Source organism: Lactuca saligna, chromosome 2, assembly GCF_052625555.1.
Source record: "Lactuca saligna cultivar CGN05327 chromosome 2, ASM5262555v1, whole genome shotgun sequence".
NCBI lineage: Eukaryota > Viridiplantae > Streptophyta > Magnoliopsida > Asterales > Asteraceae > Lactuca > Lactuca saligna.
In genome coordinates this window covers 180,950,306-181,022,394 of record NC_136418.1, presented here as the reverse complement: position 1 = coordinate 181,022,394, position 72,089 = coordinate 180,950,306, and the positions used below count along the sequence as shown (strand labels likewise).

The 72,089-nt window shown below is 40.0% G+C and overlaps 1 protein-coding gene and 1 long non-coding RNA gene across 2 annotated transcripts; both read left to right on the top strand.

Moving 5' to 3' along the window:
* The first annotated feature begins 47,613 nt into the window (after positions 1 to 47,613).
* Positions 47,614 to 48,213, top strand: LOC145030459 (uncharacterized). Its single transcript, XM_078978824.1, has one exon. It carries the CDS (start codon positions 47,614 to 47,616, stop codon positions 48,211 to 48,213), a length of 600 nt encoding a protein of 199 aa, XP_078834950.1.
* A 2,668-nt stretch (positions 48,214 to 50,881) lies between these two features.
* LOC145029400 (uncharacterized) lies at positions 50,882 to 51,813 on the top strand. The gene is made up of 3 exons (XR_013676514.1): positions 50,882 to 51,019; positions 51,096 to 51,328; positions 51,406 to 51,813. It is a non-coding gene; the product is annotated as an uncharacterized LOC145029400 (long non-coding RNA).
* Positions 51,814 to 72,089: the final 20,276 nt, after the last annotated feature.

The following is a 72,089-nucleotide window of genomic DNA, read 5'->3' as shown; positions in this document are numbered from 1 at the left end:
TTATATTATTCATCAATATCATTTTCGATGTGATACATCTTTGAACCCCATCGAAAGCGATAAGTTTCCAAACATCAACAATCTCCAACTTAAAAACTAATCAACAAATAAATTACCTTCCAAGGCATGTACCTTGATTAAACCCAAAACTATGAAATGTCTTCTCATTAGTCCGATGCCTTCTTAACAATTATCTAGAAAACAGTTGAAGCAGAGTACACCTTCAACTTCTCATCCTCCATAGCTTTCTTCCACTTTATAGAATCCTCCTTCCTTCTCAACGTCTCTAGATAAGACTTTAGCTCACCGTTCTCAATCAATAGCAAATAGTTTGTTGATGGATACTATACATCTAGTTGGAGGTCTTTTCTCTTTAGTGAATCTCTAGACAGTTTGGGATTCAAAATCTATTTTATCTCAAGCCTTGAACGTCTCTAAACTCCTTCTATCCTTTGTACTCACATAGTCTCGCTTCAAACACCCCCCACTCTCCTCGAAGCTATCAATGCTTGTTGCTCTCTCTCCTATCTATGAAATACTAATACGATGTGTAATGTCTTTTTTGTAACTTCTTCAAAAACAACTTGTTCTTTCTTATGTTTCTTATCATTTTTTAATGTAAACATGTGTAACAGTGTTATGGAGCACATAAAGGTAATTTTGGTGTGTCATTTGTGTTAACATGTATAGTTCGAGCTCAAAATTGTTCCAAGGGCTTTGTAACAGTTTGAAGTAATTTGTACAATCTAACAATCATTCTTGTGAAGAATTTTATGGACCAATTAAAGAACCAACGGAATCAAATATGCCACGAGTACTGTTTACAAGCACATGGTGGAGATGTGCTTTGCTTAATTTGTCCTCTTGCATATAACATACCCACGGCTCATTCTACTTAATATTCATGAAGTAACATCGTAAATAGTACGGATGCATGTTTAGGGGTCTACCTTTCCTTTTGCATTCAATTCATTGAGGTTATAGGTCCCCTAATTATTCCTTGTAAGCACATTGTACAACTAATAATTCAGATATTTGTGTACTCTCCGTGTAAGGTCATGATAAGAATGATACGGACAATGAATACGAAATTATGAAACAAATTTGGGGTTTTAATTTACAAGACCTGGAAAAAACCTATTTTAAATGCTTCCCAAATACTTCATATTTCCATGACACATGATGCAGTTGATCAATATGAAGAGATCATATTTCTACGTACAGAAAGACTCAAACTTGAATCATTTATGAAATCTTGTACTATCTTGTCCACCGATTTAAGAGTTAGAGACACAACAACCCACGACTGGAATATTAATTACCAACGAAAATTTGACATGAAGTTGATGAATATGTAGTTTTTTGTTATGTCTTGTGCAGTCTATATTAATGTACTTTGTTTCAAAACAGTATATGACGAGTGGCGACAAAGTCAACAAGATATATATAAGAAATTTTCAGTAGATAAATTCAAAAATATATAATAGGATATTTTTTTTGAAGAAGCTCTTGAAATATTAAGATTAGATGGTATTTGCATAATTCATGCCTCAATATTTTCTAAAAGGTTTGATATTTCTTTATTTTGGTATATTGATCGACAAGAAACTACAAAAAATTACAACTGCTACATGATTGAAGACTTGAAGTATATGGATGTACATGTCATATTTATGATCTCATTAAATGCAATTTCTCATCTATATTTATTATACGAATATAATTCATAAATACGAGTATCTATAATCATGCTAGGCAGGCAATGGACCCAAAAACACATTAATGACAATTCAGCCTCATATTTTTATATTTCTTTTGTTTCCATTGGTATATCTTTCCCTTTGTAATGTATGTACTATGAAATTTTATCTAGCATCTCATTAGTCTTCTTTCAATGCATCCACTGCGTGTTCAAAATTAAAATCATTAAATATATTATTAGAATAATCTTAAGATAAATTAAAGTATTTTCTATATTACGGTATACGGTATCCTAGTTAAAACGCATCAAACAAAAGTAAACGGATTGGAGTCTCATAAGAAGCACTACAGTTTACAATTATCACTTCATAGTCTGTTGAACCATCATAAGAGATAATTTGTGGAACATCAATTGTTATAAAAACTATATCAATGTTATAAGGGTTGTATATTTATAATTTATATTTAGAATATATAAGCGGTAAATGATTCATGTTAACCATAAATTTGAATTTGTTTTTCTACTCTTATACTAGATGTGACATGTATACAAAACGGTTGACAAGTAGGCCACGTCCTTATAATATCGTATGTATTCAATTGTAATTAATGACCCATAACAAAAACGTGTACGTCTTTTATAAATTTTCATGGCGGATTAGAAACTCAAGAGTATATTAAACTGGTCCCTGAACTTGTAAAGAATTGTAGTTGTATACTTATTTTTTCTTTTATGTATTTACGGTCACTACAAGAACTAATGGCAATAGCGACGACGCCATTAGCGGCGACACACACTATTAGCGGCGACACGTAATTTGCGGCTTACGCATTGCCACTAATAGTGTGCGTCGCTGTTATTGGTGGAAAACCACGATCCGCATCAAATGAAAAGAGTAAACACTATCTGTTGATTTGGACCTAATCCAACAGCCATAAAGGAAGATCGCGTAGCGTTTTTAGCGGCGGCGTCAATTGCAGTGACATCGTCGTCACTAATGCAAAAAAAGGCGGTGTTTATACCAGCCCAAAAATCAGATACAAAATTTTCATTTTTTGAAAATAGAAATACAATCATAATTTGTTCCTAAAGTTCTGTTACGTCATATCGTATCAAATATCAGAGTATCAAAATAAATAAATAAATAAATGCAAAAAGTGTTGGAGGGTGAATACTGCGTCATCAAGTCGGTGCCTTCCCCTTGGTACTGGAAGTATCTAAAAACACCCAAATAAACTGTAAGCAAGAGCTTAGCAAGTTTCCAAAATATCACATAACATACAACCATAGAATACCATACAACACACATAAAGTTGCCATGGGCTACCCCAATGGTCTTTACCTGGAATGTCATGGGATACATCTAGGGTCTCATATCCAACTGTCATAGGCTACCCCCATGGTGTTTACCTGGAATACCATAGGCTTCCCCATGGTCTGATATCCAAGTGTCATGGGCTACCCCCATGGTCTTCACACAAGTGCCACGGGTTACCCCCAGGGTCTTCATATAGTCAATGCATATCAACTAACAATCCACATGTCAGATAATCGGCTGACATTGGTGCCTTCGACCTATTAATATAGTGATGAGACTCACCTCAGTCTGTTGATAAAAAATACTGCTCGTTTACCGGTCCGGAAATCTCACACTAAATATACACAAATTAACCTAATTAGAATTAAGTCACAACTCAAGGCATAGGCCAAATCCCTAAGTCCAAACTCCTCCAATAAGGCCTAAAAGTCTTTCTTCATTAATGGGCCTAACATCTAAGGTCCAAGAACAATAATGGAACACAGGCCTGATAGGCCCAACCATGCTACCTATAGACTAATAACAAGTTCAAGGGCCCAAATACTCTAATGGATCTAGGCCCAAGGTTAAGTAGGGACCAAATGGCTCAAAAGCCCAATGAAATTCCAAAATTCACTGGAAGCATATGCCCAACGTATAACCTCAGTACGCTAAGCGTACTAGGTTCTTTGGTGGTACGTGCAACGTACAAGATAGTACACCCAACATACAAGTAGTTTTTGCACATAAAGTTATTAAGTGCTTAATTCATGAAGCCACTTCGTCCAATTCCAGATCTTGGTTATTTTAAAGGTCCTAAGGCATAAAGTTGGCAACTTTATGCCTTTGCATGCCATATGGAAACCCAACACCTTATTTTATCAATTAAGACTCCCTTTAAGATCATAAACTTATGCATGGTGCCATAAACAACCATCAAGTTAGCCTTTTATGCTTTTAACATGCCAAGGGATCTTAGATCTAACATTTCTAGCCTCTGGAGTTGCTCAAACTCATAAAAGAGGAGCCATGAACCAAAAAGGACATTTTACCAAACTCTAACTCAAATTAATATAAGGATAAGCAAGGTCTGGACTTTTTACCTCTAAAAGTTCCCTAAGATGAATTAGATGCAGGATCTAGAAGCTCATCCACGTCCAAGACTTGATCACCACCTTCTCCTTCTTGCAAACCCACTAAAATGGACACCAAATCACTTTTATGCTCAAGAATCACACTCTCTTGCAAACTAGGGTTTAAGGACGATAAGAGGCAATGAAGGTTGTTTAGAGTTAGGTCCAAATGACATAAGAATGTTTAAATAGGGTTCATGGACCAAAAATTTGTTGGGTTTTGAGCACTATAACACTCCTATGGTGCACACGTAACCCTAAATGCTTTGGATCTATGTTTTCTCTAATTATACATGAATATTTTCATTTTTCCAAAGCATTGTCCTAACTGGAATATAATTGAAGCTATATAATATAAACTTAGTTTGGATGCTTACCTCTTGAATAGGGTAGAGTTCTTGACATTTGAAAGCTTGAGCACCCCAAGTGTGATGCCTCTAATGGTTCACAAACACCAAATGCTAGAGGAGGCCTTAGAGAAAAGGTTATTTAGCATAAAATCAACTTCACTCTCTTAGAATGTATGTGGTGGCCAATTTTAGCTCTAGGGGTGATTATTTATAATGTGGCAAATGCTAGGGTTACACTTTGTACACCCTAATGACCTTTCATATACTTAGGCTCCATGGGTTAATCTCCATGGATTTTCTCAATGGTTTAGCCCATCCTAAATAACTATGGATCATTAGCTCACATTATAAGAATGATTGATTTACACAATCAACCCCCACATATTTAATTAGTCTCTTTTGATCACAAAATTAATTCCAAACTAATTCTTAACCAATACTAATTAAATAATATGATTTCTAATATATTATACTTATAATATATTAATAAATCACAAATAACCTTATTCTCAAAAGTCCATCCTATCAAATTGTACTGATGAAGGCAATACAAAAGGACCATGCTACAATCAGGTCAGGTACATACCAGTTATAGTCAAGGTTGTAAAAAACTCTCGACGTTACCTAGTCGGTGGACTGGGTTCAAGGGACTAATCGGCTAGGCGAAGATTTATCGGGGACCATTAATTGTTAATTTGTTGAATTTTAAAAAATTAAATATGACTAATATCATATCAAAGTTCGTAAATATCACTGATATGATAACAAAATAAGTTAATATGATTAATACAACAATAATCATGCCTCAAATAGTGTCCATTGAAATAAAACTTTTTCAAAATGTTCAAATTTCATCGTTTATAATGTTTCACTCATTATGTATGCAGGGATCAATCGCTAGGTGCCCTCTAATCGGTCGAGTAGCGCCTAGGGATTAATCGGAGATTAATTGGAACCTAGTCGGGATTTTTACAACAGTGGTTATAGTTATAGGCTTAGACACCAAATTAAACAAGATTAGGGTTTTGTCTTAAGCCACGTATGCCCCGTGTAAGCCTTAGTATGCCCCACGTACGTGGTGCATGTTCGCGTCCAAACCACCCTAGTACGCTAAGTGTATATATATGTACACCCATCATACATAGGGATCTCCTTTGAAAAAATAATTTCATTACAAGAGTTAAAGGATAAATACATGCATTCCAAATGTTACAAATATCCCCCACTTGAATTAGACTTCATCCCCGAAGTTTGCTGCCTCAAATAATTCTGGATAGTGCTCTCGCATTTCTTCCTCCGGCTCCCAGGTCCACTCGGAGTCCCTCCGGTGCTGCCATTGCAACTTCACTAGCTTCACTACTTTGTTACAAAGAGCTTTACTTTTCTTGTCGAGAACTACAATGGGCTTCTCACTATAGTTCAAGCTATCGTCCACCTGAATGCAATCTAACGACATAACTGCAGCCACATCAGTTACACACTTCGAGAACTGAGACACATGGAAGGTGTTATGGATCTGATTGAGCTCATCAGGGAGATCCAACCGATATGGAACCTTGCCGATCCGGGTAGATATCCTAAATGGACCAATTAATCATGGTCTCAACTTGCCCTTCTTCCGAAATCGGATGACACCTTTCCAAGGTTACACATTTAGCAAAACAAAATCCTCCACCTGAAACTCGAGATCCAAACGGTTTCGGTCAGTATAACTCTTCTGACGACTCTGTGTGACCCGTAACCTATCGCGTACATGCTGAACTAACTCGGTATTCTTAAGCACTACCTAGGTGCTTCCCATGACACAGTGACCAACTTCCCCCCAAGAAATCGGAGTCCTACACCCCCTTCCATACAATATCTCTAATGAGGGTCGGTCGATACTTGCATGATAACTACTGTTGTAGGAGAGGTCTACTAGTGGAAGGTAATGTGACATCCCCAATTTCACGGCCAGAAAAGACCGATTTTGTTTATGCTTTATGAAAATCAGAGTACCTCTTTAATAAAAAATGTTATCCCAGAAAAACACAATAAATATGTTATCAAAGCATTTCCGAAGAAACGTATTTTATTCGTTTTAAAACATTTGGGATGTCATCGTCAATACAAAAACATAAGCATAAACAGAACTTACATTCATTTCACTAGTGATCTATATCTCCTTAATCTCTCAGTGTAAAGCAACTTCGTATTGATAGCTGTGATACAATTAAATTGAGTGGGTCAGGCTTAGGAGCCTGGTGAGCATATAGGGTTTTTACCCCACGAAAAATAAATTTATTATGCTTAAACATCAAACAATCAACCCAATTACCCAATCCCCATTATCTTATTCATTTCTTAAGGATTTACCCTAAGAATCAACTATCACTCATTACTAAGGATTCATCCTAAGGAATAGGCACGAAGTCCATCGCTGCCCAAGGTTTATATTACAAGCACTAACAACGTCGATCCCCACATACTGATCCTATACAGTGATCTTACTAGATCTAGCCTAAAGGATCGATATGAACAACTAACTAACGAAACTGCTTCGGAAATTCCCTAGCAGCAAACGAGGATTGAAGAAGACATCAAATGAACGGAATAAGTTTAACCACAAACCTTTGTTCGTAAAAGAAAGAACCACCAGACAATTAAGTCAGGGGTAATTATTAATGCCTAGGTTGTGGTCTGAATATCATGAGGTATATAACCCCCAGACACACCCTATCCAACAATGGAAACGCTGACTAATGCCTAGGTTGTGGTCTTAATATCGTGATGTATATAACCCCCAGACTCACTCTTATCCAACATCGAGAATGGAAACACTAACTAATGAAGCTCGACCGATCACTTCATATGAGAAACAAAGACTCCAAATCTCCTCAAAATAAAGGTATAGGTAAAATACTAATAAAGTGCTCCGTACCCCGACAACTTAATAGTGTCAAAAAGAAGAACTAATGGATGAACACATAGTTCAAAAACACCTAATGAACATATAGTTCAAGAACACCTTATGAACATATAGGTCAAACATACCTACCGATTACAAGTCTGCTAACGTTCCACTAGACTATCTAAAATAGTCTGTGGCCGTTGTCTATACTCTGCTAGATGACTAGATCATCTTAAACATCAATACCTCTCATCAATTTTTATTTCATCACACACCATCTAATTCATCTACCCATCTTTAGATAATGTTGTAGTAGTTGAAACAAGGTTTCCGAAGATATAAAGAATGCCGAAATCCGAGTTATAATGAAGAAGTTATGACCTGTCGAAGTTTCGCGACAGAACCGGCAACGTTGAATCACGTAAAAAGTGAAATTTACGTTAGAGCGATATTTAGCCTTAGTGATCTAAACGAGAATCGAAGATCTCGTTGTTAGTATCGAAGCGATAAAAAGTTAGGCGAGAACAGACGTCAAACGAAGAAGTTATGAATTTATAACGAAATTTTCTGTCCTGGCCTATTAAAAATAAATAATAAAAATAAATTCAAAATTAGCCGACGGAGTCTAAACAAAAGTTGTAGAGAGTAGTCTCACCTTCGCGTGGATATAAAGAATGTCGAAAACAGAGTTCGTATGAATAAGATATGAATTTTCGAATTTTATTAAATAATTAATAATTAAATTTAATTATTAAATCTGGCATTATCCGAAGAGGAGTCACCGGACTCATCCGAAATACTGCCCGCATACTCGTGTACGCCCCGCGTACCCAAGGTATGTTGACACTCGCACGCGAGTTCGTCGGATGACGCATGCGCTTACGAACCGAGGCAGTACGCCACGCGTACTCCGAGGCTCCAGCTTCCTATAAATAGGATGCGAGGGCAGACGGCTCCTTTGCTATTTTTCTCCCTTCTCTTTCCCGTTTTGCATCGATTTGCATGCCAGAAGTACCCCGAAGCCCCGGTAATATTCCCGAGTCCCAAAGCAAGTCCCGAGATCCCGAAGATCCCGAGAAGTGCGGTTCCCAAGCTGAAGCTCTGCCCGCGAGAAGTTCGATTTTTGAAGAGATCTTCCAGATCTGCTGAGGATTACTACTTCTACGAGCTGTCTGATCATCTTCTGATCAAGTGAGTGTGTGGTTACTTTCTTCTAACGCATAATTATGAAGTATTTTATACGAAATACGTGTTATGTGTATATTTTGTTGTTATGTGTGTGAATGTATATTCACTTTCTTCTATCTTATAGATCTGATTACTTCTCTATGAAATACGTGTTATGTGGGTGTGCCTCATCTGTTATGTGGAAAATGTATTGATTGAGCATGCTATACAGGTTTTGAAACTATGTATAAACATGTATGTTTTATCTACTAATATGTTGGGTAGAACATGGGTAGATAGTTGGTATGTAATAAACAGATGAGAGGCCTCGATGTTGTTTTGATCCAGTCATCTAGCAGAATTTAGATGATGACCACAAACTTTTCTAGACAGTCCTGTGGAACGCTAGCAGGCTCATAACCTGTAGGTGTTAATGAACTTGGGTGTTCATTCGATGTATTCCATCCCCCTCATGGTTGCCTTATTTGACTTATATTGCTGAGGAACCCCCGAAGCATATGTTGTCACCCCGATGAAATATTCTTAGACTAGGTCCCTTGTGTTAGTTGTTTTAGGGACGTAAAGTGAGAATAACGGGAATGGGTAATTGGGTTATTGTTGATTGGTGGAATTAAATATAATTATTTATTGTGGGTTGAAAACCCTATGTGCTCACCAGGCTCCCAAGCCTGACCCACTCAGTTTTATTTGTATTACAGGAAGTGGCGCGAGGGCGTAAGATGGATGAACCATCAAGTTGTTTTGTTTACAAGTCTGTATGTGTATATATTTGTTGAATGACTTGTAATGTTACCGTTTATGCTTATTGGTCTGTATCGGAACATGACACCCCGAGTTTTGATTATATAATGAAAATACATTTCTTTTATGAAATGCTTTGGTAAACATTGTTTTATCATGCTTTGTTTTTGGGAACAAATTCCCCAACTCTTTCAAATCAAAAGGATTTACTCTGAAATTATTTTAAAAGCATAAATGAAATCGGTCTTTTCTGGCCGAGATTTTGGGGATGTCACAAAAACGGCATTCGGAAACGAGAGAGAATGAAAGAAATGGTGTCCTAAGCCTTGGGGTCAAAATGGCTATTTATAGTAAGATTATATGACACTCAATTCGTGAGTGTCATAAGGCTCACGTCGTGAATCTCATGATTCACTCCGTAGACTTTCCATTTGCGTCCCTAGCTTGGGATGGTGGCCATGACACCTCACGTCGTGAGTGTCATAAAGCTCACGTCGTGAATTGGATCTTATCCTCTCGCAGCTTCTAGATTCCAGTTTATGACATAATATCGTGAGCGTCATAAAACTCACGTCGTGAATTGGATCTTATCTTCTCGCAGCTTCTAGTTTCCAAATTATGACATAATTTTGTAAGTGTCATAAAACTCATGTCGTGAATTAGCTAGTTTCGGTTTTTTAAAAGCTAAATCTTTGGAATGCCATTACTTTTGCATACGTACTCCGTTTTTGACGTTCTTTATATCCACACGTAGGTGGAGACGTACTCTACAACTTTTTATTAGACTCTTAAGGATAAAAAGTAGTTTATCATAAACTAAATTTTACGTTTCCCCGTGTCGTGTCGGTTTTTGACGAAAAACTTCGACGGGACATAACTTCTTCGTTATAACTCGGATTTCAGCGTTCTTTATATGTACGGAACCCTTGATACATATTCTAAAACTTTCTTAAGATTATGTATTAAAAATAATATTTTATCGAAAAGTCATTTTCGACCCCTATTATCTCTAAATTGACTAGCCCGGATCTACGAGCGTTACAGGTAAGTATCCTAATACCCTCCAAAATCCAACACACAAGCTCTAAACATATCCTCGAGTGTCTAGATTGTCTGATCAATTTAACCATCGGTTTGGGGGTGGTGCGTTGTACTGAAGTGCAGAAGAGTGCCCAATTCCTCATGGAAGTTCCTCCAAAATCTAGAAGTGAAACGAACATCACAGTTCGAGACCACATATACCATCACTCCATGCCTAACTACTACCTCTTGAACATAGATATCTGCTAACTTTTTACGGATATGCTCTTGATGATCGGAATAAAATGCACACACTTAGTCAGTCTATCCATAATAACCCATATAGAATCAACACCCCGCACTATCGTGGGTAACTTGGTGATAAAATCCATAGTAATCTCCTTCCATTTCCACATCGGGATGGGTAACGGCTGCGCCTTTCCATGAGGTCTTTGATGTATGGCTTTGACCTTTCAACAAATCAAACACCGCTCAACAAACCACGCAACCTCCCTCTTCATATAGGGCCACAAATAGCTCAACCTCAAGTCTTGGTACATCTTCGTGGCCCCGAATGAATAGAAAACTTGGACTTATATGCCTCCTCCAAAATCTTCTTCCTCACTCCACCAATGCATAAGGACAACTCCTAGACCAGAAATATAAGCATCACAATAAATCACAAAATCATCCAATCCCACGGGTAATGTAAGAACTGGGGCCTCACATAATTTCCACCTCAAGGTCTCGAATACCAACTGCTGATCTGAACCCCACTGAAAGGTCACATTCTTCTTCATCTGGAAGGTTAAAAGTACTACAATCTTGGAGAAGTCCTGAATGAACCTACGATTATACTCCGTAAGACCCAAGAAACTCCGAATCTCGGATGCGTTCCTCGGAACCTCCCAATGCATCACAACCTCGATCTTAGTTAGGTCTACCAATATACCATCTTGATTGATTATGTTCCCTAAAAGCTACACCTCATGCAACCAAAACTTGCATTTGGAGAATTTAGCATAAAGCCTTTCCTCCTCAAAGTCTCTAACACCTCTCACAAATGTTGCTCATGCTACTCCTTGGTCTTAGAGTAGACCATAATATCATCAATGAAAACAATCACAAATCGATCCATCATCAGCCTACAAACCCAGTTCTTGAGATCCATGAACGCTACTGGTGCATTGGTGAGCCCGAAAGGCATCACCACAAACTCGTAATGACCATAACAAGTTCTGAAGGCCGTCTTCTGAACATCCTCATCCCTGATTCTCATATGGTGGTACCCTGACCGGAGATCAATCTTGAAGAACAAAGATGCACCCTGAAGCAGATCTAATAACTCGTCAATCCTCGAAAGTGGGTAATGGTTTTTCACTATCACCTTGTTTAATTCCCAATAATCGGTACACATCCTTTGTAACACATCCTTCTTTTTCACGAATATGATTAGTTCTCCCCCATAGGGAACTGCTCCAAAGAATAAAACCCTTGTTTCGCAGCTCGTCCAGCTGCGTTGACAACTCCTGCATCTCAGGCGGAGCCAGACGATACGACGCCTTGGTGATAGGAGCCGAACCCGGAATCAAATCAATCTGGAACTCAACCTGCCTCTCAGGAGGCACTCCCAACAACTCCTTTGGAAAGACATCGAAAAATATTGTATAATGGGTATCTTGTTCAACTTTGTCATGGTCTCAACCCGTGAATTTGAAGCGTAAGCCAAAAACCCAGAACAACCCTACTGGAGAAGCCTCCTAGCCCTTGTAGTTGAAGAGAGAGTTGGCCATGAGAGGCTCTCTCACCATGAATGACCAATTCTCCCCTACTTGGGGTTCGAACCCTCACCAACTACCGCTCACAATCAATCACGACTCCATTTGGTCCCAACCAATCCATCCTGATGATTACTTTCAATCCCCTCAAAGGAATCGGTACCAAGTCGATCGGAAACCTCTCGCTAAAAATGTTCAGAACATATATTCGGAACACCCTCGCACCACTCACAGTACAGTCATCCACAATCTCCATCTCAATAGGGGAATCCAAAGTCCCCTGAGCATCTAGAAACTTCTCGTTGAGCGCAAGAGATACAAAGGATCGGGTAGCCCCTAAATAAAAAAGAACATGAGCCGACAATCCATTAACCAAAAGGTCCCTATACAAAATCATCAAAACATAAGCATAACTAGAAAGAAATAAAAGATAAAGATAAGTCACATATCAGTAACAACATCCGGTGTTGCACAAGCCTCATCAGTGGCAACTGGAACACTCTACTCTTCACCGCTGGAGCCTCCGTCTTGCCCTAGCGGCCATCATTAATCCTCAAAGTGGCTGGTGTAGGTGCCATCACTTCCCCACCATATAATCTCGGACAATCAACCTTTTTATGGATGGCTTGATTGTAGTGGAAACAAATCAAACCCTTCTTGGGGCACTCTCTGCTCATGTGGCTCGATTGGCCACAACCATAAGATACTGAGCCTGCTACCCGACATGCTCCACTGTGCGGCTTGTCGCACTTGGCATAACAACTCTGACTCTATTGGCCTCTATTGGGAGGATCAGAGGACTTAGGATTTTTAGCCTGACCCACTGCAATATGAACCTGTTCCATTTTTCGCTTTGTTTTGATCTCAAACTTGATTTCCCACTCATGGGCCTTCTCAATTATGTCATTCAGGGTCTTGCACCTTGAGAATCTCATCAACTCTCGGATATCATCCCTCATCATAACATGATATATCATCTTCCTCATCTCCTCATTCACAACGTACAATAAGACTAATAGTGCTCTCTCTCTCTGAACTTGGCAGTAATCTCCGCCACAGACTCTGTAGTCTGGTGAAGGTCCTGGAACTCCCTCACCAGCTTTTGCACCTCAATAGCCAGTGCAAACTCCTGATTAAACCCCCGCACAAAATCCTCACATGACATCACTTTCACACTCGCCTTCCCAACCTCACGGGTAACTTCCTCCCACCACTCTCACGCCCGATCCATCAGCATACATCTGACATCCCCATTTTCACGGCCAGAAAAGACTAATTTTGTTTATGATTTGCTTAAAAATCAGAGTAACATTTTAAAGAAAATTTTTGCGGAATGTGTTCCTAAAATAAAATATGATAAAGATTTATGAAAGCATTTCCAAAGAAATGTGTTTCATTAAAAACCTCGGGATGTCATGTTCGATACAGATCAAAAGCATAAACAGTACATTATAAGCCTTACTACATTATTTCATATTTACAGGCCTATAATCCGTAATCCCTCATCCCAACATCATATCTATGCTTGTGTGCCACTAACTATAATACAAGAAACTGTGTGGGTCAGGCTTGGGAGCATGGTGAGCACATAGGGTTTTCAACCCACAATACATAAGTTTATTAACTTTATCAACCAACAATAACCCGATTACCCGTTCCCGTTATCCTCACATTACGTCCCTAAAACACCTATCATAAGGGACCTAGACTAAGTATCAACATCAGGATGGACACTAATGCTAAGGGGATTCCTCAGCAATAAATGTCCTTAAGGCAACCATGAGGGGGATGGAGTACACCGGTGAACACATCGTTCACAAACACCTACAGGTTGCAAGCCTGCTAGCATTCCACTGGACTGTCAAGAAGAGTCTATGGTCGTCATCCATACTCCGCTAGATGACAGAATCAACAACAACAACATCGAGGCCTCTCATCATTTTATCAAACATCGTCTATTACATCTACCCATGTTTTGCCCCAACATTTTTGTAGATATAAAATACATATATAGTTTAAATCATTTAAAACATGTATAAAAATCTTTCATCAGCATAGGCAGCAAGTATTCAGACAATATGCACACATAGCACGTAATTTATATTAAATACTTCATATCTATGTGTAAGATGAAAGTAACTATGCACTCACCTGATAAGGTGGTGACACGGCACTTGGACAGCACTTCGTTACTCTTAAAACAATTTTCCCTTGACAAAACCTAGTATCATTACCACTAGAGTTTAGTCTAAGGTTCGAAGAGACTAATTAATAGTCTAGCTATTATTACTATTATATAAGCGTTAAAACAATACTCTTCACCCACTATGTACAGACAGGGGCCAGACATGGACCACCGGAGGGCAGGATTATTTTGGCATAAAACACTTCTGAAATCTAGCAACCCAAGTGGCCCTCCAAACCAGATTCCTCGTACCATGAGTGGTTAAAAAGATATTATAACAACACTTATATAACTCATAATAATAGCCCAAATATTTATTATAAGTTCCTAATAACATTACTATATTTAAATAAAAACTATATTTAAAATAGCGTAGGCGTATCTTACCTATAAGGGGGTTTAGCTAGAAGCCGGGCTCTGTAGGGACATAAATTCTGAGCTGAAAGCTCTTCTTCTCGGATCCGTCGAGCGCTTTGGGGCTTTCTTTTAGTGCTAGGGGAGTTTTGGGCGGTTTAGAGAGAGTGTATAGAGAAGAAAGAATGGGAAAGTTGTGAAGAAAATGAGGGTGGGAGAGGTTCTATTTATAAGGTGAAATATGGCTGAACTTGGTGCCACATGTCACCATCTGGTGGCAAGACTTGGGGAGAAAGCAATGGCCAGGATTGTGCCACGTCACCCATTTTCGCACAACACACTTCCGACTTCTAAAATATGTTACTTTCACATACGAGCTCCGTTTTTGACGTTCTTTATATCCACACGTAGGTAAAAATAAGATCTACAACTTTCCTTTTGACTCTGTCGGCTAATTCTTGATTGGTCTTAAATTTAACTGTAGGAGGTGAATACAATGTTAGATGTCCATGTAAAATTCATAACTTTTACATACGGACTCCATTTTCGTCTGTCTTCTTGTTGTTGAGTTCCTATTAATGAGATCTTCAAATCTCATTTAGGTCGCATTGGCCAAAAATTGCTCGATCTAAAATTTGAGTCCCGGGTCGTGCACTGCTATTCCAAATCTTAGAAAAATCTTCCTCATACGAAGTCATTTTTATGATCCCCAGTGTCGTGTCGGTTTTGCCGTAAAACTTCAGCAGGTCATAACTTCTTCGTTATAACTTGGATTTCGGCGTTCTTTATATGTCCATAATCATTGTTTCGACCACTACAACTTTATGTATTGATATCGGGTTTATCTCACACTTTAATTTTGATGCTTATTTTTATCCTTTATTTATTATACTTTTATAATTAAGTATAAAGCACATATTTACATAATTCACATAATAATCAAATAATTCATCTTTATTATTTCAAAATGAGTTACATTGATTGACCTAGACTATTACATCATCTAATAATGCTTAGCCCATAAACACGGACGTTAGAATACCGGACGCGAATCCCGCCTTTTCTGCCTCGGAGCAAAGGCTAATGCGCTGAGCATTCTCCATGTTAGCAATCCAACGACGACTAGTGATGGGGTCCTTAAACCCAAAGAGCTCATGAGCTCTGTAAGCCTTGAACTCCTGGAATGAGGGATTTCGAGTCCCAATCTGTCCAGTAGCGATCTCAGCTCAAAAATACCTGAGCCGCTCCTCCATAATCTCCATGATCCCCTGCTTTATGGTACCGAAAATCACCAGGGTAGCATCAAGGATGCCATGATTAACCTTAGTTGTGATAAGCTAGCACAACCTCTCATCAATCGCCTCTGCACTAGAGCCTGAACCTGATCCTGAACCTTATCCCGAACCTGAACCTCCTCGTGTAGCCATCACCATACTCAACTAAAAATACAACATAGAAAACAATTGATAAGGAAGTTTGAAGGGATTCCTCCCCACCAGACTCCTTAGAGCTTCCAAGTATGTCCTTGTCTCGGGTAGATGTCCTGTGCTTTCAATAGTATGGGCCCAATACTACCTTCCACACTTACATGCAACTTTATCAAGGCCATACCTGATACCAAAAATTCACCCAACCATAGATAAAACATGACCTATAAAACACACCACATACGCATATCCTAGACTCTTCTAGGATTTCTCAATCCTCACAAAACCAGAAACCCCAATCAACACTGCAGGTTTCCATATACATGCAAGTTATACATAAATAAGATCACATAGATTGTCAAATAAAGCTTCTACCCTAAGACTACAACCAGAGAAGGAACAAGAAACGAGGCAGAATCTATCATTTTAGGGCTATGCAAAGCTAAACATATATAAATTTGAAAGCATACACTTAACAAAACATAGAGTCAACATCGATTCTATGAGATATAATCATAGCATGGTTAAATGTTGGGAAGCACTTACTTGAGCTCGGCCAATTTCGCACATTGCACTCTCCCTTCCTTTGAACACGAACTACCTGAAACCATAGTATGATGCATTGTGATCGAGTCGGATCCTTTCCTTTGAACACGAACTACCTGAAACCAAAACTGAAAACCGTAAGCACGAAGCTTAGTGAGTTCCCCCATCATACCACATACCATACACACTGTCGGGCAATTCTGGGGTGCATGACCTACCCATGTCAAGCCATTTGGGGTGCTGACTACCCATGTCAAGCCATTTCAGGGTGCTGACTACCCGTGTCAGGCCATTCTGGGGTGCCTGCCTACCCTCCGGTCTATCTCACCTGGTCGCATGGACTATTTCACCCCCTACTACTATCACATAATAACATATCATAAACATGTTGTCAGACGTATCTGGGGTGTCCGACCTACCCTTCGGTCCTAACAACTGATCGGGGGACTATTCCGCTCCTACTAACGCTATCACATAAAACATAACATACTGGCACATAGAACACATCAAGTAATAGCAAACCAGACAATTATCACAAAGACAATCATCTCAACTATAATCAACTACTAGTGGTTGGCCTTGGTGCCTTAGGCCCACTTCTACTGTAAGGTAACTCACCTCACACTGTTGAAGTCCCGCAGACCCAACCCCAGTTGCTGGATGATAGGTTCCCGAACTGTCAGCATCAAAACAACACCCAATTAATAATTGGGTTCCAATACATAACCATAAGTCCATGCTTGGGGTAAAAGACTGATTTACCCTAAATCTTAGCTTGATCCAAGCCTAAGGCCCAATTCAAAGGCCCAAAAGTCAACTATGGGTTAAAGTCCAACACATGGCCTAATTTTGCTAATTGCGCCCAAACCTTTATAAGGTCTCCCCATAAGCCCCAACCATTTAGTCCAGTCCAACATTCAACATTCTAATGGTCCAATATCACATAATTATAAAGGCCCAAACTATGGCCCATCTATGGCCCAATTTTCCAAATTGGGCCCAACTCCTCATATGGGCCTTACCTCAAATCCCATTAATAATTCTAGTCCATTTGCTTGATCTTGGATGGCCCATTAATAACCCAATTATCAAGGCCCAATAGAAAGGCCCAACAATAAACCCTAGTGAACTTAGGGTTTCACATGAAATGACAATTAGGGTTAAGTGTTTCTCACTTAACTCATTAAGGACTTAATCCATTAAGTCCATCACTCTTCTAAATAAATCATATGGCGTGATTAGGATTAATACACAATTCCATTCTAATGGACCAAATGTGATAAGTCCAAGCCCATAAATCCAATATTAGGGTTTTATAAACCCTAATTAGGGTTTCCAACCCCATCCTAGCCCAATAGGCCCAATAGCTAGGTCTTTTGATCAATTAAGGTTCATTAGGCCCATTAGGGTTTTAGTCCCTTTTCCAAACATTCCAAACGAGTCACAAACCAAACAAGGCACACCGCCACCCGACCCGGCGACCAGTGGCGGTAGCCACCACCCTACGGTGGTGGTTTTGAGTTTTCATTTCATTATTCTAGCGAGTATTACAATTTTACAATGCTTAGCTCAAAAAACATAAAAAGAAAATAAAATGCACGAACAACTACCTTGTGGTTGCCGGCGATGGCGAATGACAGTAGCCACCACCTCACAGTGGTGGTAGTGGCGGTTTTCGGTCTTCCAACTACACCAAACACACATTCACACACTTCATGTTGCACTAAACACTTCAGCCACCCACATGGCGGCTCATGGAGGTGACATTAGCGATTTTATGATGGTAGCCACCACCTCACGGTAGTAGCGGTGGTATATTTTGTCTCCCAGTCAAGCCGCAACTATAACAAACACGAGCATTCAATCCACGACCTAAAACGATTCATCTTCAATGGAAACAACAGCAGTAGAAAGCATCGGGCGACAACAACGATGTTAGCATCCACAGGGGCGGCACTAATGACCGGGAAAGAGCGCCAGCCATCACAGAATAATGTCCGACGATGAGATGGCCTCCAACGAGAATGGCAGCGGCGCGAAGTTGGAAAGTGGTAAAATGTCGTGGTATCTCGATGGCGAAGGAAAGGCGGCAACGGGCTCTAACGGTCGGTGAGGGCGACTGCAACCTGCTTCCCTTCGTTACCTACTAAACAGCAACATCACACGATGGTTCCCATATTCAGCAGTGACGGAAAGACACAATGGAGGCTCGGTGGTCAGAGGAACATGAAAGGATAGGGTGGTGGCTGGCGGTGGGAGACATAAGGGGGGAGGGGGAAGAAGTGACAACTGATGAATATGATAGAGTGTTAGGGTTAGGGCAACCGGGGATGCGGATTCATATATCCCGTCCCTATCAAACTTGCATCCATATTAACAATATCAGTCCCTCATTTCCCCATTCCTTTCAAAATAGATCCTTAATTTACCATTTAACCCTTCCTTTTGAGAATCTTTACAAGATAACTCTGAGTTTTACTAAACAACCCCATATTCTAAAATCTTTACAAGACTAATCCAAAATTTACCTTTTTAACCCAGTCTCCTAAAATCCTTTACAATTTAAGTCTAATACTTACCAAATATCCCCTGTCTTCCAAAATCTTTACAAAATAAATCTCGAATTTATACTTTGACCCCCGAATGATCCAACTTATGACATTTGGCTTCCCAATACCAACACCTTGCCATTTAATCATTGATTTTAGGGCTACTATACCTTCATTAATTTATTTATTTATCTGTACAATAAGTGGGGTGTTACAACTCTCCCCCACTTAAATTAGATTTCGTCCTTGAAATCATTCCTTACCATTTCTTACACGGCCAACACTCTAGTAACAAAGTCATCATCATGGGCATGCCCTAGCCCCCCCAGGGTGGTCGTGACCTTCTTTGCAAAGCCCTAAAATCCGCAGGTGAACTAATTCCTCACAACCAGAGTACATCTACTCCGTCCGAAATCTGCTATCTCGAGATGGTCTGAATCCTTGACAGACCACTCATACTGAATCATTATCGTTGGACACAGTCCAATTATCCCTTAATGGACCACTCAACTTGTAATAAATAGAGGTTCCCACTATAAAATAGGATCACAGACCCAATTATCCATGCATATGGCTTATACTTGTCCAAGGCTCAACTAATCCCGCTGTGAGTGACTTGTCACTTCCTAATCATCCAACTATTATGTCCGTACCTGCAACCTAAAACACAAATACTAACACTGCCCAAAAGCTGAAACTGTCGGAACACTAAATTGCCTGAAGCAATATGTTGCCACATGGATACTTTCCAAAATCTACCAAGACCTCCCTGGTCTCAATTCATTTGTCAGTCATCTAAAACACCCTGTTCCAACCCGATTATGGAGCCAAAAGACTCATACGCAGTCGCTCTATGTGATTTCCGAACGAAATCCTTGTATGTTAATAGTTGCCACCAGTTGTCATGTCACTGTGGCTCTAACAACCTTTTAATCTAAATGTTTGGGTCCATGTGTCAAATTCTAATGTCACCAAATCCAAGGCTTACAGTGATTGCTACATGACCAACATTAGAATTATATCATAACCATCCTTAAGCAATCCCTTGCTTCCTTGATCTCATAACTGTGGTGGCGTTCCCACAGTCTTATCACTGGCTCAATCAGATCTAATTTGTTTGGGTAACTCCGAAATCTAATCCGTGGATTTCCATATCCTCACTGCTACACCCGAACTGGTGGGTACTACTGTTCCTTCCGCGTCCTAACAACGCACTCACACAATCTACCAACCTAGTGAATGCTACGACTACACTCGCAGACTTACAACACTCTATCACTATCTGATTGCTAGTGAATGCTACAGCTACATCTGCAGAATTACAACAATCTAATACTATCTTACTGCTAGTGCATGCTACAACCACAGACTTACAACACTCTAACACTATCTGGCTGCTAGTGAATGCTACTGCTACACCCACAGCCTTAGAACACTCTAACACTATCTGGATGCTAGTGAATGCTACGGCTACACCCACAAACTTACAACACTCTAACACTATCCGGATATTAGTGAATGCTACGGCTACACCCGCAAACTTACAACACTTCCCATACAGGGTTGAACATGCACTCGACCTAACACACAACTTAACTTGATTCCTAACTAGAACTCTAACATGGTTCCCGAAACCTGCTATCGCGTGACCCCACTGTATTAGTACCGCACCCATTCCCGTGATCGAAGCGTCACAGTAAACAACGAAATCATCTACACCCTATGGCAAGGTGAGAATCGGTGCCTCACACAAACTTTATCTGAGAGTCTCGAAGGCTGCCTGGTGCTCAGGACCCCAGCGAAAGGCCACCGATTTCTTGGTCAGCCGGGTCAAAGGAACCGCAATCTCGGAGAAGTCCTGTATAAATCTTTGGTAAAGACTTGCTAGAACCAGGAAACTCCGAATCTCAGTTGGAGAACTCGGAATCTCCCACTGGCCGGATCGACTAGAATACTCTTTTGGTTGACAAGGTGCCCAAGTTATTGCACCTTGCGCAACCAGAACTCACATTGGAGAACTTTATAAAAAGTCTTTCCCCCACTTAGATTCGACTAAGTCTTCACAGCTCACGAAAATTGAAGGATTCCCAATCCTTCTCGCTTTATATTATCCCACAGATGACAATATGTTCTTACCAATGCTATCGATTAATCACCGGTTAAACCTTAAGATTGCCCATACTCGGAAACCTTGAAGGGTACTCTTGAAACCGGGTTAAGTATGACACCTCAGTCCACCTCTTATGCTGACCATTGGAGGCTTTAATTCTCACATTGGCTAACGAATCCTCGTTCTCACTTCCAATCTTGTAGCACCACTAAACTCTAACTGAACACAGCCCATACAAGAAATGCAATTCTCTTGAACATCCAAGGACCAAATACTTATGCATCTAACACCTGCAACTGACATCACCATCTTCGTGCTACTAATCCAATCTTGGAAATAGTAGTGGCTTGAACTCCAAAATTCATCCGTAGACAATTGTCGACGACACCTTAACCATGATAGAACCCCTAAACACTGACTTCATTGAAGAACTATCACTTTAACCCTGACCGAGTATCCTCTGGATAATACACCTGCACAAATATCGACAAAGATCCGGAATGATAACGGTCCTCGCGGAACCCACTCCATAAGATGCGTTCCTCTGTGGATTCATCAAGGACTTTTCGGCATGCAGGATGGCATATATGATCCTTGATAACCCAAACACTAGCAGAAAACCGACTCGAGATCTAACTTATCCAAACTCACTCACAATTCCAAAGGGATGCATATTCCCAACATCCACCTAATAATATTAGAATATGACATACCTGCAACGTCTGGAGGAATACTAACCACCTTCTCCAGAGATACTTAGACCATCCTGAGAACACGGTACAAAAATCTCTGCAAACCCGATGATAGGAACTAAAAATAGGTTCCTCCTTCCCGAAGGATTCTAAGAATCCACAGACCTTGGGTTTTAAATGAACCCCTAACTGTCCCACAATGAATCTGGCCTGAAAGGCCCCGAGGCGACGGTCAAAAGCTCCCAAGTCCCTTCCTTCGCTGAACAAAATACCACCAAGGTCTATTCCCAAACTCCACAAGTAATCTCCACGGAGTTGTACTTCCACGATCATGCATCGATTGGTTCAGCCTCTGCTCCTGAGCCGGAACCAGAATCTGAGTTTCATTCTTGGGTGCTTAACAACATACCAAGCTGACATTCCAAAGATTCGAATATACCCAAGAATCATTATCACCTTTTGCTGACATGACCAACCCTGCTACCCTGTAGCAGCCTAAACCCTTGGAGGGACAAACTCCCTTGTGCATTTTCCCATACATGTTATACTGACTCCAGATATTAGAAGTCTTGGGTCACTTCCCGGGACCCTCTACTATACCCACCTGGCACGACCCTCTCTTCCTAGGGTGCTCCAACTAATCTCGCATCTACAACTCCTGGCTGTCATATCCTTCAGGGTCTGACACCCTGTCACACTCACTAGCTCACTTGCCCATGGCTAAGCTGCAACAACTGGAACCTCCTCTATCCCCAAACAGGGTCACAAACTCCTCCCTGAAGCTTCTCAGATTCTCCAAGATTCTCACCAATTTGAGTATGGATCCTGTGCTTTCAGTAGTACTGGCCCAATACTACTTTCCACACCTAACCATACTTTTCTTAGCAATCCTCTTAAATCCTCCAAGTCACTTCCTCAAACTGGTACACCCAAGTTTCACTAAGCTTCACTACTAACCCACTGAAACATATCCTAGGATTTCCTAGGTTCTCGTACTCACCCAATCCTTAGCTACTGAAAGATTCCTCGTAATGTCAACTAGCTACCTCATGAATATAGCTAACTCACATTACTAGGATTCCCATAAAGCACAAAGCAAGATACATTCAGATAATGGAAAATCTAACCATCATATCCCAATCAAACCATTCTATCCTCTACTCAGGGATATGTACATATTATTCAAAGGCTACAATCAGGCATAACCTAAATAAACTATCCTATTACTGACTGATCACTACTAGCATGCAAGTCTACAAGCACATACAATAGGCATCTAAGGCATCCTTCCTATATCCTCAACCATAATCTAACATGCAATTCTCATTATCATATTAGATCATAGCATAACATGTATGGGTATCTTGGGGAAAACTTACTTGAGCTCGGTTGATTGCACGCATCACACACTTTGTTCTTTTCAAATTTCTGTTCCCTTCTCAAATTGTTGTCACTTCTTTTTATAAAGGGTTTTACTTTTGAAAATTTTCATACCAAGTCCTTAGTTTGAGTTCAGACACACCTGGGAGGGTACCCAAATCCCTCAAACCAAGGCTCTGATACGAACTTGTAACATCCATAATTCCAGGACAAAGTTTTTATTTTTCAATAAGTTATTATAGAACCAACAATATACGAAAAATCCATAATATCATGACATGTCAAAACCAAAGTAGAAATAATCAAAACGTGTTATCATGAAACAATATCAGAGTGTAATCCCAAAGATCTCATGTGTGGAAAACCATAGTGTGATGCGGTGCGATCGAGCAAGCTCCTTTCCTTTGAAAACAAAGTACCTGAAACCAAAACTAAAAACCGTAAGCACGAAGCTTAGTGAGTTCCCCCATCAAACCACATACCATACAACCACGTACCATAGTGTGATGCGCTGCGATTGAGCAAGCTCCTTTCCTTTGAAAACAAACTACCTGAATCCAAAAACTGAATACCGTAAGCACGAAGCTTAGTGAGTTCCCCCATCAAACCACATACCATACAACCACGTACCATTCATACTGATGGGCAATTCTGGGGTGCCCGACCTACCCATGTTAAGCCGCAACTACAACACACAAGAACATTCAATCCACGACCGAAAATGATTCATATTCAACGGAAACAGTAGTAAAAGCATCATCGGGCTACAACAACAATGTTAGCGTATACAACGGCGGAGCCAATGACCTAGAAAGAGCGCCAACCATCACATAATAATGTCCGACGACGAGATGGCCTCCAATGAGAACGGCAGCGGCACGACGTCGGAAAGTGGAACAACATCGTGGTATCTCGATGGCAAAGGAAAGGCGACAACGGGATCTAACGGCCAGAGAGGGTGGCTGCGACCCGCTTCCCTTCGTTACCTACTGAACAACAACATCACAAGATGGTGCTCGTATTCAGCAGCGATGAAAAGACACAATAGAGACTTGGTGGTCGGAGAAGAAAGAGAGGATAGGGTGGTGGCCGACAGTGGGATGCATAAAGGGGGGGGGGGGAGAAGTAACGGTTGATGAATATGATAGAGTGTTAGGGTTAGGGCAACCGGGGATGCGGGTTCATATATCCTGTCCCTATCAAACTTCCATCCATATTAACAATATCAGTTCCTCATTTCCCCATTTCTTTCAAAATAGATCCTTAGTTTACCATTTAACCCCCCCCCCCCCCCCCCCTTTTTTTTTTTTTGAAAATATTTACAAGATAACTCTGAATTTTAATAAACAACCCCCATATTCTAAAATCTTTACAAGACTAATTCAAAATTTACCTTTTTAACCCAGTCTCCTGAAATCCTTTACAATTTAAGTCTAATACTTACCAAATATCCCTTATCTTCCAAAATCTTTACAAAATAAATCTCGAATTTATACTTTGACCCCCGAGTGATCCAACTTATGACATTTGGCTTCCCAAAACCAACACCTTGCCATTTAATCATTGATTTTAGGGCTATTATACATTCATTAATTTATTTATTTGTCATAAAACGAATGAGAAGGCAAACGAGAAACAAGTTGTGCCGCTAAGCGCTTTTGTATGGTAAAACCAATTCTTTTGAAGATTACACCCATAGATCTACGTGATATAACATTGCTATGCATGATCCGTTGTAGTCTACTTAGAAGCTCCACTGTAACACCGTAAATTTCAAAACAAAATTTTCAAATTTTCATAAAACATAATTCAATTAATATTCATAAAACAACCATATAATTATCCAATTCAAGTCAATACAAAATCCCAAGATCACAAATGTAAAAACTCCGTGTGTGTGTACGGATCAAGCCGACGCCTTCCCGCGGTCGTCACTAGTACCTAAAACAATAACATCAAACACTGTAAGCACAAAGCTTAGTGAGTTCCCCAAAATACCACATATAACACATATTAGACACTCGAGGCTATAACTCTGTGGGTCCGTGCACCCAAACTCTGTGAACCCTCAGGTTCTAGCTCTGATAAACATGCACCACATAAATCACATAGAAATAATGCAATACAACACATAACATACATAGCATACAAAATTCTCTATCATATAACTCTAGTTACCTACTCAAGGTAAAGTATAGTGAGAAGACTCACCGCGCGTATCTCGGTATCTCACGAATCCTGGAAATCCCTCGTGCTTGATCCTCCGAGCTCTAATCCTCCTATAACATCATATGTCTCTAGTTAACACTTTATATCTTCTAAGGTTGACTATCCCTAAGAAGTCAACACATGTCAACTTCGGTCAATGGTCAACGGTCAACGGTCAACTTTGACCGGACTCGGCGAGTCTAGACGTTTTCACCAACCCTCTAAAATTCCCTTCCTACACGTCGAGTATTCCCCCCTTACTCGACGAGTTCCATCTGGAAGAATCGCGGGGCCACCCCGACTCAACTCGTCGAGTCTCAAGAACAACTCGGTGAGTCCCAGTTCGACTCAGTCCACCTATCGTCCCTCTCCAACTCACCCTGACTCACTGAGTCAATCCATGACTCGATTGGACCACTCACTGAGCGAACCCAAGGCAATCTTCAAACTACTCGCCGAGTCTGATGAACAGACTCGGCGAGTCCATGCCATGAAACCACTCCAACTTGCTTCTAAGGTCAGATCTGCTTCCACAATCTATAGATTTGGCCTCCCTAGACGGATTCATCACGTAAAGCTTCTATCTTGGTGCCCATAACACACCCCATGGCTCATAAATAGAGTTTTGACCTAAGGCATAAGGATTCCAATCCAAAATCTCCATTTATTCCCAAAAAGCTTGGGCAAAGGAACACTCTGGACCTCCAAGGGTCCAGATCTATGGTTTAAACCACATAAGGGACCAAGGGGCACTAGATCTTGCCACAAAAGGGTTCAACAAACCCTAAATCAAAATAAACGTCAACAAGGAAGAAGATAATTCGAAATTATTACCACAATAGTGATGCTCTGGACTCCAAACTCTTAGAAGTGGCTCCACTTGCTTTCCCTTAGCTAGTTCTCTCCTTCCTTGCAAAAATGACACCTCCAAGATCAATAATGGCCTTCTACTTTGCTCCAAACACTCACACTCGATTAGGGTTTCACTTAAGGGACTGGTGAGCACAAATGACGGCCATAAGGCCCTTTAAATAGGTCCCAAACCCGAGAAATTAGGGTTTTATTACACAGCGGTGACTTGCCGAGTCCATATCCTGGACTCGCCGAGTCCAGGCGCGATCCCGCGACCAGATCCGCGACCCTACTCGGCGAGTCTGAGCTCCAACTCGCCGAGTCCCCTCTCAAAACACCAAAAAAAACATAAATATACAAGATACCTGAAAATCCGGCTGTTACAACTCTCCCCCACTAGAACTAGACTTCGCCCTCGAAGTCTCGCTCTGAAAACAGCTCCGGATGTTGCTCCTGCATCATACGCTCTGGCTCCTAGGTCATCTCCGATCCCCTCCGGTGTTGCCACTGAACCAACACCAGAGGTACCTCCTTATTCCTCATAACCTTGATCTTCCGATCTCTGATGGCCACTGGTCTCTCGGCATAATTCAGGCTTGCATCCACCTGAATATCCTCTAATGGAACCACTACCGATTCATCGGCTATACACTTCCTCAACTGCGACACATGAAAAGTGTCGTGGATCTGCCCCAACTCTGCTGGCAACTCCAACCGATAGGCTACCTGGCCTACCCTCGCAATCACACGAAATGGTCCTATAAACCGGGGCCCCAACTTGCCCCTCTTCCTGAACCGAATCACTCCTTTCCAAGGGGAAACCTTCAGGAGAACGAAGTCGCCAACCTGAAACTCAAGCTCGGACCGGCGCCTATCCGCATAACTCTTTTGTCGGCTCTGGGCGGTCAATAACCTCGGTCTGACCTGCTGTATCTGCTCTGTCGTCTGAATCACGATCTCTGTACTGCCCATCACTCTCTGCCCAACCTCACCCCAACAAATGGGGGTCCGACACCTCCTACCATATAACAGCTCAAAGGGCGGCATACCGATTCTCGAATGATGGCTGTTATTGTAGGGAAACTCCGCCAAGGGTAAATACGCATCCCAGCTACCCCCAAAATCCAATACACATGCTCGAAGCATGTCTTCAAGCGTCTGAATCATCCGCTCACTCTGGCCGTCTGTCTGGGGATGATATGCGGTACTAAAATGCAGTTTAGTACCCAACTCCTCATGAAATTTCTTCCAGAATCTGGAAGTGAAACGCACATCACGGTCCGAAACAATCGAGATCGGCACCCCATGCCGAGATACCACTTCTCTCACATAAACCTCCGCCAACTTCTCCGCCGAAGAACTCTCACTGATGGCAAGGAAGTGAGCGCTCTTCGTCAACCTATCCACAATCACCCAAATTGCATCAACTCCTCTGGCAATCCTTGGCAATTTGGTGATGAAATCCATAGTGATCTGTTCCCACTTCCACTCGGGAACCTCCAATGGCTGCAACTTGCCATACGGTCTCTGGTGCTCGGCCTTAACCCTTCGGCAGGTCAAACACCTCTCGACAAACCATGCGACGTCCCTCTTCATACAGGGCCACCAATACTCTTTCCTCAAATCCAAATACATTTTCGTAGCCCCGGGGTGGATCGAAAATTTCGATCTATGTGCTTCCTCCATCAAAGTAGTACGCGTACCGCCCACAAACGGTACCCAAATCCGGCCCTGAAAAGTCATAAGCCCTCGACTATCCGAAACGAACTCTGAAACCAAACCAACAACCCGTTCTCTTTTCTACATCTCCGGTTGCACAGCCTCGGCCTGTGCCCCACGGATGGCATCCAGAACTAGAGCAATCACGGTCAATCTCAAACATAGATTTCGCAGTGGAGTACTCTCCGCCCTACGGCTCAACGCATCAGCTACCACATTAGCCTTGCCCGGGTGGTACAGAATCTCACAATCATAATCCTTGACCACATCTAACCACCTCCTCTGCCGCATATTTAGGTTAGGCTGATCCATCAAGTACTTCAAGCTCTTATGGTCCGTGTATATCGTACAACGAACCCCATACAAGTAGTGACGCCAAATCTTGAGGGCGAACACCACTGCCCCCAACTCTAGATCATGCGTGGGATATCTCGTCTCATGAGGCTTCAACTGCCTCGATGCATATGCTATCACATGTCCCTTCTGCATCAGTACTGCTCCCAGCCCTAAAATCGATGCATCACAAAATACTACAAAATCTTCCATCCCTTCCGGAAGAGCTAATACCGGGGCTTCGCACAACCTTTGGCGAAGCGTCTCAAAGGAGGTCTGCTGCTCGGGACCCCATGAAAATGCAACACCCTTCCGGGTCAATCTGGTGAGTGGCACCGCAATCTTGGAGAAATCCTTGATAAATCTCCGATAGTACCCTGCCAACCCAAGGAAGCTCCTGATCTCAGAGGGTGACTTTGGCACCTCCCAACTCATCACCGCCTCAACCTTGGCCACATCGACCAATATCCCTTTCTGATTAACAAGATGTCCCATAAACTGGACCTCCCGCAACCAGAAATCGCACTTGAAAAATTTTGCATAAAGTTTCTCCGATCTCAAAACCCTAAGAACTTCCCTCAAATGCTCCTCATGATGCTCTCTAGATCTCGAATATACCAGAATATCATCGATGATACAATCACTGACCGATCCAACATCGGCCTACATACCCTGTTCATGAGATCCATGAACACAGTCGGGGCATTGGTGAGCCCAAAAGGCATCACCACAAACTCATAATGTCCATATCGCATCCTGAACGCTGTCTTCTGGACGTCCTCATCCCGCACTCTCACCTGATGATAGTCCGACCTCAAATCGATCTTGGAGAACCAAGATGCTCCCTGTAACTGATCGAATATCTCGTCAATCCTCGGCAACGGGTAACGGTTCTTGACCGTCAGCTTGTTCAATTCTCGGTAATCAATACACATTCGATGCGAGTCGTCCTTCTTCTTCACAAACAGAATGGGCGCTCCCCACGGCGAGCTACTCGGCCGAATAAACCCCTTCCCCAGTAGCTCCTGAAGCTGCGAGGATAACTCTTGCATCTCTGGAGGTGCAAGACGATAAGGCACCTTAGCGATAGGTGCGGCCCCCGAAAACTAAATCAATACTGAACTCTACTTGCCTCATGGGAGGCACACCCGGTAACACTTCGGGAAAAACATCTGGAAACTCATGCACCACCGGAACCTCCTCCACTGAACTCGGTCACTCGGAGATCACCCGCGTATCCATCACATATGCCACAAAACCCTTACAGCCCTGCTGTAAACACTGCCTCGCCCTAGCGGCCGAACAAAAGGCTGATCCAGAACGTGTACCCTCGCCGTACACTGAAAGAACTCCCCCACTAGGATCTCGTATGGTCACCAGCTGACGCTCACAGTCGATAACCGCGTCGAATCGGCTCAACCAGTCCATGCCCACAATGACACAGACATCACCCATCGCAATAGGAACCAGATCAATCGGAAACTCAACCCCAAAAATCTCTAACACACATCCCCGGAGGACCTCCGTGGCACAAATCACTCTATCGGCAGCTATGGAAACCCTCAGAGGTTGACTCAATGCCTCACGACTAACACTGATATGCTGATTAAAGGCCAAAGATACAAAAGACCGACTCGCACCCGAGTCAAATAACACTAAAGCAGGCACAAAGTTCACAAGGAAGGTACCTATGCATAACATAATATAAGCATAATAGCTCAACACCAAAATAAATACATAGAAGGAAACATACCAGCCACAACATCGGGTGCAACGCGGACCTCCTCCGCAGTCAGCTGAAAGGCTCTCCCTCGAGCTCTCGGCGCCTCGGCCTTCACGGGCCGACTCTCTATAGCTTTGATGGCGGCAGGAGCAGATCCCTAAGATGCTCCATGCAACAGCGGACACTCCGCCTTCCGGTGTCCGGTCTGGTTGCAGTGAAAACACACTGCAAACCCCTTGGGGTAGTCCTTGGCCATATGCCCCTCCTTGCCACATTTGTAGCAAGATCCGGCTCGACAGACTCCATCATGACCCTTTCCGCACTTCCCGCAAGTGCGGCCCTTCTGTCTCCCGGGTTTGGGATCAGCGGGCTTGGCCCGCTTGGCTGCCGGCTGAGACTGTGCCGGCCACCGATCCCTCCCATGAGACTCCGCCTCCTCCCTGGCCTGTGTCTCAAGCTCAATCTCCCTCTTCCGGGTATTTGCCTGAAGCTCATTAAATGTCCGATACGAGGAGTTCGCGGCGAACTCCCGAATATCCCGTCTCAAAATGCTCAAGTAGCGGCTCATACGTGCCTGCTCAGTGGACACGTGCTCAGGGCAGAACATCACCCTCTCATGGAACATCCTCGTGATCGTTGTAACTGACTCAGTACCCTGCTTGAGGGTCAGAAACTCCTGTGCCAAACGCTCCCTCTCCACCTGGGGAACGTACTCATCCCGGAACATGGTAGTGAACCTCTCCCAGGTCACCGCTGAAAGCTCAGCAGGCGTAAAATGCGCCGTCACAAACTTCCACCAGTCCTTCGCTCCCAAGCGAAGCTGGTTCAGCGCGAACCGAACCTTCAGATGCTCAGGAGATGAGCAAGTGAAGAAGCACCCCTCCATATCAGATATCCACCTCATAGCTGCCACCGGATCCTGTGTCCCATCAAACTCTGGTGGTTTGGTGTTGCTGTGTGACATCCCCAAAATCACGGCCAGAAAAGACCGGTTTTGTTTATACTTTATTTCAAAATCAAAGTTATCTTTTAATAAAAGGGTTGCGGAATTTGTCCCAAAACAATAATATGATAAAGATTTATCAAAAGCATTTCCATAGAAATGTATTTCATTAAAAGACTCGGGATGTCATGTTCGTACAGATCAAAAGTATAAACAGTACAATATAAGCCTTACTACATTATTTCATATCTACAGGCCTATATCCGTAATCCCTCGTCCAAAACATCACACCTATGCTCATGCGCCACTACCTATAATGCATAAAACTGAGTGGGTCAGGCTTGGGAGCCTGGTGAGCACATAGGGTTTTCAACCCACAATAAATAAGTTTATTAATTTCATCAATCAACAATAACCCGATTACCCATTCCCGTTATCCTCACTTTACGTCCCTAAACACCTATCATAAGGGACCTAGCCTAAGGATTATCATCGGGACGGACACTACTGCTAAGGGGATTCCTCAGCAATAAATGTCCTAATAGGCAACCGTGTGGGGGATGGAGTACACCGGTGAACACATCGTTCACAACACCTACAGGTTGCGAGCCTGCTAGTGTTCCACTGGACTGTCTAGAAGAGTCCGTGGTCGTCATCTATACTCCGCTAGATGACTGGATCAACAACAACAACATCGAGGCCTCTCATCGTTTTATCACACATCACCTATTACATCTACCCATGTTTTACCCCAACATTTTCGTAGATATAAAATACATATACAGTTTAAATCATTGAAAACATGTATAACAACATTCATCTAGCATAGATAGCAAGTATTCAGATAATATGCACACATAGCACGTAATTTATATAAAATACTTCATATCTATGTGTAAGTTGAAGGTAACTATGCACTCACCGGAAAAGGTGGTGATTCCGAACTCAGACAGCGCTTCGCTTCTTAAAAAGAATTTTTCTTCGACGAAACCTAGTATTATTACCACTAGAGTTTAGTTTATTATTCGTCGAGACTAATTAATAGTCTAGCTATTATTATTATTATATAAGCGTCAAAAAAATACTTATATAACCCATAATAATAGCCCAAGTATTTATTATAAGTTCCTAATAACGTTACTATAATTAAATAAAAGTTATATTAAAAATAGCGTAGGCGTAGCTCACTTACAGCGGGTTTTATAGAAAACCGGGCTTTGCTTGGAGCAGCGTTCCCGAGCCGAAAAGCTCTTCTTCTCAGAGCCTTCGAGCACTCCGGGGCTTCCGCCTCGTGCTAGGGAGGTTCCCTAGGCTTTTCGGGGGATTTCGGGGCTAGAGAGAGGTTCTAGAGAGAGAGAGAGAGTAAAGAGAAGAAAGAATGGGAAAGGTGTGAAGAAAATGAGGGTGGGAGAGGTGGTATTTATAGGGTGAAATGTGGCTGAACTTGGTGCCACATGTCACCATCTGGTGGCAAGCCTTGGGGAGAAAGCAATGGCCAAGATTGTGCCACATCACCCATTTTTGCACAGCACACTTCCGACTTCTAAAATCCGTAACTTTCACATACGACCTCCGTTTTTGACGTTCTTTATATCCACGCGTAGGTAATAATAAGATCTACAACTTTCATTTTGACACCGTCAGCTAATTCTCGACCGATCTTAAATTTAACAGTACAAGGAGATTATACTGTTAAACGTCTGCGTAAAATTAATAACTTCTACATACGGACTCTGTTTTTGTCTGTCTTTTTACCGTTGATTTCCTATTAATGAGATCTTCAACTCTCATTTATGTTGCGTAAGCCAAAAACCGCTCGAACTAAAATTCGAGTTTCAGGCCGTGCACTGCTAAGCCGAATCTTAGAAAAATCATAACTTCTTCATACGAAGTCAGATTTGGGCGTTCTTTTTATCGATGTTCTTAGTTTAACATATTCTACGACTTTTGTTTAGATTTCTAAGGCTAAAAAGTCTTCTATCGTAAATTCACTATTTACGTCTCCCGGTATCGTGCCGGTTTTGTCGTAAAACTTCGGCGGGCCATAACTTCTTCTTTATAGCTCGGATTTCGGCATTCTTTATATGCACGGAAACCTTGAGACATATTCTACAAATTTATGTAGAGATATCGGGATTATCTCACACTTTAATTTTGACGCTCATTTTTATTCTTTATTAATTATACATTTATAATTAAATAATAAACACATAAACACACATAATTCACATAATACTCAAATATTTCATATTTATTACTTCAAAAAGAGTTACAATAGTTGACCTAGACTATTACATTGACAAAAATGCTTAGCCCTGAAAACCCGAGCGTTACAATTCTCACCCCCTTAGGATGATTCCGTCCCGGAATCATGCATCAGCAAACAGATGTGGATAGCGACTCATCATGTCATCCTCTGTTTCCCAAGTGAGATTCGGCCCATTCGAATGTTTCCATCGGACTAGCACCAAGTCGACCATCTTGCGTCGTAACTTCTTAGTCTTACGGTCAATAATTGCCTCAGGCTCTTCGATCAGCCTTTTATTCTCATCCATCCTTAATTCCGAGATTGGAATTATGTCAGGAACATCTCCCATGAATTTCCTCAAATAACACACATGGAAGGTGTTATGAATACCATTGAGTTCTTCGGGCAATTCCAGCTTGTAAGCTTGGTTCCCAATCCTCTGAAGAACTTTGAATGGTCCAATAAACCTTGGACTCAACTTTCCTCGTTTCCCAAATCGTATAAGTCCCTTCCACGGTGAGACTTTAAGTAAAACGGAATCCCCAACTTCGAAGGTTATCGGTCGTCTTTTCTTGTCGGCATAGCTCTTCTGACGATCCTGAGCTGCTAACATTCTTTCCCTAATCACCTTCAATTTCTCAGCAGTCTCATGGACTATCTCGGGGCCCATAAACTGCTTCTCTCCGGCTTCAAGCCAACAAGACGGCGTACGACACTTCTGCCCATACAAGGCTTGATAAGGAGCCATCTTGATGCTCGAGTGAAAACTATTGTTGTAGGAAAATTCTACCAGAGGTAAGTGCTCGTCCCAATTCCCTTGGAATTCGAGGGTACATGCTCTCAGCATATCTTCCAACGTCTGAATCATTCTTTCACTCTGACCATCAGTTTGCGGATGGTAAGCAGTACTCAAACACAACTTTGTACCCAACTCCTCTTGTAGACTCCTCCAAAACCTTGACGTAAAACGACTATCACGATCTGACACAATAGTAAGAGGGACACCGTGAAGTCTTACAATTTCCTTCACGTAAGCATTTGCGAGCTTATCCATAGACCACTTCTCGTTGGCTGCTATGAAGTGTGCACTCTTGGTGAAACGATCCACGACTACCCAAATCATGTCGTGACCATTCTTCATTCTGGGCAGTTTAGTCACAAAATCCATGGTGATGTCTTCCCATTTACCCATGGGTACAGGTAAGGGTTCTAAACTCCCATACGGTTTTTGATGTTGTGCCTTAACCCTCGCACATGTTACGCACTCAGCCACATACTTCGCAACATCGAGCTTCATCGTCGGCCACCAGTAGTAGGGTTTTAGGTCCCTATACATTTTAGTGCTACCGGGATGAATCGAGTACATGGTCTTGTGTGCTTCTTCCATTAGAAGATCTCTTATTCCTCCCGTCTTAGGTACCCAAATTCGATCTTGGAATACCTTCAGTCCTCGACTGTTCGTACCGAACACTAACGTTTTTCCCAAACGTTCTTCCTTTCGGTCATTCTTTTCTAAGGCTTCTTCTTGAGCTTTCCTGATACTTTCCACAATCGTCGAGACGACTTCAATTCTTAACGCTCTTGGCCTTCTTCTTTCAAGATTGACTTTCCGACTGAGAGCATCAGCAACAATATTTGCTTTACCTTGGTGGTAAAGTATCTCACAGTCGTAGTCCTTGAGAAGTTCTAGCCAGCGTTGTTGCCTCATGTTCAACTCCTTCTGATTAAAGAGATACTGGAGACTCTTATGATCAGTGAAGAGCTTGCACTTCGTGCCGTAGAGGTAATGCCTCCATATCTTTAAGGCGAATACTACCGCTGCCAACTCCAGATCATGAGTGGGGTAGTTCTTTTCGTGCTCTTTCAATTGTCGAGATGCGTATGCTATCACCTTTTCTCTTTGGGTCAGAACACAACCTAACCCGACTCCAGATGCATCACTATAAACTGCGAAATCTTCGACTCCATCGGGTAGAGAAAGTATCGGCGCTTCACATAACTTCTTCTTTAGCTTCTCGAACGCCTCATCATGTTTCTCACTCCATGTATACGTAGCTCATTTATGGGTCAAAGCTGTTAATGGAGCAGCTATCAAAGAAAAGCCTTGGATAAATCATCGGTAATATCCGGCTAATCCTAGAAAGCTTCGAATCTCCGTGGGATTCTTCGGACGTTCCCACTTCATTACAGCTTCGATCTTGGCAGGGTCAACCATTATTCCTTCTTGGTTAACAACATGACCCAAGAATTGGACTTCCCGTATCCAAAAGTCGCATTTGGAGAACTTTGCAAAAAGCTTCTCCTTCTTTAACACCTCCAACACTTCTCGTAGATGCTTGCCGTGCTCCTCCTGGCTTTTCGAGTATATGAGAATGTCGTCGATGAACACTATCACGGATTTATCGAGGAATGGTTTACAAACCCTATTCATCAAATCCATGAATGCTGCGGGAGCATTGGTTAGTCCGAACGACATAACCAAGAACTCGTAGTGTCCATATCTTGTTCTGAATGCAGTCTTCTCAATATCCTGCTCTCTCACCTTCAGCTGATGATATCCTGACCTAAGATCGATCTTTGAGAAGTAGCTCGAACCTTGCAGCTGATCGAATAGATCATCAATCCTCGGTAATGGATACTTGTTCTTCACCGTTGCCTTATTCAACTCTCGGTAGTCTATGCACATCCTCATGCTTCCGTCCTTCTTCTTCACGAATAACACCGGAGCTCCCCAGGGTGATGAACTAGGTCGAATGAAACCGCTATCCAACAGCTCTTGAAGTTGCGTCATGAGCTCCTTCATCTCCGTCGGTGCTAATCGGTAAGGTGCCTTTGCTATCGGTGTTGTTCCTGGTAATAAGTCTATACGAAATTCTACTTGCCTATCAGGTGGTAATCCAGGAAGATCTTCGGGAAAGACTTCCGGATAATCGCACACAACCGGTATGTTCTGCACCTCTTTCTTTTCTTTCTTAGCATCGATTACGAATGCCAAGTACGATGCACATCCCTTGGACAAACATTTCCTAGCTTTCATCAAGGATATGATTCCAGAACTCACTCTGCGTTTGTCCCCGTACACCATAAATGATTCCTTTCCGGGTGGGTTTATCCTAACTATCTTCTTTCGGCATAATATCTCGGCATCGTTGGCGCTAAGCCAATCCATACCCAAAACGATGTCGAAACCGTTTAACTCTATGGGTAATAGTTCCTCCTGGAATTCGTTTCCGTTTAGGTCAATGACGATGTTCCTAATACGATTACTAACAGGTACGAATTTGCCACTGGCAACTTCTACAATTAGGGCGTTATCAAGTTTTTCTACAGGTAATGCTAATTTCGCACTAAATTTATGCGACACAAAGGAGTAGTTGGCTCCGGAATCAAACAGTATATTTGCAGGCAAACCATTTACAAGAAAGGTACCTGAAGCGACGTCTGCTGCCTCCTTTGCAGCCTCGAGCGTCATCTGGAAGGCTCTCGCCTTCGGCTTTGGTGGTATGTTGGGTCTTCCTGCCTCCTTCTTCTTCGGGCAGTCCTTCAAAATGTGCCCTTCTTCATTACACCCATAACATGCCTTCTGGTTAAGGGTGCATTCGTTGGCATAGTGCCCAGGCTTTCCGCATTTGTAACAAGTGACCCCTCCATCACACTTCCCAGAGTGCTTCTTCTTGCACTTGTCACACCACTTTGCTTCTGATCCTCCTCCTCTCGAACTAGACTTCGAGAATCTACCTTTCTTACCGGACCTCGAGGATCCGTCAAATTTCCGTTTCTCTCCTACTTCCGCTCTCTCCAGACCCTTTTCTCGTATCTGGGTCTCCACATTCTTAGCAGCCCAGATGGCAGCTTTTAGAGTGGTAGTTTGCTTGACCATTGGACCGAAGTCCGCTGGTAATCCGAGGGCAAATTTGTTAACCTTGGAGAGTTCAGTTGGGACGAGGTGAGGAACAAGCTTCATTTTCTCAGTAAAGCTTGCAGCGTATTCAGTAACGCTCATTCTTCCCTTCTTCAGATTCTGGAATTCGTTGCTGATCTCCAGAAGATCCTGCTCAGAGCAGTATTGCATCTTCAACTGTACCAGAAAATCCTCCCACGACATTTTGCTTGCTTCACCTTTGGGCATTGAATCAGCTAATAGCTTCCACCAGCTTAGTACTCCAGATTTCAATAGAGGAACTGCAAGAGCAGTCTTCTGCCTATTGCTACACTCGCAACTCTCAAACATTGTCTCCATCTCAGAGATCCAGTTCATGACTTCCACCGGCGTCGGGCTTCCGGATAGACTCGGTGGCTTGGATGCCATGAAATCCTTGTATTTGCATCCACGTCCATCATTTCCTCCATCCTGGTGGTTTTGCCTAACTATCGGTGGGTTGGCTTGACCAATAGTCCCACTGTAGTTTCCTTCTTCAGTCTGCCCTTCGTTCAACTCGGGCTGTTCGAGCCGAATAGTTGCTTCCTCTCGATTTTGCTGGAGCAAACGCCTGGTTTCCTCCATTTGACGATCCAACATTGCCTGGATCATCGCTTGCACTCCGGCCATCGTTATTGGTCCGGCAGCGGCTTCCACAACTGGTATTTGCTCGATCACGGGGGGTTGGTGTCCGTTCCCATTTGCGTTTACGTTTCCACTACGGGTCCTTACCATCTTGATCTATATACCGAATAAGGTGGATTTAGATCTTTATTTAGGAGAGACGTTTTAAATCGTCCTTATCACTCCGAAACGTTTACATGCTAGTTCTAATATCGTAGTCGTACGTTTAGAATCCTAAACACATAAGGTTCCAGATCCGGTCGGCAACAGACCATAGATCCCGAACAAAATAACAGCATATCATGCATAAAACATTTAGCACATAAAAGCATTTTAGGCACAATTCCTAAAATAAGCTAGTGCTCACACCTCACAATCATCGCTTAGCATTCTAAGTTTAAGTCTAGAAATCCTACAAATTCCTAGTTCGCTTAAACTAATGCTCTGATACCAACTGTGACATCCCCAAAATCACGGCCAGAAAAGACCGATTTTGTTTATACTTTATTTCAAAATCAAAGTTATCTTTTAATAAAAGGGTTGCGGAATTTGTCCCAAAACAATAATATGATAAAGATTTATCAAAAGCATTTCCATAGAAATGTATTTCATTAAAAGACTCGGGATGTCATGTTCGTACAGATCAAAAGTATAAACAGTACAATATAAGCCTTACTACATTATTTCATATCTACAGGCCTATATCCGTAATCCCTCGTCCAAAACATCACACCTATGCTCATGCGCCACTACCTGTAATGCATAAAACTGAGTGGGTCAGGCTTGGGAGCCTGGTGAGCACATAGGGTTTTCAACCCACAATAAATAAGTTTATTAATTTCATCAATCAACAATAACCCGATTACCCGTTCCCGTTATCCTCACTTTACGTCCCTAAACACCTATCATAAAGGACCTAGCCTAAGGATTATCATCGGGACGGACACTACTGCTAAGGGGATTCCTCAGCAATAAATGTCCTAATAGGCAACCGTGTGGGGGATGGAGTACACCGGCGAACACATCGTTCACAACACCTACAGGTTGCGAGCCTGCTAGTGTTCCACTGGACTGTCTAGAAGAGTCCGTGGTCGTCATCTATACTCCGCTAGATGACTGGATCAACAACAACAACATCGAGGCCTCTCATCGTTTTATCACACATCACCTATTACATCTACCCATGTTTTACCCCAACATTTTCGTAGATATAAAATACATATACAGTTTAAATCATTGAAAACATGTATAACAACATTCATCTAGCATAGATAGCAAGTATTCAGATAATATGCACACATAGCACGTAATTTATATAAAATACTTCATATCTATGTGTAAGTTGAAGGTAACTATGCACTCACCGGAAAAGGTGGTGATTCCGAACTCAGACAGCGCTTCGCTTCTTAAAAAGAATTTTTCTTCGACGAAACCTAGTATTATTACCACTAGAGTTTAGTTTATTATTCGTCGAGACTAATTAATAGTCTAGCTATTATTATTATTATATAAGCGTCAAAAAAATACTTATATAACCCATAATAATAGCCCAAGTATTTATTATAAGTTCCTAATAACGTTACTATAATTAAATAAAAGTTATATTAAAAATAGCGTAGGCGTAGCTCACTTACAGCGGGTTTTATAGAAAACCGGGCTTTGCTTGGAGCAGCGTTCCCGAGCCGAAAAGCTCTTCTTCTCAGAGCCTTCGAGCACTCCGGGGCTTCCGCCTCGTGCTAGGGAGGTTCCCTAGGCTTTTCGGGGGATTTCGGGGCTAGAGAGAGGTTCTAGAGAGAGAGAGAGAGTAAAGAGAAGAAAGAATGGGAAAGGTGTGAAGAAAATGAGGGTGGGAGAGGTGGTATTTATAGGGTGAAATGTGGCTGAACTTGGTGCCACATGTCACCATCTGGTGGCAAGCCTTGGGGAGAAAGCAATGGCCAAGATTGTGCCACATCACCCATTTTTGCACAGCACACTTCCGACTTCTAAAATCCGTAACTTTCACATACGACCTCCGTTTTTGACGTTCTTTATATCCACGCGTAGGTAATAATAAGATCCACAACTTTCATTTTGACACCGTCAGCTAATTCTCGACCGATCTTAAATTTAACAGTACAAGGAGATTATACTGTTAAACGTCTGCGTAAAATTAATAACTTCTACATACGGACTCTGTTTTTGTCTGTCTTTTTACCGTTGATTTCCTATTAATGAGATCTTCAACTCTCATTTATGTTGCGTAAGCCAAAAACCGCTCGAACTAAAATTCGAGTTTCAGGCCGTGCACTGCTAAGCCGAATCTTAGAAAAATCATAACTTCTTCATACGAAGTCAGATTTGGGCGTTCTTTTTATCGATGTTCTTAGTTTAACATATTCTACGACTTTTGTTTAGATTGCTAAGGCTAAAAAGTCTTCTATCGTAAATTCACTATTTACGTCTCCCGGTATCGTGCCGGTTTTGTCGTAAAACTTCGGCGGGCCATAACTTCTTCTTTATAGCTCGGATTTCGGCATTCTTTATATGCACGGAAACCTTGAGACATATTCTACAACTTTATGTAGAGATATCGGGATTATCTCACACTTTAATTTTGACGCTCATTTTTATTCTTTATTAATTATACATTTATAATTAAATAATAAACACATAAACACACATAATTCACATAATACTCAAATATTTCATATTTATTACTTCAAAAAGAGTTACAATAGTTGACCTAGACTATTACATTGACAAAAATGCTTAGCCCTGAAAACCCGGGCGTTACATGCTGAACTCCCGAAACAGCGACGCATCACCTCCTTGGGGTCTCGCTGCAGCGATCGCTGCGGAAGCCGCTGCAACAGCAGCCTCAGAAAGAGCGGCGTAACGCTCGTCAAATGTCTCAATCAGTGCGGTCTTAATAGACCCGAACATCTCTCGTATCTCAGCTCTGATGACCGCAGCCACCTCCTCATGAATGATTTGTCGAATCTCCTCATCACTAGCTTCGGCACCCTCCGGCATATGACGTGTCCTCACCATGATCAACCTTTGAAATACAACATGTGATAAATTAGAATTCACTCGAGCATACTCACACTCGACAATCCATCCCTCCTTGATTCTTGGTATCCCAAAGATTCTTATTTGGGTCGTGCACCGCCCCGGTGCTTTCAGTAGTACGGGCCCAATACTACTGTCCACACCGTCTCAGTACACACCCCAAATCTTCCTCTTCGGATCCCAAATCCCAAGTACTCTATCATGCGTAGACCACTCTCTAATAGATCTCTCATAAGCCCCTCGCTGCTACCTACTCACTCTCAAGCATCTCATAGCAGCTCACCTCTCCCTAGGCTAAGGCATCACAAATCAGGCTACTCTAGTCCTAATAGCAATACCTAGCCTACTCTAGCATGCAGATACATCATATCAATATCAATATTTCATAATATAAAGGTATTTTGGGAATTCACCGTTCGGGCGCTAACTGATCGTACACACGTTTCTTCCTGGAATTTGTTTCTTTTTCAAGAAAATCTTTTACTCTTAGAAAAGTTAGCTTTTCTTTTGAAAATATCTTTCCATATTCTCAGTTTGAGTTCAAATGCTCCCGAAGGTGTACCCGAATCCCTCAAATCAAGGCTCTGATACCAAATTGTAACACCGTAAATTTCAAAACAAAATTTTCAAATTTTCATAAAACATAATTCAATTAATATTCATAAAACAACCATATAATTATCCAATTCAAGTCAATACAAAATCCAAAGATCACAAATGTAAAAACTCCGTGTGTTTGTGTACGGATCAAGCCGGCGCCTTCCCGCGGTCGTCACTAGTACCTGAAACAATAACATCAAACATTGTAAGCACAAAGCTTAGTGAGTTCCCCAAAATACCACATATAACACATATTAGCCACTCGAGGCTATAACTCTGTGGGTACGTGCACTCAAACTCTGTGAACCCTCAGGTTCTAGCTCTGATAAACATGCACCACATAAATCACATAGAAATAATGCAGTACAACACATAACATACATAAAATACAAATACTCTATCATATAACTCTGGTTACCTACTCAAGGTAAAGTATAGTGAGAAGACTCACCTCGCGTATCTCGGTATCTCACGAATCCTGGAAATCCCTCGTGCTCGATCCTCCGAGCTCTAATCCTCCTATAACATCATATGTCTCTAGTTAACACTTTATATCTTCTAAGGTTGACTATCCCTAAGAAGTCAACACATGTCAACTTCGGTCAATGATCAACGGTCAACGGTCAACTTTGACCGGACTCGGCGAGTGCGCTATGGCGACTCGGCGACTCTAGACGTTTTCACCAACCCTCTAAAATTCCCTTCCTACACGTCGAGTATTCCCCCCTTACTCGACGAGTTCCATCTGGAAGAATCGCGGGGCCACCCCGACTCAACTCGGCGAGTCCCAGTTCGACTCAGTCCACCTGTCGTCCCTCTCCAACTCACCCTGACTCACTGAGTCAACCCATGACTCGATTGGACCACTCACTGAGCGAACCCAAGGCAATCTTCAAACTACTCGTCGAGTTTGATGAACAGACTCGGCGAGTCCATGCCATGCAACCACTCCAACTTGCTTCTAAGGTCAGATCTGCTTCCACAATCTATAGATCTGGCCTCCTTAGACTGATTCATCACGTAAAGCTTCTATCTTGGTGCCCATAACACACCCCATGGCTCATAAATAGAGTTTTGACCTAAGGCATAAGGATTCCAATCCAAAACCTCCATTGATTCCCAAAAAGCTTGGGCAAAGGGACACTCTGGACCTCCAAGGGTCTAGATCTATGGTTTAAACCACATAAGGGACCAAGGGGCACTAGATCTTGCCACAAAAGGGTTCAACAAACCCTAAATCAAAATAAACATCAACAAGGAAGAAGATAACTCGAAATTATTACCACAATAGTGATGCTCTAGACTCCAAACTCTCAGAAGTGGCTCCACTTGCTTTCCCTTAGCTAGTTCTCTCCTTCCTTGCAAAAATGACACCTCCAAGATCAATAATGGCCTTCTACTTTGCTCCAAACGCTCACACTCGATTAGGGTTTCACTCAAGGGACTGGTGAGCACAAATGACGGCCATAAGGCCTTTTAAATAGGTCCCAAACCCGAGAAATTAGGGTTTCATTACACAGCGCTGACTCGCCGAGTCCAAACGCGATCCCGCGACCCTACTCGGCGAGTCTGAGCTCCAAATCGCCGAGTCCCCTCTCAAAACACCAAAAAAAAACATAAATATACAAGATACCTGAAAATCCGGTTGTTACATCCACTGCATCCGACGCAAGGAAACCAAACATATCAAATGCAAATGGTATGAACACATGTTGATTTTACATGTACGGTTTCTCATGTTTGTTGACCTTTCATGTAGCAGCTTTTAATGGAGTCTGTCTCGTGATGAAACCCCCGACCCTCAAGCTTACTGGAGGGAATACCTCTATAAGGTCCATACATGCGTGTTTCCCTCCAACCCATCCAAAAATTAAAACGTCAGCCGGTCAAAGGGTTGACCTTCCTACTATCACGTCAATCAGGAAATTCACAGGAGCCTCTTTCTTGGAGGAAACCCCGGTACGATTACATATTTCGACCAAAACATCCCTAACCATATCGTTTTGAACTCCGAGAGTTCTTTGTAATGAACTACATGCTCACCGAAAGAGTCCCAACATGCCATGCGGCACACCGGACATATCCCATCAATTGGGAATATTGGAATCATGAGTCGATATTTAAGGATGGTACAATACTCCACCGGAGACATATGTTGGCCAAGCCTATCTATAGGAATAGCTATAAGAAAATCTTGAGCATGTGGTGCACGTAAACACTGTAAAACTGCTTTCTGCCGAGCCATCATATTTAAATTCACTTCCATATATTGGATAATTTTACTAAAAATCGCACTCGCCGGTGTATTCTATGATTTGGGGGCGTGTCCTTAGTAGTAAAATTGCTAAGGTCAATGTCCGGAAGCTTGTTACGAAGAGAATCTAAGACACAAGCATAATCAGAATCCATACTATAAATGTCGCTATCTCGTAAGATGTAGTCTTGCAATACCCAAGATTGGGCCCTTGAGGCAACAAAAGCATATGAGGTAGCCTCTACTGTCGAGTATAAACCCAAACCACCAAACCGAATGGGTAGGGAAGCAAGTCGCCACTTAAGTCGCCAAAGAAGGGGCCACCACAAACCACAATGTCCTCAATCGCCCTGCGTAATCCATTATCGAATAACAACGCTGCCTCCTCCATGTGAATGACTTGGTACGTCCTCAACCCAGAGAAAATTTTAGCAATACCCATACAAGACCGAAGTAGAAGGAGCTCACTCTGTGGGTCAGACAATTATGGGAGAATGTGCATCAAATTCACAACGCCTTCAGCTCTCTTTATGGCTAAACTATTGAAACTAGTGTCTCTGCTAACAGCTCCCTCGAGAAGTTTCACCCCCAATGGCGGCCTCCCGATACCAACCGAGAATAGCCCCTCACGTAGCTTCCTTCCATCATATGAGGGCCAAAAGAGCGGTTTTATTGATATTCAACTGAATGCCCAATTTTGGGCCAATAGCCTTAATGATATCTAAGGCTTTGGCCACCTCCTTAGAATCTCCAATAAGAGTGCCATCATCCAGGTACCATGCATAGAGAAGAAACTTACAATTGTCTCTAATATCATGCAAAAGCAGGTGAAATACACGGGCAAAGAGAAGTGGTCCCAAGGGGTCTCCTTGTTGAACTTCAGTAGAAGACCAAATATATGTGTCCCTTAGATATAACCTTGCTGCTTGACTATATATGAATTTTACCCATATATATATATATATATATATGAGAACCAAAAAAAGTTAACAACCGTAAGAACCTCTAATTTTAGATGTATATAAAGGGTTTAGGGTTTAGGGTGTTTAAAAAGGTTTAGGGTTTAGGGTTTAGGGGTTAGGATTTATGGTTTATGGTTTAAGGTTTAGGGTTTAGGGTTACCCTAAACCCTTTATAAACATCTAAAGTTAAAGGTTTTTACGGTTCTTAACCTTTTTTGGTTCTCATTTGAACCACTCCATATATATATATATATATATATATATATATATATATATATATATATATATATATATATATATATATATATATATATATATGTTCAGGTTCATTTGAGATCATTCTAATTTTGTGAGACCGTGAGACCAAATCCAAAAATAATTTTAAAATGCAAAATAAATGGAAAAATCCAAAAACTCTTTTTTTAAATATTATTTTCGGAACTTGAATTAACTAAAAAAATTAAAAAAAAAATTCTATTTTTTTTGAAAAATACGTGAAATATTCTAAATAGAATATTACACTGTACATAGTTTAAAAATAATTTTAAAATGCAAAATAAATGGAAAAATCAAAAAATTCTTTTTTTAAATATTATTTTTAGAACTTGAATTAACTAAAAAAATTAAAAAAAAAATAAAAAAATGTGTCTCACGGTCTCACAAAATATAGGTGGTCTCAAATGAACCTAACCCTATATATATATATATATATATATATATATATATATATATATATATATATATATATATATATATATATATATATATATATATATATATATAGGGTTAGGTTCATGTGAGACGGTCTAATTTTGTGAGACCGTGAGACGCATTTTTTTTATTTTTTTTTAATTTTTTTTAGTTAATTCATGTTCCGAAAATAATATTTAAAAAAAGAATTTTTTGATTTTTCCATTTATTTTGCATTTTAAAATTATTTTTAGAATATGTATAGTGTAATATTCTATTTAAAATATTTCACGTATTTTTCAAAAAAAAAAGAATTTTTTTTATTTTTTATTTTATTTTTTTTAGTTAATTCAAGTTCCGAAAATAATATTTAAAAAAAGAATTTTTAGATTTTTCTATTTATTTTGCATTTTAAAATTAATTTTTAGAATATATCAGTGTAATATTCTATTTAGAATATTTCACGTATTTTAAAAAAAAAACGGAATTTTTTTTTATATTTTTTTATAGTTTTTTTAGTTAATTCAAGTTTCGAAAATAATATTTAAAAAAAGAATTTTTGGATTTTTCCATTTATTTTGCATTTTAAAATTATTTTTAGATTTGGTCTCACGGTCTCACAAAATTAGAATGGTTTCAAATGAACCTGAACATATATATATATATATATATATATATATATATATATATATATATATATATATATATATATATATATATATATATATATATATATATAATTACAATGTATATATATGATACAAAACGATATAGTATAGTGAGTTTGGGTACCTAAGTTTATATACCCTTAAGGGTATATTCACTTTTCCATATATATATATATATATATATATATATATATATATATATATATATATATATATATATATATATATATATATATATATATATATATGGAAAAGTGAATATACCCTTAAGGGTATATAAACTTCGGTACCCAAACTCACTATACTAAATCGTTTTGTATCATATATATACATTGTAATTGTCCAATGTTCTTATAATTCAACTTTTAACTTGATTTACTTCCAAGATTTTTATGAATTTCACATTTATATTCCTCTTACATAATTTTCATTTTCCACTATAATATATATATATCCTAGTAGGTGTTCGGTAAAAAGATGTGATGTAAGAGTAAGATAATAATGAAATTTCGAAAATTTTGAAAGTAAATCAAGTTAAGGGTTGAAGTTTAAGAACATTATAATGAATATATTAAACAAAATGACGTATTATAATGGGTTTGAGTAGCTAAGCTTATATACCCTTAAAGGTATATTCACTTTTCTCATATATATATATATATATATATATATATATATATATATATATATATATATATATATATATATATATATATATATATATATATATATATATATATATATATATAATGATTATGACATCAGACATTTAAATCCATGCATGTGGTATGCGCATGCTATTTTTAATCCATGTGGTATGTACATGCTATTTTTAAAGAGACTTTCAGAGATTCGATTGCTATAAAATAATAAAGTGTAACGAATGTAGATACAAAAGGATCAAACTAACATTATATTTTACTATTAACACCCATTAATATTTAATGCTGGGTTGGTGAAGCGATTTATAAGCTCCTTATCGCATGAATTTCGCCATTTGTCAAGCATTTAAAGCCCATACGTCGACACATGATATTTGCATTCTACTGTTTTTTATTACTTTTATTAATTAATTAATTAGCTAATATCCTGATTATATTCTAAGATTTTGTTTTTGATATTTTTATGGCAACAAACCACTTCTAAGTTCTATTTTAAATAATATCCGAATGCAAGATTTTAGGAGATTCTTTTTACGAGTCAAATTCAAATTCAAATTCAAGGATTAGTTAGTAATCTGGTGATGGTGAAGTAAAGGATTGCACATTTTGTAACAAAACTTGTACATAAAGTCAAACTAGGGTCAAAGACAAAGTCTTGTAATACGTGCATGAAAACTTGTACATGAGCTACCATATATACCACTACGATATTTCTATTCATGAATAATATGATACCCACAAAGCAAAGCTAACTCGGCTTTAAATCCACTCTATCTCTTGAAGCATTCAATTATTCAAATAATTGGAGTACAATGCATACAACGAAAGGTACAACACCCAAAGCACTGCAAATCAAATTGCAGTTGGAAGGTACCCATAGCAACAATGGAGTTGGTGAATCATCGTTTAGGGTATTGTACTATGGGACTGCATCAGCAGGATCTGTGCCGTTCATGTGGGAGTCGCAGCCAGGAACTCCAAAACACGCACTCACTGAATCATCTCTCCCTCCTCTCACACCTCCCCCTTCGTACAACCAATTCACCCAAAAGTACAACTCATCAATGCAGATGATTAACCACTCTCCAAAGACTTCCAGTTTTCTTCGAGCCATTTTTCTTTCTTCTTCCCGGAAAAGGAACATGAAGACGGCGCCTCCTTCTTCATTTTCTACTTGCTCAGTTTCCTCTTCGTCCTCCTCTTCGTCACAGTCAACGCCGATGAGGAAGACGGATGGGTGGCGGAGGACGTCGGTGGTGAAGTTTGGATTGGAGGAGGATATTGCGAGTGGTGGTGGTTCAGATTCACCAACGTCGACGCTGTGCTTCGGCGGTGGGTTGAAGAAAAGTTATAAGATTAAGAAAGTTAAGAAAGCAATGCTGTCTTTTGTACGTCATGGTAAGGCATCATGAAGAAAATTCAATATGATCCTTTTTTTTTTTTTTTTTTATTTTTTTTTATATTATATATTCTGATAAATTGTTCATGTTTTTAGATCCAAAAAATAAATAACTAATCATTTTGAACAAAGTTTGATGTACAATCGTCCCTCCGTGAAATAAATTGAAATAATATTACAGAATTACAAAACTCAATCTAGGATCAAATATTAATTGATATGTTTGTAACACCTGAAAGTTGTAATTTTTGTTTGTATAAATATATTCAATGTAAAAACATCCAACAAATATATATATATATATATAATATTTAAAATTATAGAATTATATAAAATAAAAAACTTTTAAAAAGAAATTGTTTTAAACAATAGAGAAAATTTAACTACCTTAAACAATTATTGTTAAGGACAAAGGGAATTTATTATGCTTCTCTAGAAAATAAACAGAGCTCCTTACTTTTGTTCGATTTGCTCTTTGTATATATATAAAATTCTAAAGCTCTTAGTTTGAGGACACGAAATCCATTAAAATTTTAATTCGCAATTAATGCTTTTTGAGTCATTTTCAAACTAAGATTTCGTAGCGTGCATGGAGGGTAATTCATTTTCTAATTCATTTTCTGTATTTCTTCATATATTTTTTGCAATCTTAGGTTCGGGTTTTAGGGATCGTTTTAGGTGACTAGTTTTACATAACAATTTAAGAAAAACAGTTCAAATGAATAATCATATAGTATTTCAATTGTTTTGTTAGTTTTAACATTTATTCATGATGAACACGCATCTATTTATTTCTTGATTTCTAATTTTAGAAATTTTGGTGACCCATCGTTTCACTGGGTTGTGAAGTAGATGAGCGTTGGTTAGATTTTTAAGCTTAAGTATACCATGACTAATCAACTTCGATTAGGTTTCGTGTAAATCATTTTGCAATTATGGCATGGTTAGCGTTCACGATAGCGTTACAATAGAGTTTTTGAGGTTATTAGGGAATCCCGAAGTAGGAGGGTGTTTCATAATAATTAGTTGAAAAAGAAAACACTAACCGAAAATTAAGGTCTAAAATCTGTTATTAATTGAAACCCAAGATCAAGTGGAGAACCAGAATTTATTACGAGAAGGTAGTCGATTTTTTTTTTTTTTAAACGGTATATATTTTGGTTAAAAATCAACTAAGTAGAATCTAACCGAATTGAATGAGAGGGTGTAATGTTCGTAACAAATTAAATAAGAAATGATAATCAAAGTGACACAAATGAGTTACAAAGAAAGTCATTAATCCTTGACGGAATCTCCGACATAAAACTTAGTGAGGTGATATGATTTTATTGATATAAAATGTTGTATACAAATATGAATGTGTAAATGTAAGTACAAGTATTGTGAATGAGCTAAGTGTCCCCCTAGTGTGCTAGTTACATGTGATATTTATAATGTAATGTTAATAACAAGAAGTTCGATAATTCTGGGATCCTCAAGAATCAACATATGAACGTTATTTGACTTGGTATTCCGGATCTTTTGCCTGGTTGAAATGACTCTTCGTTGAGAATGGATCTTGTGTTGACTCGTTCTGCACATTTGAGAAAAAACAAAGAAAATATAGTTGTTACAAATGTTAGAATTATTAATGATACTAGTCAGGATCCCAAAATATGTTTAAGGATCTTGAGGCTTCAAAGGTGTCTAAGGATCTTAAATATGAGTCAATGATCATGCCCCTAAAAATTGCTCCCAAATTATACCTATGAAATATCGAGACTAGTTGTTCGTGTTAAATGTATAATTTAAAAATAATAAATGAAAGAGATAAAAGATTTTGAATTTTAAACCCTAATCAGATAGGGTTTATCTGCCCAAGGTCAATCATCAGGTGGTCAAATCGTAGCCTTTCTTTTCCGCCATTGGGTTAAATAGGGTAATCCTCTTAACTCTTTTTACCTTCCCCAATACGTCTCCAACTACCTTCTCAGATAATTTATTCCCTTTATTCTTCCTTTTGTACTTTTCCTTTCTTCGATCATGGGCAAGAAGATAGTTCATTCTCGCGCTAACATTATTGCTCCTCCATAGAATGGCTTTGTCGATTAGGGGCTTCTGGCCTATGATGAGGTTTGTTCTTTCAATGATGAGGACATGCAGTCCCATAAGGCTAATATAGCTTTTCCCTCTGATGCAATCTTCAGGTCCTTTGATTCTTCTGTTCAGCCTGATTTCGTTTCTCCTTCTTGGGTATGTTTTCCTGAATATCCCTTTTCTATGGGCATCAAATATCCTTTTTCGGGTATTATTTCCAATTTTTTACAAGCCACCAAGCTTTCCTATGTCCAAGCAATGCCCATTATTTGGAAGATTTTTTTACTAGATTGAGCAAGTGAATCATTCGCACAATCTAGACATTAGCATCACTGAGTTAGCTTTCATTTATGATTTCTCTACTTTGGGGAGTTCTCGTTTTCTGTCTAGGGTTAAAACCAACAAATCTCATCTTGTCTTGAAAGCCAAACATAACGATGGAGCATGGAAGGAAAAGTTCTTTTTTGTAAGGTGAGATTCTATCGATGATGGGAATCTCTTGCTTAAAGCTTGGGTTGAAAATGGTAGGATCTCATTTATTGATCTTGAGTATCCAAGGATTTACCTTTCTTATTTTGTTCATTTTGATGCAGGTTACAAGTTTGGTGAAGCTTTTCCTACTTCTTAATATTCTGAAGACAAAGTGAGGCATTTTCTTGCTGTACCTGCAAACATTAGATCATTCAAACTCGAGTCTCCTAGTCTTCAGGAGGGTTCTTCTACCACAACTTTGATGGACAATGGTAAAGATCCTTTTCAGTGTTCTATCTATTTTATTATAAGGATCTTGAAATTATGGGGATCCTTCTTAATGTGTAGGATCCAAAAACACCCTCTCTAGTGACCGATTGGTCTTGTCTGAACAAAAGACGACATGTCCAATGGTTTGCTCATGGTAAAGAAGGAAAATATCCCTCCTTCGCTTACTCCCAAGAAGACTCAGATTGAACTCACTGTGAAGACCCCGTAATCTCGCAAGAGAAAACCATCTGATGCTTGGGAACATCGAGACAGAGGAGGCGTTAAAGAAGCTAATCTCCGTCTCCCGATCTGTGAGCATTCCTGTGTTCCTTTTCTTTCAGTTTTATTATCTATTTACCGTGGTTGTTGATCACGTCTCTCGCTCCAGCAAGGATCCCAAAGCCAAACTCACTCAAACAGAGCATTCTTTAAAGGAGCAAGAGAGATTCAATACGGAGCTCCATCAGAGAATGGAGAAGATGTCCAGGGAGAAGGCTGAAGTGAGGATGAGTGCGGTTGTTGTTGTTTGGGAAGCAAAGATCAAGCTTGCGGAGGATCTCGAGAATGCAAGATCTTGGAATGTAGCAGGGTGGTGTGAAGCTTTAGCAAAACTAACTGGTAAGCCTGTTAGTACCAATCAGGATCCTGAAGGGTAGCAACAAAAGGCAGGTGAAGAGGAGAAGATTCTGGGTGATGATAACCAATCCACGGTTTAGTCCTGTTTTGAAAAAAAACATTTTAAATCGTTTTTGTTTGGTGATGTAAGACAATTAAGAACTTTGTTTTTGTGGATTTGGTGTGCATCCCTTTTAATGCTATGGTTGTTTTACATTTCTATCTACGTGGTTTACTTATATGCTTGTTATGATTATAGATCTTCTGAGGATCCTTACTTAATAGGATCCTAAAGAGTAGAACTCTAAAGATCTGAATACCCTGAAACGGTTAGTATTAGGGCTAGGATCTCATAATTACAATCAAGATCCTCAAACCTCATGATCCTCAAACCTCAGGATCCTTAAATCTCAGGATCCAAGCAGACGTCAGGATCCTGACTATTATTTTTCAAATATTTAGAACTGTTATATACTCTACTATCTTTCTTACATGTGCAGAAATGATCGGCCAAAGACTTATTCTCAATGAATAGTCGTTATGACCATGCAAAGGACCCGGAATACCAAGTCAAGCAATGTCTATAAGTTGATCTCGAAGGATCCCATAATTTTCGGAGTTCTTGCTGCTTAGCTTTAGACTATAAAAACACTTGTATTCATCACACTACACACGAGACTTAGCATAACAACAAGACGTGTACTTTTACTCTTTACTTTTTCTCTATAATCGACATTTTCAATCAATAAAATCATCCAGGCAGCTGATCATTATCACCTTCCAAGATTTTATACCGGAGATCCTAGCAAGGATCAAGGGCTTTACTTGTAAACAACTTGTGTCACTTTGATCAACATTTTGTACTTGCATTGTTCTGAACATCACAACCTCTCATATACTTTGGTCGATCTTTGCTTGTTTATTTTCTGACCAAAACAATTTGGCACCCACCATGAGTCTGTGGTGTTCAAAACCCTTCAAAAAACCATGTCTACTCAATCGACTCTATCCTCTTCCTCGATTGCTCCTATTTCCTCTAAAAACCTCCCACCACTGCCGACTGGAGCTCCCAAAAAGTCCCAGAAACACTGAAGAAAAACACCTCTCCGATTGTTACCCTAGGACTCCAAGATCCTTCTATGTTGATCTCGAACAATGAAATCTTTGCTATAATAAAAAGTCTAGAATGATAAGTCGCCTAGCAGCAGGAGGATAATAGGACAATTCTCAAGGAAGTAAAAAGGATAAGGACAGAAATCCACAAGCCTCAGGAGGCAGTTCCCTCCATCTTGTAGCCCAAGATCCTAAACTTTGATAACTTGGGATCCTCAACAATTTATCATGAGATAGGATCCCTAATACTAACTTCTGTTCCCGCTTGGGGCGCGACTCTGATAAACCAAGTCTATACGACCAGGGATCCCAACGAAACCTTTGTTACTCCCAATAACAAGGATCCTGGTAACCCCGTCCATAATAATATTTTTTATACTAACTCAATGGATCTTGATATATTTTTAAGCCCGATCATGGCTAAGGGACTACAACAACTAAGATGAATAAACTCGTGCGTACTTGGAGTAGTTCAACCTGTACCGGAAGTATCCCCCACAAGCCACAGGATCTCCAAATTCATTCCAGCAATAGTTGATACCGAAGTCCCGAAGTGCTTTCAGACCCCCAACATGAAGCCGTATGACGGAACTACGGATCTTGAGGAGCACATGGAACAATATAGAGAAAGGATGGAGATTGTTCCCATCCCCACTCACTTGAAAAAAATCTTGCATGTGCAAGGATTTTGGTTCCAACCTCATAAGACCAGCTCTAAAATGGCTATTTAACGTTTCCCCTTATTCACTTACATCATTTGATCATTTGATTAATTTATTTAACAATCAATTTTCTTGTACCAGAACATTTGAAAAGATCACTAGTGATCTCTATTGGGTGGTTTAGGATCCTAAGGAAAACCTTAGGACTTTGTGAACAGGTTTGGCAGGGAAGCTTTAAGTATCCCCAACATCAATATGGTAATTACAGTTGAAGCCTTTAAAATAGGCTAAAAGAAGGATTTTCCCTTGTATGAAGACCTCGTAATGACTCCATGCAAGAGAATGGACGAAGTCAGAAGTAGAGCACTAAGGTTCATCAGGCTCAAAGAAGACAAAGAGATCCAAAAGAGGAGCAACCCACCAAGCTCCTATGATCACCCCAATAGGAAGGCCGATTCCTCGGCCCAAAGATCTTATAAATCAAAACCTTATTCCAAACCCGACCATCACAATGTTAATACCCTTGAAGATGAGGGAAATGAAGATGATTTTCCTAAGATTACGGACTATTGTTTTTTTTTTTGTGAATATTTTCTATGCAAGATTTTGGAGACAAAACAAGACGACCAAGAAAAGGAGAAAAATCCACAGCTAGGAAAGACAAGTCCAAATGGTGCACATATCATGAGGACTTTGTTCACATCACAGAGGACTACATAACTCTTAGGAAGGAGATCACTTATCTCCTAGGAAAATGATACTTCAAAGAAATCCTTGGAAGAAGAAAGGAAAGATCAAAAGAAAAAGACCAGGATCCTCAACAAACCAGGACCCCCTGCCGACGCTAAGGTAATCAATTTGATCTCTGGAGGATCTGACATTTGTGGTATCTCTTACTCTGCAACAAAGTGGCACACCAATGTATCCAAAATGGAGAAGGAAAAAGGACCATAGTAGAACACATTGATCACAAATGAAAAGGAGATCACCTTCGACGAAATAGATAGACAAGATATCCAGTACCTTCATCGTGACGGATTAGTGATTACTCTCTACATCACCAACCACTTCACCAGAAGGATCCTCGTAGATGGAGGATCCTCAGTTAACATCATACTCCTGGACGCATTGAAAAGAATAAACAGCCCGGAGTCCGAGATAGTTTAAAGATCCTTAGTGCTGATCGGATTCGATGGTGAAACCAAGCATACCATTGAAAAGATAAAGCTACCAATCTACATATAGGGGGTAAACTATGTACAAAATTTTTATATAATTGATACATTATCCTCTTATAATGTCATACTAGGTAGACCATGGATCCACAAAATGAAGGTCGTTCCATCAACGTATCATCAATGCGTAAAGTGTTGGCTAAGGTGTCTAAGTCCATAACTTATTTGGTATATACTTGACCCGACCGGCATGGTCCATTTGGGTTGCATCTCATCCAAACTATTTATGGATAATTTTATGAGACTTATACACATATGTTTATTAATATACTATGAGTTATAATATATTAATATGAAGTTATGTTATTTAATTAGTTTTAGTCTTAAATTAATTATGAATTAATTTAGAGATTAAAAGGAAGACTAATTAGATTATGGGCTATTGGTTTTATATGGTGTGGGCTAAGACTCATTTGTTAATGGGCTAGGCTTATATGGAAGTTCATGGATGATCCATGGAGCTTTTAACCCATGGATCCTTGGAAAGGAAAAGACATGGGTTATTAGGGTTTCACCCTAACCATGTACACTATATAAGCATGCTTATGGAGCATGAAATGGCAACTAGTGAACTAGTGTGTGTGAGCTTGTGTGTGGCCGAATTTATACAAGTGTGTATACTCTCTCAAAGTTTTCCAAGAGTTTGTGGTGTTTTGTGATTCCATTTGAGGCATTCACACTATTGGTGCTTGGCCCTCATACTCCTTAAAACCAAACTCATCAAAAGGTATGTAATCTCTTCTAACTCTTTTATGTTGAAATGTTCCCCATGCCATGTTAGATAGGTTATAAACCTTGGAAAATTTATTATTTTGCATGTATTTAGACAAACATAGATCCAAGGTTTATTAGGGTTGCATGCATACTTAGGAAGTGTTAGATTGCTCAAAACCCAACAGTGGTATCAAAGCCTAGGCTTGCTTGTTTGATACTAGATGCAAAATAGTGAAAAAAGTCGAAATCGTTGCTGTCTGCATGATGGACTCGCCGAGTCCATGGGGGGACTCGACGAGTCCAAGGCAAACTTCAACCTACTCGTCGAGTAGGTTCATGCACTCGACGAGTAGGATCGAAAGAGTGCATATTTTCGACTTTTGCTGCTGGAAATGGACTAGAAACATTACCCTAAACTGTTTTGGTGTTTTAAAACTTATTTTAGTTGGTGTAATGGTTGTTCTAATCCATTTACAATAGCATATATCAAAATTCCATGATTTTATGTGTTCATATGATTCTTGAAATTTTGAAGATCATGTTCATGTTCTTATGAATTTAGGAATTATTTGCTGAATTGTTTAGAATTAATTCTTGATCATTTATGTGTTTTAATGGAGTCCATAATTTGTCCTCAAGTTATGGATTTCCAAAGGTCACTCTTATTTAACACACACTTAAAACACATAAGTTACATGAAAATCTTTTAATTCATAAGTTATGAAATGAAGAGTTTTGCATAGTTACAAAACTTGCCCTCAAGTTTTGGAATTTGTAAAGTTTCACACACTTTAATAAACTTTAATTCCAACCCTTAGAGTTTTTAATAGTTAAAATTCAACCCTTATACTATTTATAACATTAATGGTTAATTATTATTATTATTATTATTATTATATATATATATATATATATATATATATATATATATATGTATAAGAATAAGTCGTTTTACCGTTAGTAGGCCTCATTCACGAAGCCGGTCTATAAGGTGGGTATAAGGTTGTTGCCTATAAAATGGAGACTTAATGGGTGTCCATTCTCACCCACCGCTTGCTTGATCGGTGGAGGGTCGTTAGCCGAACGAGTAGGACAATGACTTTAAATCCTCATTAAAAGTATAATGAATATTATAAAGTAACTAAACCTTTTATTTAATTCCCAATCTTAGTTACTCTAGGAAAAATGTGAACATGGTGCTAGTCCATGGAATTCACACTTTGTACCTTACCAAGTCGTTGGTGGAGCGTGTGTGGGTAACTGGCACACTAACTTGGACTAGTAAGGATCACGAAGGGTGACTTAATGTTTGTCATAGATCAATGGAGCGTGTGTGGTTAACTGGCACATTGATTAGGTGATAATATTAAGGGTACCAAGTGAATTAGCATGGTTATTCACACCTTGTTTTGTGATCCTCGGCATCCCAGTCACAAAACTTGAAGGGCACAATCGAGATTGAAACATGCCATTGAAAAGTTCAATGAATCTCAAAAGAATCTAGGAATTTCAAATCCAATTAAACCTAATAAATCATTTCGTTTTCGTGGTCGAAATTGGTGAATCGTCATTCACCTACCTTTCAAATATATTATTACTTAGATTACGGCATCCCTCTTCTAAGTATAATATGTTGTGATTGGGTCCTAGCCTTAATATTACATTTGGGTGTCTTATTAAGGATCCTATATATCTAATCTAAACTTGCTTTCTTCCTTCAGATGTCTTCCAACACTAATGCTTCAGGCTCTAACCCAACTGGTTCTTTCTCTCTCATGAATCTTTGTGGGAGGGTCATCTTTGATGGTTCCAACTTCATGGATTGAATTAGGAACATCAGGATGGTTACTCGTTATGAGGACAAGGAATATGTCCTCGATAAGGAGTTAAAAGAACTTGATGAGTCTACTGCTACTCCTGAGGAGATCGCTGAATTCAGGACTCATGAGAGAGATGCTACTAAGGTGGCATGTATCATGATGGCCACGATGACAGCCGAGCTCCAAAAGTCATATGAAGATTTCTACCCTTTTGAGATGCACCAAGACCTGATGGAAAGGTACCATCAGAGTGCTCGTCAGGAGCGGTACGAAATAATCTCCTCCATAATAACAACCCACATGAAGGACGGTGAATCCGTCACGGGCCACATGCAAAAGATGCAAAGGTATGTGGACCGTTTGCTAAAGCTCAGTGTAAACATCCCTGAGGAGTTGGCAATTGACATCATTTTGCACTCCTTGCCTTCTTGTTATGACCATTTTCGTATGACATATCATATGAACAAGGAGGAAGTTACTCTCAGCAAGCTTCAAGGACTCTTGAAGACCGCGGAATCCGGTCTTACGGGTAAGGCGGTTGTTACCTCTACTACTCCTACTCCAACATCTACCCCTGTTTTGGCTATCAGGCAAGGCAAAGGAAGAAGAGGAAGCACCCTTCGAAGGGTACCAAGGGAAAGTCTCTTGAAGGCTCCTCATCGAAGACCAAGAGTGGTTCTATCACTCCTTCTGCCATTCCCAAGGATGTTGAATGCGTTTATTGCCATGAAAAGGCACACTGGAAGCGAAACTGCCCTAAGTACTTGCAGGATCTAAAGGATGGGAAAGTGAAACCCACCCATGCAGGTATTTACACTATATTGTCTAATTACTCAACATATTCTAACTCTTGGGTGCTTGATACAGGATGTGGTATTCACATATGTTCTGATTTGCAGGGCCTAAGAAGAAGTGAGGATGTGGAGCACGGGAAGATAAACTTGATCATGGGGAATAGGAAGGCTTCACCTGTTTCCAAGATTGGAGTTTATACTTTGTTGCTTAATAATGGGTTAAAATTAGATTTGAATAAATGTGTGTACTCATCTGATATGGCGAGGAATATTATTTCTTTTCATGCTTTGTACAAATAAGGTTTTACCTTTTCGTTTGATAATGAATGTGGTGGTATTAACGCTTTCTTTAATAATGTGTTTTATTTTAAAGCATTACCTTGTGATGGTGTGTATGAAACTGTGTCGATTGTAGACAACTTAGGAAATAACGTGTTGTATATTGATTCTTCTACTAGCCTAGATAAAGCATCATTGTGGCATTGTCGTCTTGGACATGTAAACAAGAAACGCATAGGCCAACTCCAAAAGAGTGGAGTCTTGGAATCATTTGACCTTAAATCAGATGATAATTGTGAATCTTGTCTACTTGGTAAGATGACAAAATCACCCTTCACTGGAACTTGTGAGAGGGGTGAGGGTTTGTTGGACCTAATACATACTGATGTATGTGGACCATTCAAAACTGCCACAAGGGATGCTAATCAGTATTATGTGACTTTTATTGATGATTTTAGTAGATATGGGTATGTCTACATAATCAAACATAAGTCATAAACCTTTGAAAGGTTTAAGGAATTCAAACAGGAAGTAGAAAATCAATTGGGCAGGAACATTAAGATGCTTCGATCTGATCGAGGTGGTGAGTATCTTAGTACCGAGTTCCTTGACTATCTTAAGGAATGTGGGATTGTCTCACAATTGACTCCTCCCAGGACACCACAACTGAATGGTGTGGCTGAGAGGCGTAATCGAACTTTGTTGGACATGGTTCGCTCTATGATGAGTCGTGTTTCATTACCAATCTCTTTTTGGGGGTATGCCTTAGAGACTGCCGCCCATATCCTTAATCTAGTCCCTACAAAGAAGGTTACCAAAACACCTCATGAGATGTGGACTGGGAAGGTTCCCAATTTGGACCACATCAAGATTTGGGGTTGCGAGGCTTTCGTGAGACGTGAAACTCATGATAAGCTTGAACCCCAAAGTGAAAGGTGTATTTTCATCGGCTACCCACAGAATTCCTTCGGTTACCTCTTCTACAGACCTAGTGAGAATGTGGTCTTTGTAGCATGAAGAGGGGTCTTTCGCGAGAAAGAATTTGTAAGCCAAGGAGACAGTGGGAGGCAAATTGATCTTGAAGAAATTCAAGAGTCAATTGGTGAAGGAACCTCAGACACTAGCAATCAACCTGAGGAGGAAACTCCTGTTGATCCAGCTAACGAGTCTGTACCTCCGAGGCGTTCCATACGGGTTAGGAACACACCTTTGTTTTATTATGGCTTTCATATTACTACGGAAGGTGATACGTTTATCAGTGATAGTACACTGGTAAATTTGGATGAACCTAGCAATGTTAAGGAAGCCATGGCAGGCCCGGAGTCTGCTAAGTGGAAGGAGGCTATGGACAGCGAGATACAGTCCATGTATGGCAATCAAGTTTGGAACTTGGTTGACAATGTACCAGGTCGTAAAACAGTCGGGTGCAAATGGATCTTCAAGAATAAGACAGACATGGAAGGAAAAGTGCATACTTATAAGGCTCGACTGGTTGCGAAGGGTTTTACTCAAACTCAAGGTATTGATTATGATGAAACCTTCTCGCCGGTAGCAAAGATTAAGTCTATTAGGGTTATGCTAGCCATTGCAGCATTTCATGATTATGAAATATGGCAAATGGATGTCAAAACCGCTTTCCTTAACAGAAAGTTGGTTGAGGATGTGTACATGAATCAGCCAGAGGGTTTTGTCAGTGCAGAGTACCCCAATAAAGTATGCAAGCTTGAGAAATCCCTTTATGGATTAAAACAAGCATCTCGTAGCTGGAATCTTTGTTTTGATGAGAAGGTAAAAGAGTTTGGATTCTCGAGAAGCGAAGATGAGTCTTGCGTGTATGTCAGAGCTAGTGGGAGTATAGTTAGCTTCTTGGTATTGTATGTGGATGACATACTACTTATAGGAAATGACATCCCAACCTTGCAGGAGGTTAAGTCCTAGCTTGGGAAGTGCTTTGCTATGAAGGACCTAGGGGAGGCTGCCTATATCCTAGGGATAAGGATATTAAGAGAAAGGAGTAAAAGACTAATTGGACTTAGTCAGAGTATCTACTTGGATAAGGTGTTGAAAAGGTTCAACATGGAGAATTCCAAGAAAGGAGATTTACCGATCCAAAGCAATACCAAACTGAGTAAGACTCAGAGTCCGAGTACAGAGACAAAGATAGCTGAGATGAGCCAACTACCGTATGCTTCCGCTGTTGGCTCGATCATGTATGCTATGACTTGTACCCGCCCTGATGTGGCATTTTCTTTGAGCATGGTCAGTAGGTATCAGGGGAACCCTGGCAAGGCTCATTGGACTGCGGTAAAGAACATTCTCAAGTACCTGCGAAGGACTAAGGATTGGGTCCTTACCCTTGGTGGGAGTGATGACTTGAGAGTATTAGGGTATAGTGATGCTAGTTTTCAGACTGATAGGGATAATTTCCGCTCTCAGTCAGGCTGGATCTTTACCTTAAATGGAGGGGCAATCTCTTGGAAGAGTTCCAAGCAGGAGATGGTGGCTGATTCGACTTGTGAATTCGAGTATATAGCAGCGAGTGAAGCAGCAAAGGAGGTGATATGGCTAAAGAACTTCATCGGAGACCTTGGAGTTGTACCAGCTATTAAGGAACCTATAGAAATTTTCTATGACAACAATAGTGCGGTTGCCTTAGCCAAGGAACCAAGAGATCATGGCAGATCCCGACACATTGACAGAAAATTTCATTTCATAAGACACAAGATTGAAGAAGGACTCCTCGTGGCAAGGAGGATATCGTCGGATGAGAATCCTGCAGATCCCCTTACGAAGGGACTGACGAGGATTAAGCATTTTCAGCATGCGAGGCGCATCGGGCTGAGGGACGATATTAGTTTTACAGATTAGATAGTTTTCCTGAAACTTGTAAAATGTAATCGACGTTTGATGATAAATAAAATTTGTGATTTATTTATGATTAAAGTGTTACTATCATTGTCAATTGTTTACTATTGTTTCAGTTTTGCATGTTTTGACTTCCAGAATAATTAATTTATTCAAACCTCCACAATCGATCATACGTAGGAAGTAGGTATGAATCAAGATTGTCATGAATTGGGTTTGTAGATGGCTAAAGGTGTTTACACATGGCAATGGTTGCTGCAACATTCATGAGTACTCATAAGTTATGAGTATTGGTATAAACCCACGCTCACTTGTATCACTTCATGGAATTTATCTCGAGTGATCGTGAGACGATAATATCATATAAATCTTTAAACCTAGAGATATGAGTTGTTTCCTATGAGTTGGTTGTGCATTGATTGCACGTAAACGCATCAGTAACTTGATGTTATAAAACATGCCTTTGTGTACAATTCAATAAGTAGTAGAACAAGCATATCAGTCGAAGTTTATATGTTCCTTCTAGAAATAGAAGCGATATCTGGGCCCCTCGATGATTTTGTGTTGACCCATGTACCGGGCCCGGTCAGAACTAAACCGATGTGTTCAGTGAAGTTCTTCGTCAAACAAATCGGAAAATCGAGAAACAACTGCTAGACAATAAGCAAGACATAGTTCCATGTGTTTGTCCAGCTGATATCATGAAAACAGAGGATTGTATGATCACTTGTCTTAAAAATGGCGCTTCATAGTTCGACAGAGTTTTCGAGAGCTACGATTGCTGGTTGGTTCTTGAAGTTATATAGGCAAATACAGTTATTAGACTTATCCAAGTAGGAGTCTGTTGGATAAGGTGTCTAAGTCCATAACTTATTTGGTATATACTTGACCCGACCGGCATGGTCCATTTGGTTTGCATCTCATCCAAACTATTTATGGATAATTTTATGAGACTTATACACATATGTTTATTAATATATTATGAGTTATAATATATTAATATGAAGTTATGTTATTTAATTAGTTTTAGTCTTAAATTAATTATAAATTAATTTAGAGATTAAAAGGAAGACTAATTAGATTATGGGCTATTGGTTTTATATGGTGTGGGCTAAGACTCATTTGTTAATGGGCTAGGCTTATATGGAAGTCCATGGATGATCCATGGAGCTTTTAACCCATGGATCCTTGGAAAGGAAAAGACATGGGTTATTAGGGTTTCACCCTAACCATGTACACTATATAAGCATGCTTATGGAGCATGAAATGGCAACTAGTGAACTAGTGTGTGTGAGCTTGTGTGTGGCCGAATTTATACAAGTGTGTATACTCTCTCAAAGTTTTCCAAGAGTTTGTGGTGTTTTGTGATTCCATTTGAGGCATTCACACTATTGGTGCTTGGCCCTCAAACTCCTTAGAACCAAACTCATCAAAAGGTATGTAATCTCTTCTAACTCTTTTATGTTGAAATGTTCCCCATGCCATGTTAGATAGGTTATAAACCTTGGAAAATTTATTATTTTGCATGTATTTAGACAAACATAGATCCAAGGTTTATTAGGGTTGCATGCACACTTAGGAAGTGTTAGATTGCTCAAAACCCAACATAAAGATGACCACCCCATGGGGGACAGTGAAGATCATAGGAAACCAATAAGAGTACAAGGAATGCTATAAGACTTCGATGAAATCTTCGACGGTACCACGACAAGCATAGCAATTCAGGCAAGGGTCATGAGACGTGCTAGAAGCAAGAGAGAAAGATATAAAAGAAGTGCCCCTGAACAATGAGGATCTGAAGCCAAAGTTCTCCTAGGATCTTCAATGCCTGAACAAGTCAAACATGACCGCATAAAGTTCCTCAAGTCTAGAAGCAAGACGTTTGCATGGAAGCATGAGGACATGACATGTATTGATAAAAGCATAATAACCCATAAACGTTTTTTGATAAAAGCATAATAACCCATAAACTTAACATAATAATCCATCTGTCAGGCCGATACACCAAAAGAGAAGGAAATTTGCACCAAAAAGAAACCAACTTAAACAAGAAGAAGTAGAAAAGCTTCTCAAAACTAGTATGATCAAGGAGGTGAAATTCCCAAGATGGCTAGCTAATGTGGTTGTGGTATTAAAGAAGAATGGTAAATGGAGAGTGTGTGTGTGTGGATTACACGGATCTTAATAAGGCTTGTCCCAAGGATCTCCTCCCTCTACCACACATAGACTCCATGGTAGACGCAACATCGGATCATGAATTTCTAACGTTCATGGATGCATCAATAGGATTCCAACAGATCCAGATGGAACCCTCTAACCAAGAGGACACAACATTTATAACTCCAACAGGTATCTACAGTTACACTGCCATTCCATTTGGTCTTAAAAATGCAGGTGTAACTTACCTAAGACTGGTCAACAAGATTTTCAAAGAGAAACTGGGGGACACCATGGAAGTCTACATCGATGACATGGTGGTCAAGTCCAAAAAAGCCGAGGATCACCTTAAGGATCTCGAAGAAGCCTTCGACATCCTGGACCAATATAACATGAAGTTGAATCCCTCCAAGTGCCACTTTGGGATGTGATCGGTTAAATTCCTGGGATACATGGTAACCAAAGTAGGAATCGAAGCAAGTCCGGAGCAAATCAAGGCCATCCTTGATCTAAAATCACCATTCTCGATAAAAGATATTTAAAGACTAACAGGAAGAGTGGCATCCCTAAACAGGTTCATCTCAAGATCCTTAGAAATATTCAAGCCTTTTTAGGATATATTGAAGAAGAACAAAATATTCGAATGGACCCAGGAACATGAATATGCTTTCTAGGAACTTAAAAGATATTTGATTTCACCACCATTATTGGTAAAAACATTAGACGAGGAACCACTCCTTCTTTACCTCTTAGTATCCTCGAACGCAGTAAGTGCAATATTAGCTAAGGATCTCAATGGGAACCAACATCCCATCTAATATGTAAGTAAAAGTCTCATGGATCCTGAAACGAGGTATTCCCACCTTGAAAAACTAATACTTACATTAGTAACAACTTCTGCTAAATTAATACATTATTTTGAAACACACCATATAACTATAAGAACTATCTATCCCATTAAGAATGCTATGAGAAAACTAGAAATGTAAGGAAGGATGGAAAAGTGGTCCATAAAGTTAAGCAGATATGACATAAAATACGAACCAAGACCCGCTATAAAATCCCAAGCATTGGCAGGTTTTGTGGCTGACTTTAGTGATGATCTAAGAACCGAAGTTGAAATAGAAGCCAAACAACTTCTAGAAGAAGAGAACATGGGAAGATGGATTCTATTCACAGATGGTGCATCAAACCAAAGAGGAACTGGACTGGGGATCATACTAAAATCACTATAGGGGGACATCCTATCCCAAGCAATCAGTTGTGAGTTCAATGTGACCAACAACGAAGCAGAATACGAGGCACTAATCATGGGACTACAGCTAGCCAAAGATCTTCAAATCAAGGATCTTCATGTATTCGTTAATTCTTTATTATTAACCAACCATTTTAATGGATCCTATGCGGTAAAAGGAGAGAAGCTAGCACTATATCTCTAGATCCTCAAAAACCTGGCCTCTAAATTCGAAACATTTAGCTTAAACTAGGTTCCTAGAGAAGACAATGTTGAGGCATATGCTTTAGCCAATCTAGGATCTTCCTTAAGGATCCTGATAGAAACCAGGACCCCTATAACCCACATATTAATACCGAAAATTGAGGATCCTTCCAAGAGACCAAAGGATCCCAAAAATCACATGGAAACTACTGGCATTGCCACAATCGAAGATCCAAAATTGACAATTCAGCATCAGGATCCCAACATCAAGAATCCCTATCCGACTTTAGGGTCCTGGATCCAACCCATTATGGAATACCTCCAGAATGGCATGATCCCTAAGGATGAAAAAAGCGAAAGGGCATTCAAAACAAGGATCTCAAGGTTTGTTATAATCCAAGGTAAGTTATACAAAAAATCTATAGTAGGTACATACCTTAGGTGCTTAAAAGATCATGAAGCTACAGAGGTCCTAAAAGATATACATGAAGGAGATTGTGACACCAACAATGGGGGCAGATCCTTATGCTTCAAAGTGTTGAGAACAAGATACTACTATCCAACCATGAAGAAAGACTCCTTCCTTCATACCTAGAAATGTGATGCTTGTCAAAGACATAACAACATCCTGCATCAACCAAAAGAACCTCTACATCCTATCATGTCCCCTTGGCTATTCATGAAATAAGGAATGGATATAGTGGGTAAATTTCCAGTATCCCCTGGAGGAAAGGTCTTCATGTTAGTGATGACCGACTACTTTTCAAAATGGATAGAAGCTGAAGCCTTCACCCAAGTAAGAGACAAAGAGATAGTTTTCTTCATCAAATGTAACATCTTGACCAGGTTAGGGATCCCTGCTGAAATTAGATTCATAAGCAAAAGGACAAGGGACTTTTGCAAAAGTTAGGGAGTAAAGATGGTAATGTCTACTCCTGTCCACCCTCAAGACAACGGTCAAGCAGAATCCAGCAATAAAATTATATTCAATAACTTGAAGAAAAGGCTGGATGAAAATAAAGGAAGATGGGCAGAAGAACTTCCATTCATATTATAGGCAGATAGGACAACTTCCAAGGTAGCTACAGGCTAAACCCCATACTCATTAGTGTTTTGAATGGAAGCAATGTTTCCAAGTGAAGTGGTGATCCCAATAGCAAGATACCTACTTCAAAACCAATAGGACAACAACATGATCTTGACACTATAGATGAACTTAGGGATCTTGCCAAGATCCATATTGCTACTCATCAATGGAGGATCACTAAGGCATACAATAAAATTATAAAATTCAAAAGATTCCAAATAGGAGACTTGGTACTTACGAAAACATTCCAAAATACCAAGGATCCTAGTGCAGGTAAACCGACACCTAAATGGGAAGGTCCATATCTAATAGATGTCGAAGCAAGAAAGGGGGCATATTGGTTGGCCACCCTAGATTGAAAGATCTTGCCAAGATCCTGGAATGCTATCTCAAAGCCTATTTTATGTAAGTAAGGTTAGTCGTTTCCCAACACACTTAAGGTACACATGCTATTTACCTTTTATTCGTCATTACCATTTATTCTCTTCAAATACCATTACCAACTTAAGCACCGAGGGTGGTGGGTGTGTTAGCTAGGATAATGCCCACCCGTAGCTAATGTTTGTTGCGTGTAGGACTTAAGGACCCTGAGTTATAAAGATCTTGATGGTTCAACACTCAAGGATCCTGACCTCTAAGGATCTAGATAGTGACTATTCGAGGATCCTAACGTTCAAAAGACCACTCGCATAAAAGAGCTTCGTGGCTGCAAACATCCAATGATTCACAATATGAAGAACAAATAATTATCATCTCTCCTATGAATAAGGGTACTTAATCCCCTCTCAGGTTTAAATAGTTAATTACCTCTTTCAAACGAGTTAAGGTTTATACACCTCGCTTGGATACGCGATATCCCGCTATGGGATGTGAATGAGGGGATTATTTCACGCATTAGTGACTTGCTAACTCTCTCATTTCTGAACATAAGTTGAGATCCTAAAGGTTAAATCTAAGGTTAATAACATTTTACATGTTATCTTAAGTTGGGATCTTCCCCAAAAATTCCTAAGGATTATAACATTTACATGTTATCTCAAGTTAGGATCTTCCCTAGATAATACATAAGGTTTATAACATTTTCATGTTAGCATACGATTTGGGATTTTCCCCACTAACTTTGTAACGTTAACGTGTTACCTTGATTTGGGATTTTCACCAGAAACTTGCTATAAAGTCATAAGATTAGCATGTTACCTGAAGATGGGGTGCTTCCCAGAAAGTAAACAAGATTTATAGCATCATCATGCAAAGACTTTCCTCAAGTTAAAGTTTGTTTCATGAAAGGATCCTTCCTGAAGTTTGCTAAGATGAATTCAAATAAGGATCTTTCCCAACCAACTTCTAAATCAAAGACCCTTCCGTATAATAGCATTAGGATAATACGAAGATAAGGAAGTCACAACTTCAAATTTTTTCTAAGTCAAAAGATCATCAGGTTCTATCTATCATTATTTTTGAAAAACTTTAAGTAAAGTCCGTGGATCCCACACTTTTCAAGATCCTAGAAAAACATTATTTGGTTATCAGACCTCAGATCTTTAAGTTAACTTTAAAAAGTTACTTATTAAAGATGGTTTGTTACTTACTGAAAGAGTTTTACCTTGGGATTATTTACAGGAACCCAACAAAAAGTTAATTGTTTTACATTGCAAATGAAACAAAAAAAACTACTTAGATTAATTTCTTGCAGGCCTAGACCTTAGCCTAGTCATCATCGGCTACATCCTTATTCTTCTCCCCCTCTACAGGCTTCGATGCAGGATCCTCAATAGCGATGATAGGCTTGATAGTTAATTTGGCTAGTGCCTCACACCATCTAACTACATTCCAAGATCATGAGTTCTCAATATTCTGCGATAACTTGATCTTATCCTCCCAGATAGCCACCACAACACTCGCCTTCACATCAGCAATCATCCCCTCCATCTCAACAACATAATATTCCTCTTTCTAAGTTATCTATTTGCTCAACGGATCAACCCTCTTGAGGAGATCTTCATTGGTCACCTTCCATTCCTTCTCTCGCTCCTTCAAAATTTGCTCAGCCTCCTCAACCTGGATCCTTAGATCAACTACTGATTGGGAAATGTGACCAGAAACCTGAAATGAGCATGGCATCAATAAAACAAATAGGAATCGGAAACTAATGTCACACGAACACTTACATCTTGGGAAAAGGAAATAAACTTTTGAAGCGCTTCCTTGGTTATAAGATTCTCCAAGTTTAGGTTCGTGGCTTTGAGGTTTTCCTCTTACGGGAGCTTGGGGTCTTCACAATAAGATCAATGTGATATTTCTTAAAAGGAAGAGGCAAGACAATTTTCTCTCTCTTGACTAGGATGAGGTCGTTAGACATACCGTGTTCGAGATCAGAAAAAGCAAATCAGACATTGGATTGAGCAACTTAGGATCCTATATATCACAGTATCAAGTGAGGTGAGGATTCCTAGGAAAGCCTAGGGAGTGCTATGGTGGGATATGTATGGTGTTCATCATGTGGATTATATGAGTTTCCATGGTTAAGTGACTTAGATGATTCAAGATGATTCTTGAGCAAAGTACGAGTAGGTGTGGAAGGTAGTATTAGGCCTGTACTACTAAAAGCACAAGATTCATAATTGAATCAAGGAAATCAAAAAGATTCTAAGGATCTTTTAGTGTGAGAGTTTCCTCGAGTATATTCTGATCATTTATATGTTTGTATTTTAGTATGGTGGTAAGCAACGAGGAGGAGGTTCTGGTTCAGGTTCCGGTGCTGAACCGATTGATGAGAGGATACGTGAGTTCATCATATATGAGATCACATGCGGTACTTTGGATGCTACTCTTGTGATGTTTGGTATCATCAAGGAGGGGATTATAGAGATATTGGATGATCGCTTGAGGGCGATTCATGCCAAGATCCCTATTGGTCAATTAGGGGCAAGAACTTTCTCTTTCAAGTGTTAAACACTTGTAGAGCCCCAAAGTTATTCGGGATGAAGGACCCTATTTCCAACAAACAATGGATCGATGACATGGAGAATTCTCAACAGACGGGATTCTTCTTTAAAGGGTCGAAGGTAGGATTTTCATCTTGCCTTATGAGGGATGGAGCTCGTGATTGGTGGGAGGAGGTTGGACACTCATTGGGAGATGCAGTCATGGTGGATATGCCTTGGATGATTTTGTGACTAGGTTCATAGCTGATTTTGCACCTATGATTGGCATTTAACAATTGGCTAGGGAGTTTCAAGACCTTCACCATACTACAGAGACTGTGGTTGAGATCATCGCCAAGTTCCGTGAGAGAACTTTACTGGTTCCATAGTATGTTGTGGATGAGGAAATGAAGAAGACGGGATACCATGATATACCGAGGGATGACATTCGGGAGTTTGTGAGCATATATACTTGTAGGAATTTAGAGGACTTGATTGCCAGTGCTTGGGAACATGATATTAATTTAGAGATTCTGAAGAAGCGGAAGCTAGTTATGACACATACATTAGAGGGATCAACGAAGAAGCCTGAGTCTTTTGACTCACAATCGAGAGGTCGTCAGAGTCGGGGATATTGTGGCTAGTGAAAGAAACCGCATGCGAGAGCATGCCAAGGGTTTGGTTTGGGATGCTACAAGTACGGCAATGCAAATCACTTTAGCGGAGATTGTACCCAGGTATTGAGTCTGATTTTTTCCATTGCAAATTGATGGGACACAAGATGGATGAATGTCCAAGATTGACGGGAGGATAGATTGTGTCACCTACTCTAGTCACCTTGAGGATTACTGATGTCCTTCAAGGCAAGGCGGATGCTCCCGCCTCCCGTGGTGAAGAGTAGGGTATTCCAGATGACAGTTGAGGAGGCTCGAGCAACACCAGGTGTGGTTACTGGTATGTATCTTTAGCATACCTTTTACTACTTTCTTTATTTATGCTTATGTTTTATCTGATCATGTATAGGGAGGATTTTAGTCAATGGTCTGACTGCTCATGTTTTGTTTGATTCGGGTGCTACCCTATCCTTCGTGTCTCTTAAGCTTAGCAAGAAGTTTAGCGACACTCTATGGACTTTGGATTATCTGTTGGAGGTGAAGATTGTTGATGATTGTTCAACGAGTGCTTCAGTAGTTCATCGAGGATGTGTTCTGAATATGTTTAACAATAGATATTACATTGATTGGTTTCGATTACTTTGCGAAGGCAAATATTATTGTGGGTATGGACTGGTTTGCCCCGATTGGGGCTATGATTTATTATGAGCTCCAGTTGATGAGAGTTTGAACCCTAAGTGGGGGCGAACTGTTTATTCATGGTGAGGGTGCTTAGCGTGGCCGACTGTCTGTTCAGCTGTGAGAGCTACGAGGTATCTTCAACAGGGGTGTTCAAGATTCCTATCTTATATGGTGGATACGTGAGTGGAGGGTAAGAAGATTGTGGATGACATGCCTATTATTTAGGAGTTTCATGGTGTGTCTCATAAGGATTTTCTGGGAGTGCCTCCCGAGAGGCAGGTCAAGTATCAGATTGATTTGATTTCGAGTGTGACACCTATAGCCAAGGTGCCTTATCGCGTAGCATCTTTAGAGATGCAGGAGCTGTCTACACTGCTGTTGGAGCTGTTTGGCATGGGATTCATGAGCAGCTCACCGTGGGGAGCACTGATCTTGTTCGTGAAAAAGAAGGATGGTTCACACAAGATGTGCATTGACTATCGGGAGTTGAAAAGGCTGAAACTGAAGAACCGCTATCCACACCTAAGGATTGATCACTTATTTGATCAACTTTAGGGTGCATCTTGGTTCTCTAAGATTAATTTGAGATCGGGTTATCATCAGACGAGGGTCAGAGATGAGGATATGCAGAAGACGACCTTCAGGACTCGTTATAGTCATTATGATTTTGTGGTGATGCCGTTTAAACTCATTAATGCACCGAAAACATTCATGGATCTTATGAACCAAGTGTGTAGGTTGATGTTGGACCGATCTATAATTGTGTTTATTGATGATATCTTGGTCTATTCTAAGACCAAGGAACAACATGAGAAGCACTTGCATGAGGTTTTAGAGACATTGAGGACGGAGAGGTTTTATGCTAAGTTCTCCAAATGTGACTTTTGGTTGCACGAGGTGCTAATTTTGGGGCACATCGTCAACCAGAAGGGTGTATTGCTCGATCCGGCCAAGATCGGGGCAGTGATACAATGGAAGGTTCTGTAACACTTGCAAAATTAGGTTAGGCAAATAAGTTATTATACGTCATAATAATGACTTTTAAATATGAGATTATTTAGGATGAATAATCTTAACCAAGGTATAGTATGTGTCACAATGATTCTACATATATAAAGAACGCTAAAATCCAACTTCGTATGAAAAAATTATGTTTCTTCAAAGTTTCGTGATTAAACCGCCATGACTCTACGTATCGCCAATAGATCTAAAAGTGATAAATTACTTTTTAGCCTAATTGATCTAAAAGAGACTTGTAGTAGTTGTTAAACTGAGAGCGTGCATATAGAAAACGTCTAAATCTGACTTTATTAAAGAAGTTATGATTTTTCTAAGATTCAGCTTAACAATGTACAACTCATAAATAGAAATTTAGATCAATTGATTTTTAGACGAAAAAATCTAAACGAGAATCGAAGTACTCATTAATAGAAATCCGACGATACAAAGACAGCTGAGAACGGATGTCGGACGATAGACTTATGAATTTTTAACGGACTTTAATAGTCTAAGGTTGCTAAAAATATAACTTTAAAAATAATGTCAAAATTTTCATATGAAGTCCAAATGAAAGTTTGTTGATAGCTACGCATTGATATAAAACCCGTCAAAATGGAGTGTGTATGAAGAAGTTATAATCTTTCTAAGATTTTATAAAATTCGCGCGCAATCACGCGCATAGAAAAAATGAATGTAGCGCATCGACAACCCATGAGATTATGATATGTGGCACCACCTAGTGAATGACATGTCACTCTGGCCAAGCAGATGCGTGATGCGTATAGGACAGGGTGCATGACACACACCCCAAATCAGCCTAAATAAACTTGCGATTTCAACTTATTTTTCTCACATCCTTCCTTCGAATCTTATGGATATCATTTCTATTAGTTACTCCCTGTACTCCCTTATACATGGTCACTTTAGCGGGGCCCTATGGTGTCAGATAGTTGAATAATAGAAGTTGACGAATTGAGATTCTATCCGCGTAATTTCTAGATTTTCACTAGATTACTCTGTAAGGTAATCCATGCTTATGTTATTTATGTGTATGTTTTAATTATAATCATAGTCG

Bases quoted from the DNA above. Each gene is read 5' to 3' on its own strand.
- LOC145030459 (XM_078978824.1), top strand. From the start codon at position 47,614: ATGCATACAACGAAAGGTACAACACCCAAAGCACTGCAAATCAAATTG.